Raw genomic sequence first — 55470 nt, 5'->3', positions numbered from 1 at the left:
GTAAAAATCACTTTGACACATTGCAAGGAATTAACATTGAAAGTTTCAAAACGATTGCTTGAGTAGTTATTGAGAAAATCGAAATTAAAGAATTTTAACATTCCCCTGGTTTCCATGGCAATAATCGATTTTTTGAAAATTTTAAATGCATGGCGCACAACTACAGATACTAATCATTAAAATAAAAAAAGTTTCATGACGAACGTTTAAGGGACCAGAGAGAACACTCTCGGACAAAATTCGTCGTTTTTTACAGGTTTCCATGGCAACGGTAGACATATTGGAACTGAACGACCTCACTGCACAACTACAACCAGTGATCGTCCTTTGAGGAAAGTTTCAGGAAGATTGCCCCAGCCATCTCCGAGAAACAGCCTGGATAAAAAAAACATGCGTACAATATCAATATGTCGTCCCCGACTTCGTTCGGGGCGACATAATAATAAAAATAGTGGAAAAGAAACCTAAGAATAACAAGAAGGTCTTCCGCTGAAGACGGAAGACCTTAATAATCTTAATCTTCACAATCAGTAGAAGGTCTTCCGTTGGAAACGGAAGACCTTAATAATAAATGTCCACTTGTTAATTGGTATTGATCAATATTGATCAAGGTACCGGAAGACAAAGAAGGGGGTGCGTATCATTACCGCTACATTTTCAAAATTTTCATTACCGCTACATAGTCATTACCGCTACAAAAAAACTTACATTACCGCTACATAAAAAAGTATACATTACCGCTACATTGCCTCTTTCGTTAACCAGCCACTTATGCGTGTACAGTACAACCTATACATGCATAAGACCTGTTTCCCCTGCTCACCACGGGTAGGTAAAAGTAAGACTTTGAACAAGATGTTTTTTTTTTTAATTAAAATCAATTTTGTTTCATAAAACACACCAAAAAAATTGAAATCAAGCACTGTTCATAGATAAAATTCTATAAATGACCGTTCAAAGCACTCTTCAGCTTCTCGAGGATCCAAAAACCCAGCCAAAGAAAACTTTCAACCACTGTTCAAATTCTGTTGATTAGAACTCATGTACCGAATACCTGGGTAAATAGATATATGTATCGGTAATGGGTTATTTTTGGCTGATTCAATATGTAGCGGTAATGAGTTGTTTTTGGTCAGAAAAATGTAGCGGTAATGATCGGTCGAAAATCTGAAAAAATGTAGCGGTAATGAGTTGAAATTTTTGGCAATGTAGCGGTAATGTTGACCTCCCAAAGAAGGAAATAAATAATCTGTCTTGATAATCTTGAAAATAAATAATCTGTCCTTGACTGGCATGAAAATGAATAATCTGTCTCGAAAAAAAAATTGCCAGCCCCCTCAGAATCAAATGGTCGTCCCCTTTAGTTAATTATTTGCAAATAAAAGGTGTTTTTTTTTTTCAACTTCTATGAAAAAATTGGAGAACAAAACAATGAAGAGCGGCTTAATTAACGGCCTGCCACTAATACTGAAACCCAATCTACTATAATAAATATTATATAGTAATAAAAATGAGATTTTAGCTCCGCTCAGAATAGATAAAAATTTATAGCAATTAATAAACTAGCCTGGAATCAATTTGCAATCTAAACATTTTTTTTTTAATTTTCCATAAGCAAAAATCTTACAAAATAATTATAACAGCTTATTTTAGTCATTTACTGCTTAAACTATAATTTAAAAGGGGCCGTTATTTTGGAGACATTTTAAATACAATTACAATTACACATTAATTTACCCAAATGGAAACCTAAATGGACCCAACTAAATGGAAATGGACCAAACCAGATGGAATATTAAATATGTATATAGTTACTTATTTAAAATGATAATATTCTATATATCAGCAAAATTATTGGGATGGGGGAAGGCCTCTCGTGACACCCCCCCCCCCCCCCCGGCTCGGTTCGTATAGCCATGGAAACTATTATGCAATGAAACGCTCTTTACCTTTTCATAATAACTTATCTGTAAAAACTCTTTTAAAATTATATACTTCACTTATTGAACCTATCACTTTGTATGGTTCTGAGATATGGATTTCAGACTTTAATATTAATATAAACAATTGTGATCAACTACCTTTTGAAAAGATACAGCATTTGATATTTAAAGATATTTTGGGTGTACAGAGAAAAGCTTCAAATTTAGCCATTAAATATGAGCTAGGAACAGTCCCTATTTGTTGCAAAGCTATCATCATGATCATCTCAATGTTTAAATACTATAAGGGACAAAAAAATGTTAAGAATAAAAATGGCACTAGAAATCAAATTCTTATTGCTGCTTCCTTAGAAGATGACAACCTATATAGTAATGGTGTAAAGGATAATTTCTGCACATCCTGTAGAAATTGAAGTAGGCAGATATTCAAAGCCTTGTATCCCAAAAGAATCGCGTTTTTGTCACTATTGTAAAACTGTTGTAGAAAGTGAAATACATTTCATATATGACTGTCCCTTATATACAGAACTGCGAAAAAAGTACTGTCCTCTGAACATCTGTAATTTAAACGATAACATATCTAAAGAAAATCATTGTAAAGTATTTTGTAATCCTGACATAATGCAGTGCATTCTAGAAGGCTATGTGAATTTTTATATGAATGTTTTGAATTGCGTTCCAAAAACAACCATGTTACATCAAGGCCGTAACTACCATTGAGGCAAGTGAGGCAAATGCCTCACTAAATTTTTAGAGTTTTCTGAAACGTAAAAAAGTTTTACATTGAACTTATGAATTATGCGTGCCTTTGCTCTAAATTAATATTTAAAATAAGATCAACTTTTGTTTCAATTTCTGTTAATCATTCATCTCATCAGGAGCCTCATTTTCATTTGGAACGCATGTAAAATATAATTCAAAATGTTAGTTTTGTATATTATTTGATTGTTTAACATCCCTTCAAGAGACGTAAAAATATGTATATCTCTGTCCCTTCTAAGACTTTCCCATTCATATTGAAACACAAGTACTTGCCGATGGATGGCTGCAAGTTTTGAATTTGTACATGTACTGGGCTTTCAGGAACACTGAAGATTATTGAACAGTGAGATCTCTTTTTTGTGCTGTCACTTACTGTGACATAGGACCTCGGTTCTTAAGGTCTCATCCGAAGGACTGGTCTCTACATCCCGCAGTGGGATTCGAACCCGCAATGAAAGAACCAACTCTTTAGTCTGCGACTCTGGAGCATACGCTCTAACCACTGTGCTATGCGGCCACAATTTAAAACGTAAAAACTTTCCAAGATTAAATCTTTTATTTTGTAATATCCAGGTTTCAGGGCCCTCCTCCCCTGGAACTGGCCATCAGGTACTACCCTTGCCCCGTATGGGACTAGGAATGCCCAGTACCCTTGCCTCACTAAAAATTTGAGTCTAGTTACGGCCTTGTACATATAAAAGACAAATTTTGTCTTTTATATGTTACATGGTTGTATGCCAACATATGTTTGGTGAATCAATAAAGAATATATACTTCAATTATTCCATGATATTGATACATGCATGTGCAAAAGTTATAATATTACAAATAGAAGAAAAAAATCACATTTTTATATTAAAAATGTACTTTTTAAGTTCATTTTATTCAATATTTTAAATAAGTTGTTATTTAACTTGAGATTACGATATGTTCAATATTCCATTTGGGTCAATTTGATTTCCATTTGGGTCCATTTGGGTAAATCGACGCACCCTTCTGGGTGTGGTATTCCTCTTTAAGGTATTCTATGCATAAGCAACAGATTCAATGATATTGAATACATAACTGATGTGTAGGTGTTGAATGCTCGGTATTTTTTGACAGAATTCCCATTTGTTACTGTTAGGGTGTAACCTTGGGTGGGATGTGTCCTAATTTATGACCTTGATTTTGTAAGAGTAATCTCCCTCTATGTATTTTTAATTAATAAAAAAAATCAATATTAAAAAATCATTTTCAATTGCCATTCTATTTCCTATATCTTAACATGTTTAATGCATTTTCCCAACACAGTATATAATGATATTATCATTATTTGAATTTTATTTTAAAAAAAAGTTTTTCCCATTGACTTTAATGCAGTATTTGTTATAAGTAACTTTTGCCTTAATTAATAAAATATTTGAAACTTTCTCGCGGGTAAGGGTAATCTTTTTCTATTATAAAATGCTTTAATTTGTTAGCAGAATATAATGTACCTGATGGACATTTCAGGGTAACTATAGTTATATATAGGACCTATCGGGATGGAAATCTTTGGGGTCCTTTTGGGTAAATCGATGTACCCCACCGGCTCACGTGTTTACAAACACGGATTGCGTAAGAGGTAGGCCCACCACTGGCACCGGAGCTAACTAGTCTATACCAGAAAACACGTGCGAGAGACTAAAAGACATCGATCACTCTACAATAAGGTAATTATACATAACACCATGCATATTTATCATAAGTGTATCTACCGGTATATATTTTCTAATGTATAGAGGAAGCTTGTCGAGGAAATTCGAAGAATATTTTTTTGTTCACCCCAGCTCCACAGTGCTAATTTTCAGTTTTATGTACATGTAAATCGTTCTGTTTCATACGCACAAGTTTGTCACGGTAATTTGATATTATGCAAGTTTTAGAAATGACACATCCCACCGCATACTAAAAAGGAAAAAAAAGCATGCGTGAGGTGACAGTTGTCGATGTAATAAGAATAATCAGTCTGTGTCTCGGGACAAGCCAGGCGCGTAGCCAGCATTGAAATGAAGTGTACGCAGAAAATGGTCGTGGGTCTGGGGGCCGCAAGGGCCAGGGCGAAGCCCTGGTGGGGGGCCAGGGGGCGAAGCCCCCGGAAGCTCCTGGATTTTACGAAATTATTCAGTCATTTTCCTTTAAAGGAAATCACGCTACATCTCTTTTCTCAAGCAAACACTTAGCTAAGTTATACTTCCATGGATACTTCAGGAAGAGAAGGATAATTTGATCAAATTAATTTTCGAATATATTGGTATTGGGAAAAAAGTTTCCAAGTGTGACAAGATAAAACAGAGAAGTAATTTAATAAGTTATCATTGGAGTTAAAGTATTTCAAAATATAAACGGGGATGTGGGTCTTTTGATAACCTTTATATTCTGATAGCTTAAACAATGTGAGAGTACTTAAATTCTATAAATTGGTAACATCAGTTAAAGAAGATATTCATACATGATCTATATTTTTATTTACTTTGTTCAGTAATTTGAATTTTGCCATTTTTTTTGTTTATCGATATTTATTCATTACTTCAACGGAATTTCTTGTATAGTTGTCCAAAACCCTTGTAACTTTTTCTTTAGATCAATGTCACTTAGATCGCTTTCCTTCAACAAATATATACGTGTATTTGTCCGGATAATCAGGATTACGCGGATTAACAGTTGAAAATTTTGGTTCAACAATATTTTCTTACTGAAAGAATTTTGAATTCATTTTATAAAAGACTGGATTTTAACAATATTCTGAACAAAATTTGAATAGAAACAATAAGACGTAAAATAATTTGAAAGACAGATAGTGCCTCTTTTTCTCCGAATATATCTCTCTTTCTTTTTTATTCTTTTTTCCTTCTTTCTTTTCTTTTTTTTTTCTTTCTTTCTTTTTTTTGGAAAATGATGTGTACGCACTTGCGTACTTGCGTATAGGCAGCTACGCGCCTGCAAGCCCTCACCACAGGTTAAACCGGGTCCGTAGGACAATATAATTTTAACCATAGAACGTTCTATCTAGTGTCGATGTACTGAACTTATGTAATTTTTAAGGTTTTCCTTACAAATCCAGCAGCCATATATCATAGGAATATAATTAAATCTCTATGAATACAGGGTTCCTGATCCAAACAAACTACCGAACAATCCAGATAAGAATATCTACCATGTAAATGTTAAAGCTATATATGGCGTATCTGAGCTAAAAAATAAAAATACGAGATTAAGAGTAGATTTACATGATATTTGCTAATTTACGTTCAAATTAAATTTTTCACCGATTTGGAACTTGAATATCCCACATTTCTATAATTAAAGTGACTTTAAACTGTGTCTAATATTTAATTCTGAGTCGGAAAAAAATCAGTTCTTGTTTTAAATCTCGGATATCCATGAAATGCGTTTGATTTAAATTGTGTAATTTGCAGGAAAGTCCTATCTTTTTATAAAGTAACAAAACATTTAGAAAGATATTTTTTATTTTAGTTAGTCTGAACTTATCAAAAATACGCCACATATGACTTTAAAATTATGCTAATCATACCTATTTCGATCATGAAATTCCGGTTTTGTAAAATATGTAAACAATGACACTTGTACTGACATTATCAACAATCTTCTGGCTTTCTGTAGCTACTTATAGTGATGAAACTGTTATCCATGCCCTCTGTTAACATAAGACACATCCAGTATGTCTCATTGTTTCATTTCAAATCCTCTGTACAAACCACTCATGAAGCGCAGCAAGAATGACCGCTTGCTATAGATAGTTTTCGATAGGCCTGAATTTAGCGAAAGTTACCTCCTGTTGGTCGCCATATTGGAGGTCGACTCGGTGATTTTCCCTCTTTGTCTTACCAAGTTTAAGAGGTTGTAGTAGAAATACTTACTTACTTACTTAATCCTCTTCGTGCTGGATAGCACATAAGGCCGTCACCAGAGACTTCCATGCTGGCCTGTCCTGTGTCCATTTCTGTATCTGTCCCCATGTCCAGCGGTTCTTTCCCATCTCTTTCTCTACAGATCTTCTCCATGTTTCTTTTGGTCTTCCTCTCTTTCTCTTGCCAGGTGGTGTCCATTTCGAAGCAACCCTTGGGATGGAAGTTGGGTGCATTCTACATACATGCCCTATCCACAGCCATTTTCTTCTCTTTATAACTTGAGATAGAGGGGTGGTGTTGGTCTTTTTGTATAGCTCCTCATTTGAGATGGTATTTGGCCAGAAGATGCACAGTATTCTGCGAAGGCAGCGTGTCTGGAAGGTATCTAGCTTGTTTGAGATGGTTTTAGTAACTTTCCATGCTTCAGCACCATATAGGAGGACCCCAAGCACGTTGCTCTTGAAGATCCTTATTTTGGTGTTTGTGCTGATCTTTGCTGACCTCCAGATGTTTCTTAGTGCAACATACGCTCCTGTGGCTTTTGAAATTCGAGCTAGTACATCTACCTCTGAGTTCCCATCTGTGGTGATCTTGCTTCCTAGATAGACAAATTCTGAGACTTCTTCTATTTCTTCGTTATTTAAGGTGATGGGCTCCTCTGATTTAGTATTGACCTTCATGATCTTGGTCTTGGTGTTGTTGATATTAAGGCCAATCTTCCTTGCTGTTTCTGCTAGTTGTTTTGTTTTTTCTTGCATGTCACGATGGCGGTGTGATAGCAGTGCTATGTCATCTGCAAAATCCAGGTCTTCTAACATCTCTGTCATGGCCCAAGTAATTCCCGTCCGCTTATTCTTGATGGTTTCTCGCATAATCCAGTCAATGCAGAATGAAAAGAGAAGAGGGGAGAGCAGACATCCTTGTTTTACTCCAGTCTGTAATTCGAACTCCTCTGATAAGCTTGATCCACAGATTGTAGTAGAAATATTTGGTGGAAAATCTTTCATAAATAATTTTTTTTAAGTAAAGGAGGCTTCCAAAAATTTATGTACTTCAGAAAAATAATGATTTCTAATTCAAAATAGCAAATATAAAAATTTTGAATTGGTTGAACAATGAAGGAATATGAGCATTTGGACCTCCAGTATGGCGGCCAACGGGAAATAACTCTCGCTAAATTCTGGCCTATCGAAAACTATCTATATATAAGCATTTTAATACTACTACTAAGATCAGCTGACTGTGAGCTCGCCCACCCAAGTACCCATGCCAGATTTGTCACAAGGCCTGCAGGTGGGGTCAGCGTGCTATTGCATGTGATAACTGTGACCAGTGGTACCACGTAGGATGCCTAGGTATGCCTTATCCCATGACCGACAAATTTTTCTTTGATCTTCGCAAGGGTGTATTTCTCATATCAACATAAGTGTGGCGATATATTAAATATCACATATGTGATATAAAGCTAGTAATATCCAACTGTTATACCCTGGATGTAGGAGGAGCTATGCAAATGAGACAAAATATCGTTTCTAGATTTTAATGAACTAACAAAAACAAGAGGGAAAAAACAAAACAGATTACAGTTTAAATCAAAATGCACAAATCTTTACAAAAAAGACACTGACATGGTCTGGCGGAGCATAATTCTCGAAGCGGATAACTTCATCTCCTATGATAGGAATTCGCACATTCAATAGTAGCATTTTCCTTCCCGGCATCCTCTGAAAAGTTCATATCATGAACAATTTGCTCTCATGTACCGTAGAATATCGGAACAGATCGGATATAAAGTCCTCGGGGGTAGGGGAATCCATATGCGCCCCTGGATTCAAATACACTGCACAAAACGTGATATATAGAGTACGCAAGTTCTTGGTATTTACTAGTGAGTATTTCGGGAATTATTTTAAACTCACCAAGTTGCGGTTTCGCTGAGATTTCCAATTCCAGTCGTTGAACACTTGAATCGTGTTGACTGCCCATGAAGTGTAACGGCTCGTGGTTCTACTTCCTTGATTTTTCTAAGCGCACTCATTTCAATGGCCGACACATGTTTTCCGAATCTAGTATTTTCAGTCCATTCCGTAAAATTTTCCCGTTTCAATTCCGGAAACGATCCCAAATACCAATTCTGTAAATCGAAATTCATAAAGTCCTGGCCCCACGGGTCATTTAAATCCGATCGCCCGAGTTCATATATCTGAACTGCTTGACTCGATTGAAAATTATCCACGTCGTAGGCTTGCTGAAAAACGACGATTCTTTACTCTGGACCCCTTCTGCCATTTTCGCCAGATCATGGAACAAATGAATTGATTATCTCAAGAAACTGATCACGTGATACAGTACTATGAAAATTACTAAATTTGTAAATCCGTTACTTGGATACCCTTCGCGTTAAGACTATCACGTGGTTCTGTTTCAGAGTCTTTATTAGTTGATGCAAAGAAAATACCAAATATGGGAAAAGGTCAAATGAAGGGTCATGGGATAAATCAGTTACATGATTGACAGCTCGATGATGCATACAAAATATCGTTTCGTTATTGCAAACTCGGAGGCTAACGCCTCCTCGCGTGCAATAACTCAACGATATTTTGTATGCATCATCTCGTGTCATCATGTAACTATTACAAGTCAGATGTACCAATACAAAGCTCACTCTGACATCAGCTGGATATGCTGTTCATGTGGCCTGCCGAACTTTTCAATATCACTATTTGAGTCCTTCACCATTAACACATTGAACACAGTCACCTATAGATAGAATGTTCTATTGTTAAAATGATATTGTCCTACGGACCCAGTTGAGAGCTTGTCCTGAGACAGAGTTTGGTTATTCTAACTAAGTTACCTATGACAGCTTGAATAACTAGCATGACTCTACACGAAAAAAAAGTCTAACATTTCTAATGTTTTGCTGAGCGGGCATAAAAAATTCATTTTTGACTGCTGAGATGTTGGACCTTTCGATGAAATGTTGGACCGCTTACATCACAGAATGGGCACAGCTTAATCTCATTTTGATTGTTGGTGTTCAACAGTGACGGAAATGGGGTACATCACAGAAGACAGTACAAAATACATGTGTGTAAAAAAAAAATTAAAAGTATTACAATACATCTATTGACTATGTTCTCGGGCTAAATGCATTTTGTCAACCCTCAAATCAAACTGCAAAGACAGTTTGGTTCTTGGGTCAGACAAAACGCATGCTGCCCTAGAAATCAGTCAATAAATGCATAATAAACTGCATATAGTTCTCTGGTTTTTGCCGTGTGTGTTCATTCATCAAGTTGATTACACAAGACCAAATGTCCTATATTGGTTATTAACAAAAATTTTTTGCATGGACTGAAAATCGTAATTGTAATTATGCAGAGGTGTACCGAGTGTAATCAAATTCAGAAGCCGCATCAAATCATTGCTGTACTGTATAAATAATGAGGCATTTCGGTATGAATAATACTGTATTGAGAAAAAAATAATATTGTAGTTTAGAAGAAAATGGCAGCTTTTCTTTGGAATTCCTCCAAGTGGATGACAACAATTTTTTCTTTGGAAGCAGATGATGTTCGGAACAAATATTCAGAGGTTTGATCAATTTTACTTTGTAATTTTTACAAGCAAATGTAAAATAATTTTTGTTAGCAAACCTGTTTCTATTTATGGAACACAAGTATGTCTGTACTGTGCATGTATATGAAGACTAGTCTCTTAAATTAGTCATTGAATTGCAGTAATAAGTTTGATATTTTGATGTTAAATTACATGTAATATGCATATTATAGGTGTGATTTCAAATCAATGACATGTATGTGATATAGAATCATCTCTTAAATTGTAATAAATCAAGGATATACATGAGAAGTGTAGGAAATCTGATGAAGAACCACGAACGATAGTATTGTTCTCCCGCCTACCTCTAAGTCAATTCTCAAAAGTTAACATATTCGAATGATTTTCAAAATTTTTATAGATATGTATATGAATTTTGATAAAACGTTACTTATTTGGGATACCAAAGAGAGATAACTCTATAATTTTGGTAAAACTTGAGTTTTTCACTATAGAAATCAATGGAAAAAGGAAAATATTTTTAAAACATCTTTCCACCCCGTGAAACAAAAATTCCTTTTTACAGGTAATATGGACTGTCATTTTGCAAATTTATGCCAAAGCTTTTTGTGTTTCACGGGGGGGAACATATATTTATAGACAATAAACGAAAAAATGCTGATTTTTCACCAATTTTAAAGCTATTTACAACCAAATAATTGTATTTTATTAATTTATATATGTTTTATTTATTTGCGTAAAACATAAGAAAAGATATGAGATACATTTTATCATATTTAAGACTATTCCAAAATATGGTGATTCTTGAAAGTTCGATTTCACTAGAAAATATCGTCTACCCCCCTTTTTTCAAGAGCTGGAATTAATGATAATTTACTATCTAGCGTTGGAATTAAAATGGTTAATCTATTACCATAGAACTGTTCTTTGTATTAAACAAAGATTTAATGGCCAAATTGCCATTAATATTGAATTTAATGGGTGCAAAATGTAGGCGGGAATCAAGAGTTAGAGTTCGTAGTTCTTTGGCTAGCACAATTCTATGTGAAACAACAATCACACATTCATTATGTTTTACAGTTGATAAATGACGTATTGGATGCATATGATGATGAGAGTATTGAAGCTCGTGAAGCAGTGGCACAGCTGACGTCACACTCCAGAAATGCAACAAAGATTTTCAAGCAAGATGATGAGCAGACCATGAACCATGCAGTAGACACCTGGCCCAATGATGAGATTAATTATAAGCCTCCAAAACCTTATAGATGTACATGTAGGTGCAGTTTTACTTGCTAGAATGGTGTAACATTATATATACATCATGTTACAAGTTGATTGACTTCCTTTAGCTCACCTGAGTCATTCAGGTGACCCATTGATATCTGTTTTTAGCTCACCTGAGCCAAAGGCTTGAGTGAGCTTTTCTGATCACATTTTGTCCTTCGCCCATCTGTCTGTAAACTTTTCACATTTTCGTCTTCTCAAGAACCATTAGACCAATTGTGACGAAACTAGGTACAAAGCATCCTTTGGGACAGGGGAGTTTAAATTATAAAAATAAAAGCCAAGTCTCCTCACAAGGGGAGATGATCAAGAAAAGACAAAAATAGGGTGTGGTCATTAAAAAATCTTCTTCTAAAGAACCACTGGGCCAGAAAAGCTGAAACGTAAGTGTAAGCATCTTGGGGTAGTGTAGATTCTATGTCTTATATGTAAATAAGAGATATTTTAATAGATGGTTGCAGCAATTTTGGGCGGGTGATTGGTCACTGAATGATCAGCAGATGACAAGAATACCGAAAGATAGGAGATCGGACGGAAACGTTCAATGGTGTCTGACGTTGTCAAAAAAGACAGACGTATAGAGTGACATGTGAATTTCTAAGTTTGTCTTATGCTACTGTTCAAAAAAAAATTGACAGGGGGCTTCACTATGAAAAGAGGAAATTGTATAATGGTACCATAAATTCTTAAAGAAAGTAGAATTGGTAAAAGTGTTTCCGAATCACATATATTTTTTTAATGAAACGAAAGGTAACCGCTTAACGAGGCCCGATCTACTTGATCTGTGCATACGTTTTAACGCAGCGTCGACTCAGGCACGTCACAATACCCTTGACTGCCGTCACAATTGAACACAATAACGTCACAATTAAAATGACGTCAAATTGCGCTAAAATGTTTCGCCGATCTTGCTTACCTGGTAGCTTTATAGACTATGCATTGAGAGTTGGCATTTCTATTATTTTTTTTAATATTTGAATTAATAAACAACTTTGGAACCTAGTTATTTTTGAGGGATCAATTTTTTAGTACAGATTCATTAATTTTATCCTGTTTTATTTCAATTTGTGAGTTAAAAAAAACCAAACACTGCAACTAAAAGTAAACGATTTTAGTCTTTCTCTTCGAACATGTTGAAGTGTTTATACACACTCTTTTTATTGCGGACTTAAATATGCATGGATTATCTTCAGTTTTTTTAAAAATAAAATAAGTCTATAAATCATTTAAATTAAACACCCGAAATATTTTATTTTTCTATATATTACATGATATTAGTAATAATCGCAATTTGTCGCCTTTACCCCCCCCCCCCCCCCCCCCCTCCTTCTCCCTCTACCCCTTTTTTTCAACGTAAAACAATGTCGCGTGTTAAGAGAAAAATAAAGCATGGCGAGAAAATTATTTCATAATATAAGAATTATTTATTTTTTAGAAACTAATACAGTATTGCAATCGTGTGTTGGTGTTATGTAAACCCATTGCGACCTACAAAATACGTAGTTGGATAGAATAAATCCAAATTTTGTGTTTTGACATGCCCCCTTTTCACTGCAATAAAGGCTACCTCCCATTTTCTTTTCATTTTTTATAAGAAGAATGAAAATTGCATAATATATGTGAAAAACAAAGAATTTCATCATGTATTTTTTTTTAATTTGTAAATTTCTTTGTTTATTGAAGAGTTTTAGTATGTTATTGTGTATAAAAACACGAAAAATGGTCCATATCTTGACAGTGCCCCCATTTCACTACAATAAAGGCAAGGTAACAAAATTTCGTTCTAATTTTTCTAAGCATAAAACATACAAGTATATTTCGAAGAATTAAAATTTTTTATCATTCCGTTTTCGTAATTTTAAACTAGATCGGGCCTCGTTAAAAGTATGACGGTGCATATCCGTCATATGACGTTATATTTAGGTGCGGCGACTACCATAAACGCACATTGTTTAAAATCCAATATTTTGGAAAGTACACATCATATTCCTTTGAATTTTTCAGGTCTGATTTGAAATTAATAAAGCTTCCATCATGTGTAATTTTGTTGCTTTACGTCGATTTATAGCAATTTTATCCAAGTTGTGACATTACTTTTGGATCAACCCTCGTAGCAGCTATTGGTAGAGGCCATGTGGCTATAAGCCTCTTGTTAAATAATGGCCGGCCATCAATATGGCTGTCATATCTTTTTTTGTCATACATGTATTTGTACATCCTTCTATTCCTCCATTCTTTGGTTTTTATGTCCATCACAGGTCTATTTTCAACATTTGTAAATTTTTTTTACAGATACATCCAGAAATTCAAAAACATTAAAAAGGTCAGTATAAATGTATATGTATAGCAATTAAAGTTACATACTAGGGCCATTTTTAAACAGTTAGGATACAGTCAAATCAGTTATCTCAAACTCGATTGGACCGAGGAGAAACTTTGAGATATCCAATGATTTGAGATATTGAGGGTAAAAGAATATTAAGTGTTTGGGACTTCAAAATCATTTTGACATATCCATGGTATTTGAGATATTGGTGTTCTCAATACCGAAGTTTAGCTGTATTTGTAAAGCAATTTAAGTTGTTTGAATGACAGTTGAAGTTCGTTATCTCAAACACTGATATTCTTTAAACCAGGGATATATCTGTATAGAACAATCTTTGCCTGTGTCATATCCTATTCTAGTACTATTTAGCTCACCTGAGCCGAAGGTTCAAGTGAGCTTTTCTGATCACATTTTGTCCGGCGTCCGTCTGTCTAGCTGTCTGTCTGTAAACTTTTCACATTTTTGACTTCTTCTCAAGAACCGCTGGGCCAATTTCAACCAAACTTGCCACAAAGTATCCATGGGTGAAGGGGATTCAAGTTTGTTCAAATTAAGGGCCAGGCCCTCATTCAAGGGGAGATAATTGGGAATTAATGAAAATTTGGTGGCATGTTTTAAAAATCTTCTTCTCAAGAACCACTGTGCCAGGAAAGATGAAACTTATGGGGAAGCATCCTCAGGTAGTGTAGATTCAAGTTTGTTCAAATCATGACCCCTGGGGATAGGGCGGAGCCACAATGGCTGACCAAAATTTTACATAGAAATATATAGGAAAATTCTTTAAAAATCTTCTTCTCAAGAATAACAAAGCCATAATTGATCATATTAATATGGAAGCATTCTCAGGAAGTGTAGGTTCAAGTCTGTTCAAATCATGACCCCCGGGGGTAGGGCGGGGCCACAATGGCTGGCCAAAGTTTTACAAAGAAATATACAGGAAAATTCTTTAAAAATCATCTACTCAAGAATAACAAAGCCATATATGATCATATTTATATAGAAGCATCCTCCGGTAATGTAGATTTAGATTTGTTCAAATAATAACCCCTGGGGGTAAGGCGGAGCCACAATGATCGAGCAAAATTTTACATAGAAATATATAGCGAAATTCTTCAAAAATCATCTTCTCAAGAAAAACAAAGCCGTAATTGATCATATTTATATGGAAGCATCCTCAGGTAGTGTAGATTCAAATTTGTTCAAATCATGACCCCAGGGGGTAGGGCGGGGCCACAATGGCCGGCCAAAGTTTTACATAGAAATATACAGGAAAGTTCTTTAAAAATCTTTTTCTCAAGAAAAACAAAGCCATAATTGATCATATTTATATGGAAGCATCCTCAGGTAGTGTAGATTCAAATTTGTTCAAATCATGACCCCGGGGGTAGGGCGGGCCACAATGGCTGACCAAAGTTTTACATAGAAATTAGGGCTGCCACGATTAACCGAAATATCGGTTAACCGCGATTCACAATTTTTCGGTTCGATTCGGTACGTTTTTCCGGGATTTCGATTCAGGTTTGATTTTTTCATACTAACATTTGCTGTTGTTACGTGCATTCCGATTGGTTAATAGGAAGAAATGATCTCAAATGATGTTAAAGTAAACAAACACATGAAAATGGCCGCGAAGAAGTCGACGGGGGACTACTTCCAAGTTCCATTTTCGGCAGAAAGATGCCTAGAAGATAAATAGATTTACAAAAAGGCAATACCCATCAGCCACGTAATTCTGAATTTAGAGGAACCGGCACAGTGCTGCAAATTTCCTTATTTCTTTTTAATATTGAGATCGTTTTGAATGTGAAATAATTATTGACATTCTTGTTATCAGTTATGTGGTTAGATGGTTTGATATCGTAGTAGTGAATCAAACATTTAAAATTACAGCAGGGATCTTACCATTTCTATTGTGGCCGAACAGCCTTTGTAAGGAAATCACCAATACTTTCATGTTTAGCATAATAATTAATATGAAATCATTGGTTTTGTTTGAAAGATTTGTTCGCATGTTTCATCCTTTAAAACCAATGACCAATATTTTTATTAATTTGGATTTCCGACATTTGATTCTTGTATTATACTTTGTAATTAGAACATTAGGTATTTTCTTTGTTTTCTTGGCTTTACATTCCATTTTATCTTAATAAACCTATGAATAATTATTTATTAAAGAATGTCTTGTGATTATGATGATCAAAGGTTACAGATTTTATTAAAAAAAAATTGAAAAAAAATATTTCTTATAATCGAACCGAAATTATTCGAAAATCGAGGTTTTTGTTTGAACCGAATCAATTCGAAAATTTTCTGATTCATGGCAGCCCTAATAGAAATATACAGGAAAATTCTTTTAAAATCTTCTTCTCAAGAATAACAAAGCCATAATTGATCATATTTATATGGAAGCATCCTCAGGTAGTGTAGATTCAAATTTGTTAAGATCATGACCCCTGGGGGTAGGGCTGGGCCACAATGGCCGACCAAAGTTTTACATAGAAATATATAGGAAAATTCTTTAAAAATCTTTTTCTCAAGAATAACAAAGCATAATTGATCATATTTATATGGAAGCATCCTCAGGTAGTGTAGATTCAATTTTGTTCAAATCATGACCCCCGGGGGTAGGACGGGGCCACAATGTCTGATCAAAGTTTTACATAGACATATTTAGGAAAATTCTTTAAAAATCATCTTCTCAAGAAAAGCAAAGCCATGATTGGTCATTGGACTACTTTTGGATTTAAACTTTTCAATAATAAACCAATTCTGCTTTTTCCTAGCCACAGTGCTCAGGTGATCGATGTGGCCCATGGACCTCTTGTTTAAATATACCCTGGTACTGAAAGTGAAATTTTAAAAGTTTTATTCCTTTTTAGCTCACCTGAACCAAAGGCTCAAGTGAGCTTTTCTGATCACAATTTGTCCGTTGTCTGTCGTTGTCGTTGTCGGCGTTGTCGTCGTCGTCGTTGTTGTCGGCGTTGTCGTTGTAAACTTTTCACATTTTCATCTTCTTCTCAAGAACCACTGGGCCAATTTCAACCAAACTTGCCATAAAGTATCCTTAGGTAAAGGGGATTCAGGTTTGTTCAAATGAAGGGCAATGCCCTTTTCCAAGGGGAGATAATTATGAATTAGAGAAAAATTAATGGCATTTTTAAAAAATCTTCTTCTCAAGAACCACTAGGCCAGGAAAGATGAAACTCATGTGGAATCATCACCAGGTAGTGTAGATTCAAGTTTGTTCAAATCATGACCCCCGGGGGAAGGGTGGGGTCAAAATGGCCGATCAAAGTTTTACATAGGAATATATAGGAAAAATCTTTAAAAATCTTCTTCTCAAGAACCACTAGGCCAGGAAAGATGAAACTCATGTGGAATCATCACCAGGTAGTGTAGATTCAAGTTTGTTCAAATCATGACCCCCGGGGGTAGGGTGGGGTCAAAATGGCCGATCAAAGTTTTACATAGGAATATATAGGAAAAATCTTTAAAAATCTTCTTCTCAAGAACCATTAGGCCAGGAAAGATGAAACTCATGTGGAATCATCATCAGGTAGTGTAGATTCAAGTTTGTTCAAATCATGACCCCTGGGGTTAGGGTGGGGCCAAAATGGCCGATCAAAGTTTTACATAGGAATATATAGGAAAAATCTTTAAAAATCTTCTTCTCAAGAACCACTGGGCCAGGAAAGATGAAACTCATGTGGAATCATCACAAGGTAGTGTAGATTCAAGTTTGTTCAAATCATGACCCCCGGGGGTAGGGTGGGGCCAAAATGGCCGATCAAAGTTTTACATAGGAATATATAGGAAAAATCTTTAAAAATCTTCTTCTCAAGAACCACTAGGCCAGGAAAGAAGAAACTCATGTGGAATCATCACCAGGTAGTGTAGATTCAAGTTTGTTCAAATCATGACCCCTGGGGGTAGGGTGGGGCCAAAATGGCCGATCAAAGTTTTACATAGGAATATATAGGAAAAAAGATTTAAAATCATACTGAACAAGACCACTGGGCCAGGAAAGAAGAAACTCATGTGGAATCATCACCAGGTAGCGTAGATTCAAGTTTGTTCAAATCATGACCCCCGGGGGTAGGGTGGGGCCAAAATGGTCAATCAAAGTTTTACATAGGAATATATAGGGAAACCTTTTAAAATCTTCTTTTCAAGAACTTCAAATCCATGCTTAGTGATATTTATATGGAATCATCCTCAGGTAGTGTAGATTCATGTTTGTTCAAACCATGACCCCCTATGAGGTTAAAATTCAAGCCCCCCCCCGCCCCCCCACCTTGACTCAGTAAACTTTCAGTTCGGATCTGATATGTGCTTTTTCCTAGCCAATTGCTCAGGTGAGCGATGTGGCCCCTGGGCCTCTTGTTACAAAAAATCTTACGAGATTCTTGCCTGTGAAATTTGTCGCAACTTTACGAGAGCCCTTACCCTCTCTTAAGGTCAAGATCTAGTAAATGAAAGGTACATGTACCTACAGACTTATCAAACTTGAGAAATAAATTCCTTTATTGATGCTTTACAACTTTAGCTTGGTCAAATAAGGTGTTTCGGGGCATAATTTGTAGGTAAACAAGATGAAAAACTGTATTGTAAACTGTTATTTTCAATGAAAAATTAAGAAAACCAGTCATGAATATGGGAGTTTTTTTTCGTATTCGGCAAAAGAAATGTATCCAGATTGCCTACAGTCTCTCAGAAAATGGTAATTAGTATGTTCATGGCCTCTTCTTTAAATAAATTTCAAATTTAATATAGGTATCCGGTTTACTTTTCATATGATTTCAAATTTAATGACATGAAAATACCCTATTTTCTACATACAGGGGACCTTCAGATATCCGGATGCCTGATATCCGGATGCTTCAGTATCCGGACGATTTTTCATCGGAACAGAATTTTTAAAACTTTATTATGTCTTGTTTAACTGGTAATTCAGATATCTGGACGCTTCACATATCCGGACAAATTAACTGGGAACCAAAGCGTCCGGATAAATGAGGCTCCACTGTAATTCTGCTAAAACCATAAAGTATGAGAAAAAGAAAGTTGAAATTGATTATGACGTCATAATGGATCTAGCACCAAAAAATTAGTCTCAAGTTATTTACTAGATCTTGACCTTAAATATTTTAAAACTGATTTTATTGTAAGAATATAAAATTAACACAAAACTGAAAGACACATTAATTAAAGAGAACTTTTTAAAGCAACTTGCAATAATATTTTTAACTTTTTTCACAAACATTGTTGATAAATGAAATGAAATACACTACAAAATATTTACAATATAAGTTTCACTCAAGATTTTCATATATAAATGACCTTACTTTTACTTCAGACTTGTGATTGTGATGTCAGGTTTCAAACTTCTAATATAATTGCGTAAAAAAAAATTGCAATTGTTATTTGTTGTCACTAATGTTTGTTTTGCTGACAAATGATGAAAACTAAGCTGTGGATGAAAATAAAAATAAGGCTAGTTAGTTTTCATCATTTGTCAGCAAAACAATTACACTGTACATGTATGACTGACAACAAATATTAACAAGTGCAATCGTTTGTGAAGCATTAGAAGTTTGAAATCTGACATCACAATTACATGTCTGACGTAAAAGTAGTCATCATAATGTGTCAGTGATAACAGAACTGTAAATCGATCAATTTCTCTTCAGAAAAAATACCAATGCTTTGGTAACGTGGTTTGTGTTAGTTGTACTGTGCCATCTATCACCATTAGTTGGAGCATACAATGACAAGGTAACTTATAAAAATAAAAATTACTTAAGCTCACCTTGACAAAGTTATATAAGTACATGTACATGTATAGACCCTTTTCCTATGACATTTTTTGCCTAGGAGTTTCTTCCTTTACATTATTACATGTACATTGTATCTCATGTGGCTTCATGTCCATGAAGTAGGGGTAAAGCTTTATGCTATAGGCAAAGTCCCAAATAAGAGTTTTGTTTGCAAATTGATTTATATACAAATTTATTTATACATTGCATGGTTGATGCATGGTGTGCTTTATTATCTCACCTGAGCTGAAGGCTTTACTAATCACATTTTGTCAGACATCTGTCTCTCCGTACATAGGTCCATCTGTTTGTCTGTAAACTTTTCACACTTTCCACTTCTTCTCAAGAACCACTGGGCCATCTTCAACCAAACTTGCCACATTGTATCCTTAGGTGAAGGAAATTCACATTTGTTCAAATGAAGAGCCACACCCTCTTTCATGTGGAGATAATTAAGAATTAGTGAATTAATATTATAAATGGCATCTTTTAAAAAATTTCTTTTCAAGAACCACTGGGTCAGGAAAGATGAAACTTATGGAAACATCCTCAGATAGTGTAGATTCAAGTTTGTTCAAATCATGACCCCTGGGTGTAGGGCCTGGCCACAATTAATGATTAAAATTTTAGTTTTAATACATGCTTTGGCTACTTGAAAGAACTATATGCGGTATATTGCATATGTTTGCCCCCACAAAAGTCAAATTTTGAAAACTTCCTGAAATGTGCTGAATTCAATAAATTGTACGAGAAATATAAGTTAACAGAAAATATTATAGTTCCAGAGCAGTGTATTCACAATTTCTGTTTTTATGACGTCACAAACTAGTCCGATTTTATATCCTTTTTCAGAAAGAGGACAAAATGGACAAAATTTCAACAATTTAAGCTTTAGAATTTATAGAGCGCATGTGTGTTCAGGAACAATATTGACATATTTCATTGATATTATCATTCTACACATTATATCAAAATTTTAATCCTGAACACACATGCGCTCGGTGACTTTTATTTAAAATATCGACGAAATATGTACATTTTTCTCCAAAATTCATAAAAAACTGAAATTTACGTCATATATGTGACGTCATTATGTACATATGACGTCATTACTTATGAAATTATTCAGTGCTTTGAAGTCAGCATATACTCCCCTGTTTAAGGACTTAATTAAATATTACTCCATCAAAGTTTGATTTTGGGGGGCAAATGTTGGTTAATACCGCATATAGTTCTTTCTAAGGATTACTGGTGAACATGAAAAGACATAAGAGCAGGTTTATTTCAAAGTTGCATACATGTACCAGGTGTTGCATCTAGGGATGCAACTACCAGGTCATAAATTTGATGCGTGAGTTTCCATACTTAGAGATAACAGTTGTCAAGGTGAGCTTTGTAATATTTGATAATTGCCAGGAGCATGGTATGCTTGTATAAAAATGGAAGATGACAAAAACATTATAAATTTCTCATATTTTAGAATACCGGTAGTACCTGTGTATCCTCAACAAAAAATTACAAGCTTTTAAAGACACTGCTTCCAAAGGATGACTGTGGAACCATCCTTCAGCAGTATTCCTGTGAAAGTAATCATGTCAAAGCATGCATAAGAGATATAAACCACACCTTCCTTGTTGCTGTTTGCACACCAAATCTTTGCCTACTAGGTAATTAGGATAGTGCTTAATATGTACATATGTTGACCTGTTAAAAACGAATCCTAACTATGCATTTTATAAACATTTTTAAGTCATTCATGTAAAATATTTGATATCAAATTGTATTAATGGTATGTACATGTAACAGCTTGAATTTGAATGAATGTTAGAGGTGGAATGATATACTGATACTTTGATACATACAAATATTTCTGGCTAACATGCAATTTACAATACTGTATACAGTAAAACTTTCATATGAACAAAAATTTAGTATGCACACGGATATAGCCAATTTAAAGCAAAGTGTTTTGCACTCCCTAGCAAAATTCTTTACAATTCCTTGTCAAATTTTATGGATCTGATATAAAAGAAAATTCCACACAGCGATTATTGTATAGCAGGATAATGAAACTTTAATTCCTTTGAGTATATTCTCTTAAGAGAAGTATGAAGGCTTTAGCATAGATGAAAGACTGTCTACTTCTCTAAAGAGAATACTCGTTGGCAGCTATGGACAAGGGCAGCTAGAATTCCTTTATTTTCATAAAAGGATCAATTTTGAGATTTTTAGCCATTAATAGTCTAATAGATCAATTATTTGTAAATAGCCTAAAGACTTTTGGCAATAAGTACATTGTACTGTATTAATTTCAAAGCACATATGTATTATGATTTATATAATATTAATTTGATTTATTATAATATGATTATACCTCGCTCCAAGGAGAGAGGGGTATACTGTTTTACCCTTGTGTGTCCATCCATCTGTCTGTCCATCAGTCTATCCGTAACAAAATTTCATCGCAGTTTTCTCAGAAACTACTCATTGAATCAGTCATTGCAGATGCTTGACATTTTAAAACATTCTTCTCTGAGGCATGCCATATGGTGAGACTAATTTTCATTAAAATCCTATGTCAACTTCCTGTTTGTCTGTGCATCTGTCCGATTCATACATAACAAATTTTTGTCGCAATTTTCTCAGCAACTACTCATAACAGATGCTTGAAATTCTTTATGAATCTGATGTCATCTTTCTATTTATCTGTGCATTTGCCCGTAATTGAACTTATGTATACATGTATTAACATGATAATGTATATTCACATCAGAGCGGGGGTATTTTTAGTGAGCATTGATTCACAGAATTCTTGTTAGATATGTGTACAATGGAGCCTCATTTATCCGGATGCTTTGATTCCTAGTCAGTTTGTTCGGATATCTGAATCACCAGTTAAACAAGACAAAATAACGTTAAAAAATTCCGTTCCAATGAAAAATTGTCCGGATACGAAAGCATCCAGATATCTGGTGTCTGGATATCTGAAGGTCCACTGTATTGTATTTTTAGCTCACCTGAGCCGAAGGCTCAAGTGAGCTTTTCTGATCAAAATTTGTCCGTTGTCTGTCGTCGTTGTTGTCGTCGTCGTTGTCGTAAACTTTTCACATTTTCATCTTCTTCTCAAGAACCACTGGGCCAATTTCAACCAAACTTGCTACAAAGTATCCTTGGGTAAAGGGGATTCAGGTTTATTCATATGAAGGGCCACGCCCTTTTCCAAGGGGAGATAATTATGAATTTGAAAAAAATTAATGCCATTTTTAAAAAATCTTCTTCTCAAGAACCACTGGGCCAGGAAAGATGAAACTCATCCTCAGGTAGTGTAGATTGAAATTTGTTCAAATCATGACCCCCGGGGGTAGGGTGGGGCCAAAATGGCTGATCAAAGTTTTACATAGGAATATATAGGAAAAATCTTCAAAAATCTTCTTCTCAAGAACCAAAGGGCCAGGAAAGATGACACTCATGTGGAATCATCCTCAGGTAGTGTAGATTCAAATTTGTTCAAATCATGACCCCCCCGGGGTAGGGTGGGGCCAAAATGGCCGATCAAAGTTTTACATAGGAATATATAGGAAAAATCTTTAAAAATCTTCTTCTCAAGAACCACAGGGCCAGGAAAGATGAAACTCATGTGGAATCATCCTCAGGTAGTGTAGATTCAAGTTTGTTCAAATCATGACCCCCCGGGGTAGGGTGGGGCCAAAATGGCCAATCAAAGTTTTACATAGGAATATATAGGAAAATCTTTAAAAATCTTCTTCTCAAGAACCAAAGGGCCAGGAAAGATGAAACTCATATGGAATCATCCTCAGGTAGTGTAGATTGAAGTTGAAGTTGAAATCATGATCCCCGGGGGTAGGGTGGGGCCAAAATGGCTGATCAAAGTTTTACATAGGAATATATAGGAAAAATCTTCTTCTCAAAAACCAGTGGGCCAGGAAGATGAAACTCATATGGAATCATCCTCAAATAGTGTAGATTCAAGTTTGTTCAAATCATGACACCTGGGGGTAGAGTGGGGCCAAAAATTGCCGATCAAAGTTTTACATAGGAGTATATAGGAAAAATCTTTAAAAATCTTCTTCTCAAGAACCATTGAGACAGGGAAGATGAAACTCATCTGAAATTATCCTCAGGTAGTGTAGATTCAAGTTTGTTCAAATCATGACCCCCGGGGGTAGGGTGGGGCCAAAATGGTCGACCAAAAATTATCATAGGAATATATAGGGAAACCTTTTAAAATCTTCTTTTCAAGTACTTCAAAGCTATGATTAGTAATATTTATGTAGAATTATTCTCAAGTAGTGTAGATTCTAGTTCGTCCAAATCATGATATATGTGCTTTTTCCTAGCTGATGTGGTCAGGTGAGCGCTGTGGCCCCTGGGCCTCTTGTATTACATGTATTGGAATATGTATGATATCGTAAGAGCTGAGTATCGTTCCTACTGAATATCTGATTGCCTTAACTGACAGTTAAGAATTTTCATAAATGCAAGAAACTCCCAAGCTAGAAAGCTTTAAATTTATTTTTATTTGTATTATTAAGATAAGGCCTGTGCTGAGTACCAAAGTGCAGCTCATGTCATTAATACGCGCTCCGGGGAATGTTCAAGATGTTTAATGACAGACAATTTGAAAGCCAGAATGGAAAGTATGCCATTTAATTATTATTGCACCATTTTCTTAAGAAAAGCTATATATAAACTATACAACAACGAGGGTTGTTTGGAAAGTTCATGGACTTCTGTCATTATTAGCTCACCTGAGCCAAAGGCTCAAGTGAGATTTTCTGATCAAAATTTGTCCGTTGTCTGTCGTTGTCGTTGTTGTTGTAAACTTTTTCACATTTTCATCTTCTCAAGAACCACTAGGCCAATTTCAACCAAACTTGCTACAGAGTATCCTTGGGTAAAGGGGATTCAAATTTGTACAAATGAAGGGCCACGCTTTTTTACAAGGGGAGATAATTATGAATTAGAGAAAAATTAATGGCATTTTTAAAAAATCTTCTTTTCAAGAACCACTGGGCCAGGAAAGATGAAACTCATCCTCAGGTAGTGGAGAAGTTTGTTCAAATCATGACCCCCCCGGGGTAGGGTGGGGCAAAAATGTCCGATCAAAGTTTTACATAGGAATATTTAGGAAAAATCTTTAAAAATCTTCTTCTCAAGAACCAAAGGGCCAGGAAAGATGGAACTCATGTGGAATCATCCTCAGGTAGTGTAGATTACACAGTTTGTTCAAGATATGACCCCCGGGGGTAGGGTGGGGCCAAAATGGCCGATCAAAGTTTTACATAGGAATATATAGGAAAAATCTTTTTCTCAAGAACCATTGAGACAGGAAAGATGAAACTCCTGAGGAATCATCCCCAGGTAGTGAAGATTCAACTTTGTTCAAATCATGAGCCCCTGGGGTAGGGTGGGGCCAAATGACCAATGAAAGTTTTACATAGGAATATATGGGGAAACCTTTTAAAATCTTCTTTTCAAGTACTTCAAAGCCATGCTTAGTGATATTTATGGGGAATCATCCTCAGGTAGCGTGATTCTAGTTTGTTCAAAACATGACCCCCTGGGGGTTTAAAATCAAGCCCCCCCCCCCCCCCCCCCCCCCCCCCCAAACTTTCAGTTCTGATCTGATATGTGCTTTTTCCTAGCCAATTGCTCAGGTGAGCGATGTGGCCCCTGGGCCTCTTGTCTTTTTTATTTACTGTAGATCACTAAATTTTCGCGACACCCTATTTTTTGCGAGATAGTCATTGACTCTTCATAAATGAGACATAATTTTCACAAATTGTGGTTCATGCTCTATATTATCCTAAGGAATACTATTATACGTGAGAATTAAATTTTCGCGAGCACACTGCCTCGCGTAATTACGCTAGAATTAAGTTCTCGGGAATAAAAAGTGATTTACAGTAACATCATATTTTATACTGTATAAGTTTTGTGATGTATTCTTTGATTTAAGGAGGAGATGGAAAGGAGTGCTTGGAATTAAAATCGGATGACCCCACAACTACTCATGGGACTTCACAAACAACCACAGGAACAGGAACCCATGTAGCTGTAAATCAGTAAGTCTGGAATCAAAATTATAATGAAGTACTGTATAGAGGGTTATTTTCACCCCATTTTATTTTTGCCTTTTTACACTCGGAAACAATTTTGCCCTGATTTAAATTCAAACAGTTACAATTCTGTTTAAGAAATCATGCTGTGCATTTTTTAATTGGCCTCATTTAAAATTCGCCAACCAGTGGGTATAGTGTGAAAAGGGCGAAAATAAAATGGGGGTGAAAATTTCCCTGTATACAGTATTTGTAAAGCTCCATTCAAGTGTACATGGTGTGCAAATACAAACTCCGTGGTTTCATTAATATTCATTGAGCACCAATTTTCAAGGATTTCGTTGTTGAGCAGATCCACAAATTTTTATGTTAATTAAGAAATATGTTATTCATTTGTACATGTATTGGCAATGCCTTTGTCCACAAATTATGTATCCTCAAAAACGTGTGTTTTATAAAATCCACGAAAATTACTGAAACGACAGTATATTTACACACATTTTGTAAGCAGGTACATGTACACTATGTTTCAAACTTTAATTTGCACAGGTGTAATTTTTATTTTGAATTGTGTACAAAATGTTCATTTAGTCAGATAGAGGAAAATTAATTGAACTAAATTTCCACAAGGGAGTATATGGCAAATGTGAACAGGGCTATGTTCTTTGACTATAATTGTTTTGACTAAAGTTTGACTTTTTTTGGTTACAGAATTGCAGTTGGGATGCTCCTTTTCATAGCAGCTGTGTTGTCTAAAATTCTTCTTGCCTAGACAGTGTTTCTGAGACACACCTTTTTTACTCCTGCTGCCACAGAACAACGATGAAGTCATCAAATGACATATTAGTGAATTTATTTATCATTTGTTTCTGTATATATTCCAATTCTGTTATTTTTTAGTACTTATTATAATTTTAAAAGCTAGACACAGAGTATTTTAATTCACTCTTCTGCTAGAAAATTTTATTTATTTTTATTTTAACATTAAATTTGATTGTTTCTTGATAAACAATTATTTATTTAAAAAGTAATTTAAGATAATGTATCATGTATCATTTAAAAAAGAGGTTAAATTGGAATTTTTTTTTTTTGCAAATATGATTTTTGCTAGTTCAGAAGAAATTACCAGGCATATATTTCAAATTTGTGAAAATTTAATTGCAATTTTTAGCGTCTTGTATTCAACTCTTATATGTAACAACTGCTTTACTTATATGCTTTAAAACTTTTTTACCTTACTTGAAATTTACTTTAATAAATCCTCCTTTTGAATGCATGTGCATGTATGTATGTCTTTGGTACGTATGTATAAAGAAATGTTTTGCTTATTATAAAAAGAGCTTTTTCATGGTAACTTCATTTATTGGCATTGTCATTTTATTTTTTTAATTAAATTTATTGCAATTTAATTATTTTAATTATGGAATGTATTAATGTGGAATCATTGTTGTTTATTGGGGAAGAATATTCTTGCGTTTAGTGGGTCATCCCTATCCATGACTTTTAATACCTATCCACAAACTATATTACCTTATCAATGTAAAGAAGTATTGAATCCATGAAATACTGTAGATGTACTTTTTTCCATGGGGTCATAATTCCGCAGAATCTCACTTTACGTTTATTCCGTGGTTTGAAAATTACGTGTATCTCTTAGACTGTCATATATGCCTTGCATTTATATGGAGTACGTTTGGACAAATTTCCGTGGAGAATATGTGACTGGGTACATAGCGTAAATTAATACCATGCGGAAAAAAGCACTTCTACAGTAACATCCCCACATTTCAGTCAAACTTTGGTTTGCCCACTTTGACCAAGTCCATAATCTGTTAGTGGCATTTAGTCTTCATAGAATCTCAACAATGCAGATCCCTACATTAGTCAATCACTTAAAATATGTGTGCTCGTTTTCTCATCAATTGAATGATTAAAACGATAAATTCATTCAAAGGTTTTCTCTCCTTTTATCCATTGAATAAATTAAATATACAATGTAATAGCATATTCAGGTAAATTTTTTAATGATTTTACTTGTGTTGTTTAAAAATTTTACTTTGTCAAGAGTTCTCTCCCTTGTTACATGTATCCTATGCATTATTGTAACAAACAGAACGTGTTTAATAGCTCATTCTTAGATTAAACATGCATTTTTTTTTTTATGTAATTCTGTGTATTAAAGAAAACCAATCTCCAATTCAGGTGCTAATTTTAATCTGCTTTACAGTAAAATTTTGTTTTAACTAATGTGAGATAAGGATACTACAAACTTGGTGTGATGGGAAATTTTTATATGAAATAAATTTCTTATTTTTTTGCTTTATAAATGTTATAGTTCATTGTCTTGAGAAATTCTTCAAATGAACAGTTAGGAAACAGGTAGAGAGTTATCAATACATAAACGTCATTAATATACAGTTAAAGTATATCAATGAGTGAGTAGGCAATTTTCCAGTTCTCTAAGAGCAAGTCTATTTCCTGAGGCACAGCAGAGGGAAATAGGCTTGCTCGAGAGGAAGCCGGGGTTTGCATAATCAGGGTATCTTGTGCCAGAGAAGGGAGGGGGCTCTTTAGAAAATATATTGAAAATTTCTTTTAAAATCTCTGATCCTTGGTATTTTTAGCTCACCTGAGCTAAAAGCCTCAGTTCATGGCCTCTGATTTAAAACATGGTTTTATTTTCCTGATTATCTCCCCTTGCTTAAGGGTCCAAACCGTAGTTTTAGTATAAATATAACCCTTGCGCCAAGGATGCCTTGTGACAATTTTGACAATGATTGGCCAAGGGGTTTTTGGGTTATGACCAATATTCTAAAAAGTTTACGCACACCGCACAAATGGCCATGCATTAGCTTTTTGTCAGAGCCTTTGACTCAGAAAAAAAGTATTTTTGATATTTTAATATTTACATTTCCAATGTCTTTGTCCGAGATAAAATTACCAAATGTAAATGTAATTGATTTCCTCATGAATGTTTTGGCGCGGTTCCAAAAAAACCACGTGCAAGGCGGGACAACACCTAGAGAGAAGCAGGCTTGGAGCCCGTGGATTGGCGGAATCAAAGCATGTAAATATAAGGAATAACTGTCAGATTTTTCGAATTCATGAAGATGATCAATGGATTGGCTTGTGTGATAATTTTATGCATAAACGCCGTCGGCGTTTATGCAAATTATGACACAAGCCAATCCATTGATCACTTCATGAATTCGAAAAATAAGACAGTTATTCCTTAAATATTTTAGCTCAATATTAAAATATCACAATTTTTTTTCCTCTTTTTTCAAATTGAAAAACAAATTTCACTTTCAAAAATAATTTATCTAACATGTGTTTAATATGACAATTTTTACAACACAGCTTCTGAAATGTACATTACAAAATTTGTTTATGTCGCTTGTATCCAAGCATAATGTGGAAAAAAAAAAAATGAAAAAAAGACCACTTTGATACATTGTGTTTCCTTGTCAGATCAATTGAATTCTGTTAAATTAAATACATGTACATGGATATATTTTTCTGTGGTTTGATTTGATTTCATTATCGAAAAGTTGCATTTGAAATTTTATATTTTAGTAGGACATGAATTTGCTGAGTCTTTTCATATGATAAAAACAATGAAAATTAACCACACAAATATTCATGATTGCAAAGAGTACAATCACCTGTAAAAATTCTTAGGCACAAATCACATGATGTCCCCAAAATTATTAAACACATGAATTGTTACTGAACAGTTGAAATAAGCATGACATTATCTTGAAGGTTAATCAACGAAAACAAGAAAACAAAAATACATCACAGAACTTGAGAAATAAGTATTACATAAAGCTTGATCAATGAAATACCACTATAATTATGATAAAAAGAGACAATGATGTACAGGAAAACGTGTACCAGTACTTATTAACTAACTGCATTATTAATCTCATCCTCAGAGATTCCTATAACATAAAAAACTTGAAGCAAGGTTAAAGATCTTTTCACAGATCAGAATTTGATCTTCAATCTCTACATTACACAGAATGTCCTTAATGTTGGGATTAGTTCAATGAAGCGTCTTTATGCTGAGTCTACGCATTGTTCTTTTGATATTTTTTCTCATTCATGTTTCATTTAGTTCTTTTCTGTCTAAGAATGAACAAAGTAAGTTTTGTAGTTCCAACTGATCATGTTGATAAAAACATTGATAGAATTCATACACTGAAAACTGAAGGGTGTCTCTTCCACAGAAACGGTACAATCCATCATGGAATCCCCACGTAGTGATGAATGAGAAGTTGATTAAATACTGGACTAAATATTACATGACCACTATTCTCCTTTATTCTCCTGAAACCTGTAAAGAACAAGAAAAAAAAATTATTTATTCAATCTTTTAATTCAGTTATAAATTTTTCTTTACTCTGAGGTTGGGGACAAAAAAAAGTCTAAATACAGTATTGTAATATTTTCAACATGTTCAAAGAGAAAGTAAATACTACAAAATTTTTTCATTAACAAACTACAAATGTAAATGCAGAACTTGTAACCAATTAGTCCAAAATATCTGATATTTTCTGGCCTTTTTTTTTTTTTTTTTTTTTTTTTTTTACGGTTTTGATATATTTTAGGTGCCTGGAAAGCAAAATATCAATATCGTAAAAAAGCCTGGAAAATGTCCGATATTTCGGACAATAAACAATAAAATTGTTTTGGTATATTCTTTGAACCATGTCATTTATTTTCATACTAGACTATGAAGAAGAAAGAGTTGTTTCTTGGTTATGTAAAGCAAATCCCAAGTACTACATGTGTAACTTCCAAATAGAAACTGCCAAAATAGAATTAATATATATAATAGTAATTTAAATAAAACCAATACACAGAAAACACCACTGCACTTTAAAAATATTAATATAAAAAATATGTTCAACTCAAAAACTGAAAGGTAGGTGTATAATGTTAATTTCTGTGCTATGCTGTGTACTGCTATATTAACCAGAGATGTTTGTAAAACACGTACCCCCCCCCCCCCTCCCCAAAGTAATTGGAATTTTTCTAAGTCCAAGGGGGATAACTCTGTCCAAAATGGCTTGATTGTACCCAAAACAATACTTGACTTAGATATTCTTATGATAAATCTGTATACCAAATTTCATTTCAATATAAGCAACCTCTGCAAAAAAAATAAACAGAAACGGAATGGTGGACCGACAGACAGACAGACCGACCAACCAACGTACAGACAGTAGCAAAGCAATATGCCCTCCATTCTTCCAAGTGGGGCATAATTTTATGAAGCTGATGTAAATAGAAAATAAAAGGTAAGAATATTCAAAGAACATTAATGCCCAAAAAAGATAAGACACAGATTAATAGCTTGCATCAAATGGTACATGTATCTGTGTATACCGGGGTACGTAGGAACTTTGAAGTAAATATACTGAAGAATAATTTCTTGGAATAAAAGTTAAAACTCAAAATAACTATGAGGAAGAATGATGAAGTCATAAAACCAAATATATATACAGTGGACCCTCATTTATCCGGACGCTTTGGTTCCCAGTCAATTTGTCCGGATATGTGAAGCATCCGGATATCTGAATCACCAGTTAAACAAGACAATATAACATTTAAAAATTTCGTTCCGATGAAAAATCGTCCGGATGCTGAAGCATCCGGATATCTGGCGTCCGGATATCTGAAGGTCCACTGTACTAGGATATGTAGGCAAGGTTTAAAACAAGTTCAATCATTCTTGCCATATTAATTTATAGATTAATAAAGAATGATAGAATGATAGTGTCTACATAGACAAAAGTGAATAATAGTATGTTCCGGGAGGAAAAAAAGCACCACTATATCTAACTGTATAATGTGCACATAACAGTCATTTACCAATTGGAAACTTACTAATTATCTTCTAAAGTAAATCATATAAAAACTTTGGAAAACTCTGGATGAACCATTAAACAATTAAAGCATATGTACTGGGTAAATGGTATACAATCTCTTCTCCCCCCCCCCCCCCCCCCCAATACCAACAAGCCAAAAATAGTGCAAATATTATCGTGTTTTATTATACCAAGACATATTGAAATAAATTGTGTGCTAAATTATTTTTATTTTACTGTAATTCATTCCTATTGAAATTATAAAGAGAAATGTGATGGAAAATTATGATTTTTCTGCCTGTGGAATCGTAAAAACCAAAGTGAATTTGTCATATTAATTGTTTGACTTGAATACATTGATAATATGTATATGTAATATTAGCAACTAGACACCACAGAAATGAAAATATGATGTGTAAAATACAATGTTATGAAGAACCACCCACTGTTCTATACCTTTCCAGGTGTTTTCCACTTTTATTTCTGAAGTACAAAGATTATTTATACTGTACTTTTTAAACATTAATGAAGGTTGTTTCCCTTTTTTTCTCAATGACTGACAAATGTTTAATTCACAATAAAGAAAAAAATTATTATGTTTAAAATACACCTGTATGTAAGATCATTAATTTTACAAAGTTAACTTTATATATTTGTCGATTCTCAACAATTGTTCTAAACTTACATCTTTTCCTCTTTTTAGTTTCACTTCAACTCTGAAAAAATAATACCAAAATATACATGTATAAAATAATATGAATGAAAATAACAACTAACACACACAATTACACTTTTACACAGTTTCAGTAACAAGAATCCTACCTGTGTTTTTTGCTTTTATTTTTCTTGTGTCGTATAACCCCGCCCCCTTTGTGTAGCTTCCCTGAGTGGTTGTGACTGGACTCGTTGCTGTCGGACTGTCCGTTTGTCTGTGGCGTGTTGGCACTGTTCTGGTTGTTCTGGGAGTCTGGACTAGACGGACAGTCTCGGTCACCTGTCACAAAAATTCACAATCTAATTTACGATTTGGTTATCCTGTGATGTTTTTTCTTTGTAATACACCAAGAGTTTGAGTTTTTTTAAAACAGTCAGTTTCCAATCTTTGACAAACCAGAAGTCTCTGTCGAGACTGAAGCTCTACTGGTTTGAACTTATAGCAAAGGAAGAGTAAAGTACTTAAGCAGCTGGGATTTGAAACTTAACAACAGCAAAAAGTAGAATAATGATCATTGACAAAGTCTCTTTATGTTCTTAGTGTAGTCTACTTGTGTGCCAAGTTATATTGAAATCAGACCAAAACTGTAGAAGGAGTAGCATTTTGAAACAATTTTACAGAAATTTCTATTTTTAATAACCACGGCAACACCGTTCATCAAAATTAAAATTCGATATAAAGAATTATGTATCTTAGTGTAGTCTACTTGTGTGCCAAGTTATATTGAAATCAGACCAAAACTGTAGGAGGAGTAGCATTTTAAAAGAATTTAACAGAAATTTCTATTTTTAGTAACCACGGCAACACCGTTCATCGAAATCAAAAACCGATACACAGAATTATGTATCTTAGTGTATTCTACTTGTGTACCAAGTTATATTGAAATCAGACCAAAACTATAGGAGGAGTAGCATTTTAAAAGAATTTCACAGAAATTTCTATTTTTAGTAACCACAGCAACACCGTTCATCGAAATCAAAAACCGATACACAGAATTATGTATCTTAGTGTAGTCTACTTGTGTGCCAAGTTATATTGAAATCAGACCAAAACTGTAGGAGGAGTAGCATTTTAAAAGAATTTAACAGAAATTTCTATTTTTAGTAACCACGGCAACACCGTTCATCGAAATCAAAAACCGATACACAGAATTATGTATCTGAGTGTATTCTACTTGTGTGCCAAGTTATATTGAAATCAGACCAAAACTGTAGGAGGAGTAGCATTTTAAAAGAATTTAACAGAAATTTCTATTTTTAGTAACCACGGCAACACCGTTCATCGAAATCAAAAACCGATACACAGAATTATGTATCTTAGTGTATTCTACTTGTGTGTCAAGTTATATTGAAATCAGACCAAAACTGTGGGAGGAGTAGCATTTTAAAAGAATTTCACAGAAATTTCTATTTTTAGTAACCACGGCAACACTGTTCATCGAAATCAAAAACCGATACACAGAATTATGTATCTTAGTGTAGTCTACTTGTGTGCCAAGTTATATTGAAATCAGACCAAAACTGTAGGAGGAGTAGCATTTTGAAAAATTGTTTACAGACAGACGGACAGACAGACAGACAGACAGACGGACGGACGCCGGACGCATTACTATCGCATAAGCTCTTCTGGTCTCTGACCAGTAGAGCTAAAAACACAATATTTTTTTGTTGATACAAGTTCTTTGAAGAAACTTAACAAAATCCTCTACTACCTTTTAAGTAAATTACACAATGTGTGTACACAGTTACTTCCCATAACATTTTGGTTCTCTACACTTTCTAAAATTATTTCTGTACTTCAGTTGTTCCTATATTCCAGTTCCTTCATTTCTTTTTCATATTTAGTTTTAATTCAACTAGTTAAAGTTTAAGAAAGCAATGATTCTAAAAGTATAGTTTATGAACCAAATACTTACGGTTTTTGTCAAATGAATCTACTATACCACTGACAGCCTAAAAAATAAAATAATTTTCATTTTAATTTAAACAGTATCTTATTCACTGATGTTAATATGAATAGGATTGGGCAGCAGGCTCAGCCTATTTTAGCCCTCTCCCTAAAATAATTTTGCTTAGAGACATCTATTCTATATGGCTTAGTTATCTGCATTCTATGGTATAACAATGCCTGATTAGTGTTTTCAAAATGATCAAACTGTCAATGCATTTATCATGGTACATAATTTAAATATAAAGAATGATAAAATGTATTGTGAAAACAATTCAAAATTGTACGTCTGGCAACATTTCAATCCAATCAAAAAATCATGCTTAGCATACGAAGAAGAACCATTTCAGATTTTTAGCTAAATACAAATTTCACTCACAGCAGCAGATGTGACAGAAGATTTGGAGAAGAGACGATCGGCCTCCTTGAATTTTCTGTTCCGTTTGTCTGCCTTACTGTTTGTGTTTCTAGAAAAGAGGCTAAGGATTGGATGGGGATTAATAAGGGGATGAAATGAACATGAAATGACAAAACGCATGAATATATTTAAAAGCACGAAATCTAAGACTCACATGAAAAGATAAGATTTAAGTAAAAAGAAAGTTTTGACGTTAGGCGCAATTCACGATGATGAAAATTATGGTGATAATGGTTGATACTTCATTGACATTTAAAATGAATTACACTCAAAAGACTAAAATGTACCAGGATCAATACAAGACGGGTAAATGATTAATGTAAACATGAGGGGATGAACATGATTTCTACTACCCCTGACTATCATTACATAAATACTGCACAGTGGAGATAACTCTGAATTCTCAATAGACTTGTATTCTTGCTATGTTGCGCTTTACACAAACATTAACACAATAATTTATGTGTTAGAAGTTCACTGTTAGGAAATTTAAAGCATTTTTATTTGTGCATGAATTCAGATTCCTGCAACAAATTGTCAGAGAAAAAAAAATTGAAATTAAACACCTACAAATTTAAACTCCTATACAGTATGTTTTCAGCTCAAGAACCGAAACTGGCGAAAGACGACTTTAAATGAATGTAATTACATTCAATGTTTACATAACACCCCTTCATAAGAAAGCCTTGTATTAATTTGTTCATACTTTGTATTTGCTAAATATCTATCCCATCCTCTGATAATATTTCCATAGAGCTGGGTATCTTCTAAATAGCTCCCTTCAAAAGCATAAATCTGTCTTTCGAGATTGGCAAGGGTATCCTGAAAAAAATTAAAATACATTTATTGATTTAAATCTTTAGTATAGAGTATAAAGTGTTTGATATTTTGACTGCAAATCAAAAAAAATCAAAACACAGTCATATTTATTTGGAGGTCCAACTAATGCATTTTCCTCTTTGAACAGCCAATTTTAAACTAGTATAGCAGAAATATAAGAGCAAATATCTTTTAAATACTGAAATTACCAATCAAAGGAAGCTTGGGGTTGAAATATAAATTCGTAAGAAAAATTGTGTTTTCATAGCACAATTACCAAGCATGACAAGTTCAAACTGGTTGAATAATGAAAAAATTTGGGCCTGTTGGCTTGTATACCTCCAATATGGCCACCAAGAGGAAATAACTCTTTCTAAATTCAGGCCAGTTGAAAAACTATCTATTATGTTGTGACCCCACAGTCCAGAATTTCAAAATGTGTCAAGTGGCTGGAAAGGCAGATCTAAGTTATATAAGTGTGTAATGGGGATTGGGTGTGTCGGCCCGGTAGCTCAGTCAGTGGTTAGAGCACCCGCACCATTAGCGGAGGTTCTGGGTTCATGTCCCAGTCTGGCCTTCATTATTCCCCACCTGTTACATTTGGCGCCAAACAATAAAAACCTTGCGTGTTTTAGAAGAGTACTGGCGAGGTTTTCAGGATAGAAAATCTCAAAAAAAGACAGGGGAGGAGTGTAACATGGGATTGGGTATGTTGGCCCATTAGCTCAGTGGTAAGAGCACTCGCACGGTCAATGGCAGGTCTCAAGTTCGAGTCCCACTCTGGCTGACACTTTTCCCCCTGTTACAAGTTAATAGGTCTCCAGTAATACAAAAATGCACCGGTCTGACCTCAGTGAGATTTGTAGAAACTTTTGTAGTGATGTTTCATGAATCTCAGACCAATGCCACACAAAGTGATTAGAGATATCTCTCCAGAACTTGGATCATTTGATAGTGTGGTTTACTCGCCGATTGCCGGATAGCTCAGTTGATAGAGCACCTGACTGGAGACTCCAGGGGCTCGAGTTCAAATCCTTATCTGGTCCGCTGCATTTTACTCCTCTACCATTACATTTGGTGCCATGCCCTGGAATTGACAGGTGAGAAGCCTTCCAGGGATGAGCCTGGGTTTTGGTCTTTGAGGGACCAAAGACTTTTGAGGTCGAGAGAGGAATAGTTTGATCAGTGTAGTGTGGTTTCGCGCCGATTACGTGTTCGCGCCGAGTGGTATCACGCCGAGTGGTTTCGCGGTGTGTTCCCCGAACGTCTAAAACCTATATAAACAGTATAATTATCACACTCAATTAAGAGGCCCTCTGAGGGGCGAGGGTAGCGTTATCTGTGTTACCTGTGTCTTAAACTGTATGAATAAACTACCTGCCTTTATGAAACTGTGTCAAAGACTTATAAGTTATATAGGAAAAATCTTAGCGATAAGTCCTATAAAATGAATTAAATGTTTTTCAAATTTTTTAATATTTTTTACTCAAATGTTCAAAGTATTTACTAGGTATTTTAGTCAATCTATATTAATCAATGTTTCAAAATCTTACCAATAATTCCTATAAATTGAATTAAATGTTTTTCAAATGTTAAAAATATTTTTCTACGTAAACTTTTAAAGAATTTATTTTAATTTTGTAGTATAAAACTACCTTCATTTAAATTAGAAAAAAAGTTTATTTTATTGTGTTGATCTTGACATTGTAGATATATTCTATTTAATTTTTTTCAAAACAACCGTTGAATTCTTTTATTTTTTTATGGTACTTAATAATTTTTAATGTCCGTTTTTAGCTGAAGTTTTAAACATTTACTCTGAATACATTTAATGTAATAACAATTTATCATTTTCAAAATCGTTTTAAGTCTCCATAATAAAACTTAAATCTTAAGATTATTAATTTTATTTTATGTATTATGTATATAATTTCAACTAACAACATAAATTATGAATAATTGGTAACGAGGCTGGTTAGATCAGCTATTTTACTTTGAAAGTTAGATAAGACTTTTTCTGTGATGGCTCATTTTACACCTGTCCCAGCCTCAAAATCTGAGCTTATGAGATGAGAGATTAAACCCAATAAATGTGAAAAAAGTGCTAAAAAATGTATAGAACTGAAGTGATATAAACTCTGCTTCCCATATTAATATAAGGTATGAAAAGCATATTAAATAGTACTTAAAATGTGATTTTAATGAAGAGTGCTCAAAGTGTTTACATACATTGTGTCATAGTGCTTGTAATGAAATGTACTGAAATAAAAATAAAAATATTCATATGAAAAAACACTTGTTTGGTGTCTTGAAATATAGTTATTTAATAAAATAAATTATGGTTTGGTATATATTTTATACTTCATATTTTATCTGAAAATTAAATATATTTGATTTAGAATATTAAATCAAGACAACACAGGCAACACAGGTAAACGCTACCCTTGCCCCTTAGAGGGCCTCTTAATTGAGTGTGATAATTATACTGTTTATATAGGTTTTAGACGTTCGGGGAATAAACCGGTTTCGCCCCCTTTATCTACAGGTAAGATATGGGTAGTATACAGAATGGCTTCCCCCGATTACCTCTAATTATAACTTAGTAGCTTGTAATTAATTAACCCCAAGCGTTAATGTCGTGTTATGTCGGATAATTATCCCATTTTGTATTAATACTTATAGTGAGGTCATTTATAGCCAAATTAAGACTATTTGAACAAATTTGATGGTCTAATTTGGAATGATTTAGGACTGGTTGTTAAAATAAATATATCTATTTCACAAATCTCGTTGACTTTTCAATGAAGGTTGTCATTGTTTTTCATTAGATTTACAATATTAAATTATGTAGAACAAGGATTCTTCTGCATGAAGACGATTATTCTTATAGACTTCCCATTTCATCGCAATCACCCTTTCTTTATATCTTACATGTATTATATATATGCAGGGAGTGTTATTGTGTATATGCCATATTTACTATCAGCCCTTTAAAACGTTGCTTAAATTATTGGTCGTTCATGGTATATATTTCTCTCATTGTTATTTTAATTTAATATGCTCATCATCATGATCATTAGTGATCAAACGATAATCACACGACTATCCGATAAGCGGTATCTTCAGTAATACAGTGGCGCGAACCCACGCGGAGCGAATCCACTCGGCGCGAACAAGTGATAGGAGCGAAACCACTCGGCGCGAACACGTAATCGGAGTGAAACCACCCGCATTCGTTTGATCTGTAGCCTATCGATGCATTTTTCTCCTCTCACCTTACAGCAGAATTTAGGTGGGTTGAATTGAATCTTCCGATCATTTGAGCCGTTCCAAGCAAAAACCCCCCTTATGTCAAAAATTTTCGAAAATGACTTTTTTCTTGAAAAATGATGTAGAACCTTAGGTAAATATAACCTGTAAATATTACGTGTGTATCTTGCTCCGTTACGGATTTACAGGTATTCAAAGTATGCATCATTTATACGGCCGACGTCATATTTTATTTTTCTATTGTAGCGACGTCGACGTTATAGCGACGTAATAAAAACACGCATTACTTATACGCATTAACTTGGTATTGTATTGCCGTTCTGCTTAATATATATATAAGCTTAATTTGTTGTAAACATTTTTTTTTCTTTTTTATGAAATAGTTCAGTTCATTCTTTTCTGATATTAATTAAAATATGCCAATGGAGTTCAAATATCCTATGATTCCCTGACTTAGAGAAAACTCATAAATAATTGATAGGTGTTTTATTAAGTAAAATTCACTTTCAATTTTACCGCTTAAGTTCAGTCCAAATCTTTCAAACCAGCAACAACAAAAATATTTTAGTTCCCATCAATTTATTTTGGATAATTGATTTTACTTGTCCAACCTTTGCCTTCAAAACACTGACCAAGAGACAGCATAAAGGGGCAGGGGCTTGCGCTCTTATCAATGAACACGACATATGGATTTTGTAAAGTATGGTATATCAATGTAAATGATGAGTACCAATTTATCCTTTTTTTTCTAAATGCTCAACTACATATGCATTTTCTTTGCTTAATTATGTCCTCATTTGTTAAAAAATATTAAAAGGAAAGGGGGAGGGCTGCAATGAAAGAATAAATATATAAGTACTAGTATAAAGGCAATTTAGACTAGATATATACATGTTAAATCTGTAATTTATGAATAGTTAAAGTGTACTTTTCAGATTTCAAATGGTGAATTAACTAATAAAAACATGACCTAAAAAACTGAGAAAATGAGCAAGGCATTTGATTAAGCTTTTTAAAAATTTTTTTTTATATTTTCTACTGTACAATCACGTACATGTAATTAATATATAGAAGACTGCCAAACATACAGTCCCATCTATATCTAACAACAAAATTATGATCCTCGTGTGAAAGTTAGACAAACTTTTCAATATTTAAGTCAGTTATACGATCCGTATAAAGTTTTTGAAAAACACACATGTCTCAGTTTTCTGTTTGTTTGTTTGTTGTTTTTTTTTTTAAACAACAAGTTGTTATGAGGCAAGTTTCACAGGTCAACACTTATAATATATTATGAAGGTCCTCTGAAAATTCACCACTTAGTCAAAAGTTAAAAAATATATTTTAGAGACTAAGAAAAACGTGTAAGTCAGGGGTCTATTCAGAGCAGCTTTTAAAGTCCTCGACACAAAATGTACAATATTTGATTACCGTCTACATAGAAAAAAAAAACAAATAAAGAAATTTTATGGAAAAGAGAACATGTTTTACCTGCAAAATCTTCATATTGGATTGTCTTTCGAATAAAATGCTTCTCACATATTAGTAAAATATATTCTATCCCAGTCTACCCAACATTTTACACACACACAAAGAAGTTCCATTGTGTGCAGAAGAGGGAGGAATGCTGGCCATTCTCTGTCACTTCATTAACATCAAATGTTCGAACAACTGACCATCCTAGGAGTCCACGTGTTCTGAAAGTGTGTGTGTAGGGGGGGGGGGGGGGTTGAGTAGGTTACTTTTGGAGACCGGTCCTTCGGATGAGTCTGTGTAAACCACGGTCCCCTGTCGCAGTTAGAGCTGGCACGAAAAAAGATCCCTCACTGCCCAAAGGCCCTGAGTGCCGGTTATAGGACAATATTTACAGCTCTCCACCGGCAAGTGGTGGCGTCTCCATATGAGTTAAAAATTCTCGAGATGGATGTATAACAACATACAATCAATCAATCTATTTAACTTTAAACATTGAAGTTTCACAAGTTATCAAGAACCTTTGTTTATACCAGATCTTTCCGAAGTTATCTAGAAACCTTTTTCATACAAGATATATCCGACTTTTGTGTTTGACATCTGTAGCGGACAGTATATAGGGAACTTATACTGCCTCGCTATTGAGCTAGCTTTTCTAGTGATGCGCTAGAGTCTCTCTCTATTTCAGGCAAGTTAAGCAACGGCAAGCCTGCATGTTTAACCATTGGATGGGTGACCGATCAAAAATATGGAAAGTAATGAGATATAGGCCTATCTAAACGACATGCAAAAATTTAGGAGCTTTTCAGACAAACATAATTATGTATACTTTGTGTTGTCAACATCATTCATTTAATGATTTGTTTGTATCTTTCATTAAAGCACTTTAAACTGAAATTCTGTATCGTTGCAAACGTTGTTTAAGGATAATTGTTTGAACAGCAAATCGAAAATCCCATGTTTATACAACGATTTCCATCATTTTATTGTCTCCTGATGGAATCTCAATATATTGATAAAATAAACTTCACTATTATTTCTCATTTTATTTTTTCCACATTTGCATCTACAATGTCAAAGAGTTGTCTTGGTACAGGAAACAAAAACGATAACGCTTAAATATTTTCCCATGAACATGCGTTTAATTAAAAAACATGTCAGATCTTTTTCAAATCATTCGACAAAAGTGTTTATAATATGAGAAATACTCCTAGCTCTCCAATTTTCCAAGATCTAGCATTGTGGAAAAAAAATCAGGTTATGTTCACCTGCATGTGATCTTCCTGGTGAAAATTACGAACATTTACTTCTTGCTACGTTAGACGAAAAGTAGATCAGGAAAATCCAAAATGATTAAAATATTTACACTCAGGTGAACAAATATTGTGCCTACAATCATGTACATAAAAAACAAATCTGGGGGGTGCATGGGGGCCCCTCTCCGCATTTTATTCTGAATGTAAATTTTCACTGTTAACATCAGCATGCAATGATGCTGGGGGGGGGGGGGGGTAGAATAACTTGACAAGCAATTATCAATAATGTAGGTGTGCATATCAAATACGGTACTGTTCAGAACTTCCAAAAATTTGTAAAATGATACATGTATGTATTTATTTCTTAATATGCTTTATTAAATATATTCTAATTTTTTTGGGGGTGGTGGTGGGAGGGGGGTCGGTGGGTGGGTGTTACAACATTATTAACAAGTTATCGATCTTTTCAACACAAAACAAAGAAGAAGAATGTCGGATATACGTCTTTTCAATTAATGTAGCTTTGTTAGCTGAACTAATTGTCACTTTTTTCCCAAGAGGTTCTGGGTCTACAATAAATGAAAAAAATACCGCGAATTTCAATCTGACATTGGTGCCGTTTAACAATTCTGTCATTCAGTTTTGATTGGTGTTAATTCCCGTGCAGTTGTCTTGACAAGTGATTAAGTCCAATCAATTTTCGCCAAGACTTCGGATTAATAATACACATTTCAAACTACTCATCCCTCCTTTTTAAAAATATTTTTACACTCAATATGATCATTGCATGTAATTATTTTTTTGTTGTTACTGATTATGAAAGAGTCGTAAATCTGAATTTTAAACAACAGTTAAATGTTTTATTTAGTTTAACTGAAAACTTATATTGTACATGGAACAGATAAATTGTATTGACAAATTTTATGTATTTAATCAGAACACTCTTAGCTTGTTTTATTAATGTCTAGTGCTGTAATGCACATGTAGTTTGACAAAAGTCATGAAAGAAAATATGCAGAAAGCACAACGGAGAAAATTCTGTGACGTAAAACAAAGCATATAGTTGGAACGCAGTCAGTGCGCGATATATTTTGATCGCAGTTTTTGTTGCAAAACAATGACGTCGCTTTTTCTATTGTGACGTAAAATTTTGTCAGATTACATAAGGGGGGTTTTTGCTTGGAATGGCTCATTTAAAGCGAGCGCAGCGAGGCGGCGCGAAGCGCCGCTCGCGTAGCGAGCTCAATAGACTAACGTGTACAAACGGAGGAAATTGGGGTTGAAATCTGCACATTGTTTCAAGAAATTTTTATTTCACCGCATGAAAAAATTCCAAACTCCCAATAATCCTTTGCGGTGCATAGCAACATGGTGGCTAAAACATAGCAACAACTTACTTGAAAAAAATTACAAACAACGATTTAAAGCAATCTCTGTGCCACAAAACAATCGTTTGCGTTCTAAGTCAACAGGACTTTCTATTTGACGTCATACTTTCGTCACTGAAATGGCTCGGGTATTTCCGATTTTGTCGGAAACTTCCGAAAAGTTCGGAATCTCGATCCCGACGACTGAGAAGTGATTTCTTTTTATTCTTTTCTTTTTTTTAATAAACTGAGGATAGGCAGTGCAAGTAATAACTGTGCAAAAGGTTTTTGATAGTAAATAACTGCGCTCGCCCCAACGGTCGCACTGTAGAACATATTATATTTTGCTTAAAAATCTTTTTAACTCCCCATCTTTATTGACTGAAGGCAAAGGGGTATCGATAAAAGTCAACCGTTTTAGTCTCGAGATCCCTGATAATATCAGATTGTCAGTGACATTACTTTCGAAAATTCGAGTTTTTTAAACAATTGATTTTAAACATGTCGTCATATTATAGCAGCAATCAACAATAATTCAAGCTCGTGATATTTTTCTGCTTGCAGCCTATTTGCTTGCACAAAAATTGATTTACCCGCCATTTATACTCGTCATAACAGCGTCATAATCACAATATTTTCGTTAACAGTTCACACAGATTATGTTTAAACCCAAGTGGATGGTTAGTAAATGATAGAATGACTTGTATGAATAACAAATACCGCTATTTCGGTCCTCCTTCGTACTAATTCATTCAGTTCTTCTCTTGTATTTATCATTGACGACTTCTGGGTACTCATTTTCACCAGAAAATGTGAACTGTTCTTTCATTGGTTGACGCAATTTTAAGTTTTTTTGTAATATTGAACCCGATCTTTATGAACATTCTCGTTTGGATGAAAGTACTGAAAGTACCAGCATACCTAGTGATGTACACTGATCCACTTAGGAATGATTACTCTGAAAGTTATTAATTAACTAAAAAAGTCTCAAAATAAAGCGACACGTCGATTTACTCAAATGGAAACAAATGAACCCAAATGGAATTATTACAAATAGAAAAAAAATCATATTTTTACAATATAATTTAAGAAAGAAAGAGTGCACTTTAGTACGTTATTTGGAACCATTTCGGCAATCAGTTTTAATCTTTATATTACAATGAATCGCTAGATTTATCTATGATTATTGTGCAAGCATATGCTTTTGATATTTATGCCTTGAACTTTTTGTCATACAAATTTCTATAATTACAGACAATGTCATTGACAAGAACATGTATAAGCCTTAAATTCCGGAAATTTGAACGGGATCACTATCGAGTTTAAGGTACCCACATATATGCGGAGACATTTAAATCGCATGGATGTGGAATGTAAACAATATAGCACATATGATTTTTTTCGCAATAGTTTCATCGATGATGCACAAATAATAAATGATTCTAGTGTTTAGAGATGGGGTAGATGTATCTCCCTGTAGACCATAATACAGAGGCGATATGGGCCTATATTTACTAATCTCACTACCAGTACAAGGCCGTAACTAGGCTCACATTTTTAGTGAGCCAAGGGTTCTGGGCATTACTAGTCCCAGATGGGGCAAGGGTAGTACGTGATGTCCAGTGATGGGGGGTTCCGGGAGAGGGGGGTCCTGAGACCTGGATATTAGAAAATAAAAGATTTAATCTTAGAAAGTTTTTACGTTTTGTTAGAGGGTATGCTCTAGAGTCGAAAACTAAGGAGTTGATCCTAACATTGCGGGTTCGAATCCCACTGCGGGATGTTGAGACCAGTTCTTCAGTCGAGACCGTAAAAAGCTAGGTCCTATGTCACAGTATGATGGCACAAAAACATCTCTCACTGTTCAATCATCTTCAGTGACCCCGAAAGCCCAGTACAGTGGAACCTCATTTATCCGGACGCTTTGATTCCTAGTCAATTTGTCCGGATATGTGAAGCGTCCGGATACCAGAATTACCAGTTAATTAGAACAAAACAACGTTAAAAAATTACGTTCCGATAAAAAATCGTCTGGATACTGAAGCATCGGGATATATGAGGGTCCACTGTACATGTATAAATTCAAAACTTGCAGCCCTCCACCGGAAAGTACTGGTGTCTCAATATTAATGAAAAAGTCTTAGCAGGGACAGAGATATATTTTTTATGTCTCTGGAAGGGATGTTAAACAATCAAACAATTTACAGAACAAACATTTTGAATTATATTTTACATGCGTTCCAAATGAAAGTGAGGCACCTGATGAGATATGAACGATTTACAGAAATTGAAACAAAAGTTGAAAATATTAATTTAACATGAAGACACACATACTAGTAATCCATAAGTTTCAATGTAATACTTTTTCACATTTAAGAAAACTCTAAAAATTTAGTGAGGCATTTGCCTCACTTGCCTCAATGGTAGTTACGGCCTTGCAGTACCAGAATTCTTTCAAAACACTCCTAACGAAAAATACACAGTAAAATAAGTTATCTTCGAACCTTATTAAAATTTGCACAAAAATCTTCCATAGTTTGAAGTTGAAAGTACGAAAGATACTCTCCCAACAGAAACCTCAAATGAGAAACACAATGAAATGTTCAATGAAAGCGTTGGCGTATCGAACCGTGGAATGTCACGTGAGTAAAGTGATTATAATATCAATCGTTGACACTCGGGGACCTGTTAATTTAGTGGCTAACTTGACGGTAGTTTGGAGACTTTTTCAAAAAATAGATATGAGCCGCAACTTGGCCAATATCGTCCTTTGGATATGTATAAGTTTAAATTAAAATACACATTCTGTGCAAATGAGACGAATGGCCAAGTTGCGGCTCGATGTAAACAATGTCGTTAAAAACTGGCATGCATATGAATAATTAACAATAGAAATGTGACAAAACTGTTAGACCCCGTCTCAAAAACTAGTGTCGCTCGGCATTATTTAGTACTTTCATGTAATATAATAGACCAAAACCTGCTCTTAAGACATGTTTAATACCTATAAAACATAATTTTAATGAAATTCGGGATTTATTTTGCGCAAAACACCGGGACCCAACTCTCATAGCTTAAGTGCACTCATCCTTAATACATTAAAAAAAAAATCAATATTCCTTTTTATTTTTTAAAAATATTTTATATAAGTTAAAACTTGAGAATACGATAATAAATAAATTTAAAATTACATTTTGGTCCATTTATATCCATTTGGGTGAAATTAGGTCAAATTGTCAAGAATGTCTGTTATGTCTGTTTTGCCGTTTGTATGTATGTTGTCAACTTTAACCTTCGCCATAACTTTTATTGAAAAGCTGATTTTCGGAACTTGAGTATTGGTCTATACCTTAACACCTTGTTCATTGGAACTTATATGTAGTTACATGTATGTACGTTACGCAATCTTTTCATCAATGTTTCTAGTTGGAGGTCGAGGAACTAGCTCCCCAGTATTGTTTTCAATATCATTATATATAATAGTATACTATGTAGAAAACATATCACTAATTAGATATTTGATTCTTGTGACTTCTCGTAATTTGTAATAACGTTTGATGCCTTTTTGGAGTCTGTGAGGAATCTTTGCTCCGTAGAACCCGGCCTTGCTCTAATGTAAATGTAAATATGCCCCCCCCCTCCACGCCTTAAAATTGAAAATGCTTCTTTGAATCTGTCTTTACCCAAATCTGCATATTTAATTTATTGAATTTCAAGTTCTTTGATCTGGAATGTTGACACATAATTGGACATTGAATAAACACTTATGAATTAAAGAACTGTATACAAAAAGCTTGATTGTGCAAGGAGACCCTACAAAATACACGTTCCATGTGAATTCAGTATTCCACGCGAAAGTCTCTCATATTATAAATACAATAAATTAAATTAATTTGCAAAATTTATTGAATATAAGAAATATTGTGTACACAGAACATTGTTCATCTGAAATTCACATAAACTGATGAAACAAACAATGCATATACAAGTATGCAACTAAATTAATCAAATATTATACAGAGGTAATACATTATGTTTTGAGTGTTTGTTCTTATGTCTATTCGCTATTGTTTAATCGGCCAAATCATTCACCATTATCAAAGAGATCTTGGATCAAATCGTAATTTCCTTCGTTTCCCGACTCCGACTCAGAATGGTAACTCCCTCCCTCTTCTTCCTCGTTATCTGATTGGCTCTTGTTCGTCAATGGGTTGCGACCACGTGATCGAGAAATATTAGTGAATTTTGATCGCACTTTCTTGCGACCCCTCCGAGCCTAGATATAAAAATTTTAAACATTTGAATTATTTGAATTATTTCTCAATAAAAAATTAAGCAATCTGATTCTAGAAATAAATATCTAAAAAATAACCAATTATGCCAAATAGGAAAAGTTTATATTTTATCATGCATGTAATTTCAAATCAAAATTGTGTTAATAACTTTACCGTGACAACTTCAAACATCCGCATCTTTTCCATATAGTACTCATTTCCAAGCAAATCTGTTGGTCGTACTTCTGCAGTTGCGGGCAGATTTACCAGATAAATGATGTGAACATTTTGAGGACCAATGACATTAAGCCATGGCGGTCCTCGGTCCAAATCACCATGATCCGTGGATACTTCATTTGGGTCTTGCAGTGGAGTTGCTGAGGGCCTTGAAAAAGAATAAAAAGATGTAGAACCTAATGAAATCAAATAGAAAATTTTAGGAAAAGAGACTAAAATATTTTAATTAAGGTTCATATCTTCGATGCAATCATTTTTTTTAATTTTGCAGCAATCACCAGTTACAATTTTTCAAAAGCAATCATAAAGCACAATATCCACAACATGTTGGCACATATTTACTACATAGGCCTGCGGAAAAGAATTAAATTGATTGATTTTCATTGATCGAGACATTCTAGTAATTTATTTTCAATTTATCCTAGTGCATGAGAATTAACTACCTTACAATAGGGTCAATGAACCTTAAGGAAAGTTTGATCAAAGCTAACCTGGATTTAGTAAGGTTTGTTCTGCGCCTCTGCATTGTACTAAGAGAAATGAGAGCTGGAAGTATGGGATCAACACAGTTTAGCCAAAGCGAGACTGGCAGCTCGTCAATTATTGGTTCATTGGCATCCATTTCTAGAGCAACTTTGCGGACGCCGGGGGTGGCAAAAACGTCATCCCATCTCGATTTTCCGTACGACCTGTATCTCAGCCTCCTATCATGTTGTAGTTCATCATCTTGAATCCCTACACAAATATTGAGGGCCGGGTGGTCTTTTGACCCTGGAACTAGCAAGCCCTCTTCTTTGAGTGCGTCTACAAAATGTTTTGAAATTGGGAATGTTGGGAGTGTTTGATTAGATCCGCCAGAGGACCGAAAACGTTTAAGAAACTTGAATCGAAATCGGCGCGCCTGATCATTCTGTCTGCTTTGGTTGCTTTGGCTACTTTGGCGTCTGGATCCAAACCAGTGACCAAAACTGAGCGCACCATTTCCAAATATCCCCATTCTATGGCTCTTTCATGTTAAGAATCTATAAAAATGAAAAGAATTTTTACATAAATTTTTAGAAACATAAAACTAATCAATGCAAGCTTCGATGTATTTGGATGGTGATATGTACATAAAATCTTAAGTTATTCTCAAATATAATAAAATTATACATATACTTTGTTACGTTGAACATACACCTAAATGTGTATTTTACATCTAAAAAATATGAGTGTTTTTAATTTGAGCAAGACCTTTTCCAAAACATATATGGTAGCTTCAAATCATATTCAAGATAATGAGGCGCAATAATGTAAGTCTCACATAAAATAACAAAACATTCATCGTATTAGTACACTTGGCTAGACCATTTAACTTATCGAGACAAATGTGCAATTAATTCACTTTTTTTTTTTACATGATAAACATTTTAAACGTCTATCACATATATCCATATCCTTAAAATATTTTGATAAAATTCCTACCGTGTTGACCGTGTTACTTACCCAAGGAAATAAGCCAATTATTTATGACGTCATAATCGCATAACGTAAACCATTCATTGTGACGTAAATTGCTTATGACGTAATACTATCGGTACACAAGCAAGATGAACATCTTTTTTCTGTATGACACTTGGATTATGTATGCACATGTATGTGTGCAAAGTGTCATTTCCCTGACAACAATCTTATCACCTCCAACTCCCCGGTTGCAGGAGACTACATGAGAGTTCACAAACAAACAATTACATCGGGATCGACATATGCAATTTTAATTATCAAAAGCAATATGGCTGCGCCCATGTGAGAAGACGTGAAGTCAGTGAACACACTGATATCAAACGTGTTTATCAAATATTCAGTATTTATTTTAAATTATTTAACAATTTTGTTAATTAGAATGAGTAATAGGAAGCGAACAGCATTCACTCTAAAGTGTAAAGCCAAAGAAGCCCCCGCATTAAAGAAATATCGAGGTGATGTGCTGAGTTTCGCGAAGGCTGTCGATGATATGGATAAACACCGATCTTTGATAAAAACAGACATATTGTACTCAAGAAAACAAAGGAGGAAAGACGAAAGAAAACTTAAAAAAGCTCGAAAACATGCATATCGATGTGGGAGAGAGGTAAAGTTGTTTGAAACTTACATACAGAGATATTTCTATAGTTTTCATGTTTATTTCAAATGTGAGTTGAATATTACTCATAAGAAAAGTCTTTAATTTATATGTACTATCTTCTCTAGATGTTGGTATTAACCCTGTCCCCAGTGTTTTTAAATGTTTTCTCATTAAAGTTAATTGGTGCAAGATTCTTTTCAATGACATTGCAGAAAAGTCTAGCCACTTCTAGTTCTACATAGCAAACATTGTACTATACTCACGTATATACATAACTCCCCAAATATCTAATAAAACAAGTAGCTCTATTGCTGTACACAGAATCAGAGTAGGGTTTAGGATACCTTAGTTCTTATTTTAAAAAGCATGTATGAAATACTGTAAATGTATTATATTTAGCATATACGATATTTGGCGAAATTGACTTTTGAATAAGTTAGCGTAGATTTGATTTAGCGCATTTGGTCATTTTCCTATCTATGTGTATATGTGCAAAACATTTAGCGTTGTACTTGATTTAGTGGTTGCTGCATTCCGCCAAAGCCGCTAAAAAGAATACACAGCCAAATGTTATATGTTTACAGTAAATCTTCCAGAAATTGTCCCCTATCATATATTATAAAAGATTAAACAAATATTCCATATCTTGTATTCTTTTGGGCATTTATAATTTGTAAAAAAAAAATGTACTCCTTGATTTTTTCTGATTTTATTCTTTCTTTTATGAATATACATTGAATTATCACATAATTCTGTTGTTCAGCTTCCAAATATGCAGACATGGACTAAATCTAAGGAAGATGCTATTAAAACAGACACAAAGAAGAAATCACTTCAAAAACTCAAAGAAAAGAAAAAGAAACAGAAAGCTAGAATGAAAGAAATGAAGAAGATGAAAGAAAAAGAGGCAAGTTTTCTTTAGTTGAATATTAAATAGGATCCTTTGTTTAATTGATTATCCTTTAATAGGTTACTAATTTTCGTGGAGGTTTAATTTTTGTTGTTTTCAAGGTATGATGAGACCCATAAATTTATGTCCACCACGAAATGTAAAATTTCTTATTAATTAATCTATGTAATTTACAGGAAATAGACAACAGAAAGCAGCAGCTGATGGAAGACAATAAGAAGGAGGACAGAATGTTAAAACAGCTGGAGAAGAACCTTCATCTCAACAAAAGGAAGAGCAAAAATCTGCCTCAGGCCTTTGTCAACGATGGACTAGATTGTATCCTTATGTACACAATTTCTAATGGTGGTGTATGTTAATTTGGTTTTAATTTTCCCATGGAAGTATTTTCAAGAGAATATACATTTTGGTGCAAAGTGCTTGTCAAGATATTCTATGAAATATACATCATGTTATGTTATTTAAAGTAGATTTGGCAAATAAGAAAATTTTTATAATTTTTTCTTGTTTTATGCTATGAAAGAGATTGCTTTGGTTGCAGTGCCATGTGAAATGTAGGTTTCTTAAACACATACAATGTACATGTATGTACATTTATGTACATTTTATTGTTAGTGAATGCATATATGTGTAATGCTATTAGACACTGAAACCTTAACACAGTACAGTTTTACTGGATGCCCTGGACAAATCTCCTGAAGATATGGAGGAGGACGACGATTATTCAGATGAAGAAGAACATGGAAAAAGAAAAGGTATTTTAAACCTAAGAAATGAAAGTCTGTCAAACAAAATGTTCACACTTACTAATATACATGTATTCTTATTATTATTTAATGATGATTTTTAAAAATCTCCACAAAACGAGTACAGAAACTTTTGTGTCATTGCATTTATTTTCAAAACTAGCAATATATGATTCATAGACTATGAAAAGCTTATTAGAAGATGTAGCTTTGATGGTGAATATTTAAAGACATAAATTAAGATTTTTGCTTCTTTCATATGCTCAGTAGTCAATGATGAAGAAGATTCAGAGCAGGAAATGGATGATGATTTGGAGGAAGAGGGAGAAGAATATGAAGGTGAGAGTGATGAAGATGATGAAGAAGAAGATTTTGACTTCAGTGATGAAGATGAGGAATCAGATTCTGATGATCATCATCCAGCAGTTGATATTATATCAGAAAAAGCAGCCAATGTCAAATCTATTCTTAAATCTACCAGTGATGATAGGCAGCAGAAACAGGTGAAATTCAAAACAGTGACAGAAGAAAATACAGTTAGAAAAGACAAAAAGAATAAGGAATCAAATAAAGCAAAGAAAAAAGATGTGACATTTGATGATGATGTTGATAGCAATGATGAAGAAATGGAGGAAAAGGATGAAATTGAAGAAGAAGGAGAAAAATCTGATGAAAGTAGTGATGAAAGTATTGAGGACACTGAAATTACTGAAGACATCTATGGGAGGTTAAGAGACAAAGAGGGAAACATTGTTAAGAGCTCTGACCAGACAGGGAAGTATGTTCCCCCAGGGAAGAGGATACAGATCAGTGATGAGAAGAAGAAATTCCAGCTGGAGAGATTACAGAAGCAGCTCAAGGGACTTGTTAATAGGTACAAGATAATTATGTCAAGAGCTGAGAAACGTATTTTTCTTTAGTCATGTTTTATTATTTTAACATGTTTAATGTACTCAAAGATCTTTAGGCTGTTTTTGAATTTTTTTTAATACCCCGGTAGTCATAGAAATTTACTTAGCTTAAAATTTTATCAGTAAATGTTAATTGACAAATCCCGAATGTACAGCATGTGATATAAATTTGTACAGATTTACAGGTATAAGTATTGAAGCCATGGAATTCTTACCGCAAAAACAAACATTTAAACCATTTGATATTCTTTATAGGGCCAGTGAAGCAAACATGTCACAGATCTGTTCTCAGATAGAGGCTGTTTACCGTAGCAACAGTAGGGCAGAGGTCACCGAGGCTCTGTCTGCCATTGTGATTGGTGCTTGTGTTTCTGTTACCATGACACCAGAAAGACTTGCCATGGAAATGATGTTGCTCATCACAATTCTCCATGGCAACATTGGGACAGAAGTGGGTAAGTTGATTTTACTGGAAGATATTCAGAGGTGCTATTAAATCTTTCATTATTTTTTTTTTATGCTGTGGATAGAGTAGTTGAGTAGCTACATGTATTTTGTTTTTATTTTAAAGATAGGATTTTGAGAATATGATGATATCAAGATTGCTGCATACATACAATCATTTTATTCTCAAAAAATAACAGTTGAATTGTAACTAAAGGAGTATATATGATAAGAGCCAATTTTGGCCCCCTAAAAATCAACATTTTAGAAAGACATTCATATATGTTTAATTGATATTTATTTTGAAGAAAAGATTATATTAGAAATATTTCTAATATATTTTTCACATTTATATGCACTCTCCCTAGCTGTAAATGACATGAGAAACCATGCTATTTTTACTATCTAACAAAAAAAACAAAAATATGCCTTTTTCTTGATGTTTGTTTCTTATTGGAAACATAGAGCGCAGTGTAAAACATACATAATTTTTCTGTCACTAATCAGTATTGGATAGATACATCTTTGGTAAAAATATAAAGCTTGTACTAGGCTGTGCTCTATATTTTCTGGAAGAAAAACTGTTTGAAAATAAGCAGTTTTATACAAAATATGCTAAAATGGCGGGAAAACGTGATTTTTATGATGTCATATTTCTAAAATAACGGCATTTTGGATCAAAATGAAAATGACCAATAAAGGTCGCATATATAGCTGAACACCGTGAAAGTTGCCTTCATCAGCGAATTAAGAAACAGATTTCAGATCTTACAAGATGCATATGATGAAGATGAGGAGGCCAATGTGGACAACACCTGAAAGCAAGTGACCCAACTATACACTGAAAGCAGCAAAAAGAAACTAGGCTTTCGAAAAAGAAACACCAACAAAACCTGCATCCAGCAGGAGACTCTAATTGCTACAGAGGAGAGAAAGGAAGTAAAGAAAAAGATGCTGCAGACCAAGTCCCCACGACTGCGTGAGAGGCAAGAGGAGCTGTATGGTGAGGTCAACAAGAGAGTTAAGAAGCTTGCACGACGTGACAAGAGAGAAGCCATGGACCAACTTGCAGCTGAGGCAGAGAAAGCAGCATTACGGGGAGAGCAAGGGAGAGTATATAATATCACGAAACGAGTGTGTGGCAAATTTATAGGAAACACAGGAGGACCTATCAAAGACAAACATGGAACACTGCTGACATCAGAAAAAGATCAAAAAGAGAGATGGGTTGAACACTTCCGCGAAGTTCTTAATCGACCATCACCTGATGAAGCTGTTGTCGTACCAGAAGCCACAGAGGATCTGGACATCGACACTGACCCACCAACTAAGGAGGAGATAATGAATGCAGTCAAGACTCTTAAGAACGGGAAGTTACCAGGACGTGACAATCTTGATGCAGAGCTATTTAAAGCAGATCCTGGAATAGCAGCCACCATCCTCCAACCACTGTTCACAGCTGTGTGGGATGGAGAGAAAGTACCTGATGATTGGTGTAAAGGGGTGATTGTCAAGATCCCAAAGAAAGGAGCCCTGAGTGATTGTAACAACTGGAGGGGAATCACTCTATTGTCTGTGCCAAGTAAGATCCTGGCCAAAATAATCATCAAAAGAATGTCAGATGCCGTTGATGCTGTATTGAGGAAAGAGCAAGCAGGATTTAGGAAACATAGAGGATGTACTGATCAGATCTTCACACTCCGCAACATCATAGAGCAGTGAACAGAGTGGCAGAGACAATTGTATGTAAACTTCGTGGACTTTGAGAAGGCATTTGACAGCATACATCGAGATAGCCTTTGGAGCATCCTACGCCATTATGGTATTCCATCTAAAATGGTCCACCTGATAAAGAGCTTTTAAGACAACTTTAAATGCTCAGTAGGATACAATGACACCTTCTTCGATGTTAAAACTGGAGTCAGACAAGGATGCGTAATGTCTGCAGTGTTGTTCAACCTGGTCATCGATTGGGTCATGCGGAAGACAACAGAAGACTCTCCAAGGGGGATCCGCTGGGGCCTGTTTTCAACACTGGAGGATTTGGACTTTGCAGATGACCTTGCTCTAATGTCTCATACACACCAGCATATCCAAGAGAAGACCAACCGGTTGCAAACCTATGGACAGCAAGTGGGACTACGCATCAGTACAAAGAAGACGGAGACAATGACACTTAATGTGGAATTGCCTGACCCTGTTAAGATCAATGGGAAGGAACTACGCCAGACAGATAACTTTATTTACCTGGGTAGTATCATTACACCAGAGGGCGGCACAAAGGAGGACATACACAGCAGACTGGGCAAGGCCAGGAGAGTATTTAGGGAAATGAATAACATCTGGAGGTCTGCACAGTACAGCACCAGCACCAAGCTGAAGCTTTACCAGAGCTGTGTTGTGTCAACTCTCCTTTATGGATCGGAGTGCTGGAGAATAACGGAGACAGATCTTGGCAAACTGCGATCCTTCTATACCACCTGCCTCCGCCGAATACTCAGAATTTTCTGGCCCGATAAGGTAACAAATGAAGACCTGCTGAGCAGATGCAAACAAGAGGACATGGGTGACATCATAACCAAGCGCCGATGGAGGTGGATTGGACATGTTCTCAGAAAAGACCCCCAGTCAACAACTAGAACAGCACTGCATTGGACACCAGAGGGCAAAAGAAAGAGGGGGAGGCCTAGCACATCATGGCGAAGGACAGTAGAAGGCGAGATGAAGGCAATGCACCAGACCTGGGGATCATTGACAAGGCTAGCCCAGGACAGGCAAGGGTGGAGGAATTTTGTTGCTGCCCTACACACCACAGGGTGTAAAGGAAGATGATGATGATATAGCTGTACATATTAAAGCTATATATAAAGTAAAATTAAAATATTCATTTTAAGGGGCCAATTGAGACACTTGCCATATATCGCTCTTTATTCAAATACTATGTTTGCCTTTAGGGCTCATGCAACAAACAAAGAACAAAAGTACATGTACATGGTATACAAAGTACTACATGT

General features: G+C 34.6%; 4 protein-coding genes across 8 annotated transcripts; 2 read left to right on the top strand and 2 right to left on the bottom strand.

Moving 5' to 3' along the window:
• Positions 1-10113: 10113 nt before the first annotated feature.
• LOC134237292 (uncharacterized) lies at positions 10114-26700 on the top strand. Of its 2 annotated transcripts, none has more exons than XM_062719389.1 (8): positions 10114-10195; positions 11261-11456; positions 13760-13790; positions 19484-19568; positions 21090-21195; positions 24163-24267; positions 25590-25695; positions 26401-26700. In XM_062719389.1, the coding sequence occupies exons 1-8, from the start codon at positions 10142-10144 to the stop codon at positions 26459-26461; spliced, it is 744 nt and encodes a 247-aa protein (XP_062575373.1). In that variant the 5' UTR covers positions 10114-10141; the 3' UTR covers positions 26462-26700. The 2 variants fall into 2 exon arrangements, with proteins under 2 accessions (XP_062575373.1, XP_062575372.1); XM_062719388.1 differs by having other exon boundaries at positions 21090-21276.
• Positions 26701-28989: 2289 nt separating this feature from the next.
• LOC134237290 (chromatin modification-related protein MEAF6-like) lies at positions 28990-43634 on the bottom strand. Of its 3 annotated transcripts, XM_062719384.1 has the most exons (8): positions 43551-43634; positions 35352-35467; positions 34607-34706; positions 34196-34232; positions 32388-32559; positions 32251-32281; positions 32022-32048; positions 28990-30028 (listed from the first exon to the last, which is right to left on the bottom strand). In XM_062719384.1, the coding sequence occupies exons 1-7, from the start codon at positions 43626-43628 to the stop codon at positions 32043-32045; spliced, it is 540 nt and encodes a 179-aa protein (XP_062575368.1). In that variant the 5' UTR covers positions 43629-43634; the 3' UTR covers positions 28990-30028; positions 32022-32042. The 3 variants fall into 3 exon arrangements, with proteins under 3 accessions (XP_062575368.1, XP_062575367.1, XP_062575369.1); XM_062719383.1 differs by lacking the exon at positions 32022-32048; XM_062719385.1 differs by lacking the exon at positions 32022-32048 and having other exon boundaries at positions 34607-34694.
• A 3142-nt stretch (positions 43635-46776) lies between these two features.
• LOC134237291 (uncharacterized) lies at positions 46777-48896 on the bottom strand. Of its 2 annotated transcripts, none has more exons than XM_062719386.1 (4): positions 48827-48896; positions 47833-48363; positions 47279-47489; positions 46777-47106 (listed from the first exon to the last, which is right to left on the bottom strand). In XM_062719386.1, the coding sequence occupies exons 2-4, from the start codon at positions 48336-48338 to the stop codon at positions 46915-46917; spliced, it is 909 nt and encodes a 302-aa protein (XP_062575370.1). In that variant the 5' UTR covers positions 48339-48363; positions 48827-48896; the 3' UTR covers positions 46777-46914. The 2 variants fall into 2 exon arrangements, with proteins under 2 accessions (XP_062575370.1, XP_062575371.1); XM_062719387.1 differs by lacking the exon at positions 48827-48896 and adding an exon at positions 48806-48823.
• Positions 48897-49109: 213 nt separating this feature from the next.
• LOC134237289 (DNA ligase 1-like) lies at positions 49110-54178 on the top strand. Its single transcript, XM_062719381.1, has 7 exons — positions 49110-49451; positions 50209-50352; positions 50532-50673; positions 51024-51110; positions 51369-51975; positions 52268-52467; positions 53382-54178. Exons 1-7 carry the CDS (start codon positions 49224-49226, stop codon positions 54176-54178), a joined length of 2205 nt encoding a protein of 734 aa, XP_062575365.1. The 5' UTR covers positions 49110-49223.
• Positions 54179-55470: the final 1292 nt, after the last annotated feature.

Source organism: Saccostrea cucullata, unplaced genomic scaffold (assembly GCF_032062105.1).
Source record: "Saccostrea cucullata isolate Sc308-1 unplaced genomic scaffold, CSIRO_AGI_Scuc_v1 ctg4359, whole genome shotgun sequence".
NCBI classification, from domain to species: domain Eukaryota; kingdom Metazoa; phylum Mollusca; class Bivalvia; order Ostreida; family Ostreidae; genus Saccostrea; species Saccostrea cuccullata.
Note: the sequence above shows the minus strand (reverse complement) of the source record. Positions and strands in the feature narration are given on the sequence as shown.

What these genes read in the sequence shown, in the direction of transcription:
- LOC134237292 (XM_062719388.1), top strand. Translation starts at nt 10,142, where the DNA reads ATGACAACAATTTTTTCTTTGGAAGCAGATGATGTTCGGAACAAATAT. An exon ending in AATTCAAAAACATTAAAAAG is followed by an intron (nt 13,791 to 19,483) that starts GTCAGTATAAAT and finishes ATTTCTCTTCAG; the next exon opens with AAAAAATACCAATGCTTTGG. An exon ending in TTGGAGCATACAATGACAAG is followed by an intron (nt 19,569 to 21,089) that starts GTAACTTATAAA and finishes CTCATATTTTAG; the next exon opens with AATACCGGTAGTACCTGTGT.
- LOC134237290 (XM_062719383.1), bottom strand. Translation starts at nt 43,628, where the DNA reads ATGAGTACCCAGAAGTCGTCAATGATAAATACAAGAGAAGAACTGAAT. An exon ending in AGATTCATTTGACAAAAACC is followed by an intron (nt 32,560 to 34,195) that starts GTAAGTATTTGG and finishes TTTTTGTGACAG; the next exon opens with GTGACCGAGACTGTCCGTCT. An exon ending in AATAAAAGCAAAAAACACAG is followed by an intron (nt 32,282 to 32,387) that starts GTAGGATTCTTG and finishes TTATTTTTTCAG; the next exon opens with AGTTGAAGTGAAACTAAAAA.
- LOC134237291 (XM_062719386.1), bottom strand. Translation starts at nt 48,338, where the DNA reads ATGGGGATATTTGGAAATGGTGCGCTCAGTTTTGGTCACTGGTTTGGA. An exon ending in ACAAACCTTACTAAATCCAG is followed by an intron (nt 47,490 to 47,832) that starts GTTAGCTTTGAT and finishes TTCTTTTTCAAG; the next exon opens with GCCCTCAGCAACTCCACTGC. An exon ending in GGATGTTTGAAGTTGTCACG is followed by an intron (nt 47,107 to 47,278) that starts GTAAAGTTATTA and finishes TTTTATATCTAG; the next exon opens with GCTCGGAGGGGTCGCAAGAA.
- LOC134237289 (XM_062719381.1), top strand. Translation starts at nt 49,224, where the DNA reads ATGAGTAATAGGAAGCGAACAGCATTCACTCTAAAGTGTAAAGCCAAA. An exon ending in CTCAAGGGACTTGTTAATAG is followed by an intron (nt 51,976 to 52,267) that starts GTACAAGATAAT and finishes TATTCTTTATAG; the next exon opens with GGCCAGTGAAGCAAACATGT. An exon ending in CAACATTGGGACAGAAGTGG is followed by an intron (nt 52,468 to 53,381) that starts GTAAGTTGATTT and finishes TAATTGCTACAG; the next exon opens with AGGAGAGAAAGGAAGTAAAG.